We start from the raw sequence: 72,089 nt of genomic DNA, 5'->3' as shown, positions 1-72,089 counted from the left end.
AGTCAAGGTTCTTCCTTCTATGGGTCACAAGTGGTTGGTGACTGCAACATTGTAACAGTTACATGGTTTGTGTTTTTGGGTTCTGGGTTCTGGTTTTCGTCATAACTTTCCTGACTGTACATTGTGTTACAAAGTGTGGATTAAGAACGTTGTGTGGTTCTAGCGTGTTGTGTTGTGTTGTTACAAAGTGTGATAAGTGTGATGAGATGTGGGTTTGAAATATAGTGTGTGATGTGATAAGGATACGTGGGAATTGTGTGTTGTGCGTAGCGTATGCTACACCTCCCCTCCTAATGAGAATAATGTTACGATTGAAATGAGGAACATTATTCTTCAACCTCTCAGTTTCAATCTGTTTTTGTGTATGGTTGAAATTTTGTTTGTAATATCGTGTTTTATAACGCAATTTGTATCCTGAATATCTATTATTGTGAATGGTCCAATGTATACCGGATCCAATTTCTTTCTGTTTTCGTTGGTAATATAAACTGTATCTCCTACTTCTATTTGTACTGGCTTTGCGTTTTCATTCAATTTCGCTTGTGTTTTGAATTTCGATTCGATAAGATTTTTCCTTGCTATTTCGTTTGATTTTTGCAGCTTGAATTTCATTTCGTTGTAATACTGCTCTATATTGTAAACTGGTTCTACCTTCGTTTTGTATATTTCTTGTGGTAAGTTTGCTTGTCTTCCAAAAACTAGTTCATATGGTGTGTATCCTGTTGCTGCGTGCATTGTGGTATTGTATACAAATTCGTAAAATTTGGTCCATTGGTCCCAATCGTTATGGTGTTCGTTTGTATAGCTTCGTAAGTATTCGTTCAAGCATCTATGATTTCTTTCTAATGCTCCGATTGTTTGTGGATGGTAAGCTGTTGCAAATGTTTGTTTTATTTGAAGGATTTCTGATATTTTCTGCAATATTTCGTTATTGTATTCTAAGCCTTGATCTGATTTTAGTTCTAAAAATGTTCCAAAGGTAAGTATGAAATTTTCGACTAATGCTCTAGCAATTGTGTTTGCTTCTTTGTTGTAAATTGGTATGATTACGACGTATTTCGTTAAATCGCATTGTATGGTTACTGCGTATCTGTTGTCATTGTTGGTTTTGGGTAGGGGTCCTACGGTATCTATTGAAATAATGCTAAATGGTTTTGAAGGTGTCGTCGTCACGACTGTCTTCTCCTTAGTATGAACTAAAGTCTTATTAGTAATGCATGCTTTACAATTTCTGATGAAATTGCGGATATCCGTCTTCATATGTTTCCATTGGTACCTCTCTCGCAATTTTGCGTATAATCTGTACTGACCTATGTGTCCTCCCGAAGGGGTTACATGGTAATCTCTTATTATCTTTTCTCTTTCATCCTGACCTTTAATCCATCTAGTTGGAGTAAATATGACAATTTCAGAATCGGAAATAGTTTTGTTAGCTACTTCTTTGATTGTCTGCAGGGAATAATATTCAAATAATCTGTCTTCACTTGATAATGCAATTCTTTTTCTGTTATATTTCCTTGCGATTAGGCATACATTATGCAGCGCAAACTCTAGTGTTTGGCTTGACTTCGCAGTATTATTCATTGATATTTCTTCTTTTCCTAGCGCTTTATTATAATTGTGATTGTACACTGTGAGCTCAATTTTGTTTCTTATTATCGTTGTCTTCAATTTCAAGAGTTTTCTAACCTCGGATGGCCTATCCGTTTCCCAAACTGTGGGGTGATCAATCCCTGTTTGCTTATTTGGTTTCGTCTGCTCTGAAACTTTATTCTTTTTCGTCATGGTTCTTGTATTGACCATTAATATTGGCTTCGTTACTTCTGATTTCGTTTTAGGTATAGACGCTTTTAATTGATCTGAATCAATTATAATTCTTGACAGTGCGTCAGCTGTTACGTTTGCTTTGCCGGCTAAAAATTCTATTTCGAAATCGAATTCTTCCAAATCTAGTCTCATTCTCGTTAGTTTCGATGTTGGATTTTTCATTCCAAACAAATATACTAGTGGGCGATGGTCTGTACGGACCAAAAACTTTCTGCCGTATATGTATGGTTTAAAATAATTAATTGCCCAATGTATCGCTGTCAATTCCTTCTCTATAATTGGCTTGTTCTTTTCACCTGGTGTGAAACTTTTACTGGCAAATGCTACTGGATAATCTTTGCCTTCCGTTATTTGTGAAAGTACCGCACCGCATGCTATGTCTGAAGCATCGGTTGTTATTATAAATTGTTTAGTAAAATCTGGGTACTTTAGTATAGTAGGTGATATTAAGCTATGTTTAAGGCTGTCAAAAGCATGTTGACACTCCTTTGTCCATACAAATGGTACATCTTTCTTGATTAAATTGTTTAATGGTTTTGCCATCTTAGCAAAATTCTTTACGAACTTACGATAATAGTTGCAAAATGCTACGAATCTTCTTACTTCATCAGCATTGTTTGGTACTGGAAATTTTTTAACAGTATCAAACTTCGATTCGTCTGGTAAAATTCCCTTATCTGTAATCCTATGACCTAAATAAACTACTTCTGACTCAAAAAATTTGCATTTTTCGGGATTAAGCTTGAGATTATATTTCCTAAGTCTATCAAATACCTTAATTAAGTTCTTAAGATGATGATCTACACTACATCCTGTTACAATTATGTCATCTATGTACACGAATGAGACTTCAGGTGTTAAGCCTGCCATGGCTATTGCCATCATTCTCTGAAAACTGTTTGGACTTATGTTTAATCCAAACGGCATTCTTGTGAATTGATAATGACCTGTCGGTGTTGAAAAAGCTGTGTATTTCCTACATTCTTTTTCGAGTGGGATCTGGTGGAATCCTGACATTAAGTCTAAAGTACTGAAGTACTTTGCTCTTCCCAATTGATCCAATATTGTGTCAATCCGCGGTAAAGGAAATTTATCTGGTAGGATTTTCTTGTTTAATTGTCTGAAATCGACTACCAATCTCCATTTCTTTTTATCGTCCAATGATTTTTTGGGTACCAATAGTATTGGTGAATTATATGATGAAACAGAATGTTCTATAATGTTGTTCTGGATCATTTTATCTACCTGATTGTTTATTTCATCTCTCTGTGAGTGAATTTGTTTGTAATTTGGGATGTAACTAGGGTTTTGATCCTTTAACAAGATTTCCTGTTCGTAAAAATTGTTGGTTGTGATTGGATCATCATTAATGCAAAAGATGTCTGAGTAATTTGTTACCAAATCTCTTAGTTTTTCCTGTAAATCTTTCGTTGGATTTTGCATGCTTACTTTGCTTAATATTATTTTGCCTCTTTCTGTGTTGTTACTTTCTTGCTTTGTATGCAGAACAAAATAATTATTCAATGGTTCGGAATGTTGCTTGAATTGCCCTAGGTCAATGTGAACATTTTTGTCGGTTGTGTTAACGATCTTTATGAATTGATTTTCCTTGGAAATTATTGTGTTGCCACAAAAGATTCCTGGTTGCAATTCTTTTGCAAATACAACTGTATCTTCCTTCAGATTTGGGATGCTGATTTTTCGTACTACTTCACTTCTCATAGGAATAACAATTCCGTTGTTGACCTTGTCTTCAATTGGATGAGTAATTTCAATTCCATGCATATCGAATTTCAACAACCATAGTTCATAGTCGATGATGCATCGATGTTTTATGAAAAAATCTCTGCCTAAAATACCATCTGCTTCAATATCGATGTTATTTGGTAGTAGTTGAAATTCATGCCTGATTGCTTGGTTTCCTATTGTGATGTTTGCACTAGTTGATCCTAATGTTTGGACTGTGTTACTTGAGATGCCTGTTAGATTTATTGTGTTTTGTCTGTTAACATGATGATTCTGTTTGATTTTATTTGCCTTGAATAATGAAATATCAGCGCCTGTGTCTAGAATAAGCGTCGACGTTGCATTATTAGTCATATCAGTTTGAATGATTATGAAATTATGGGCTGACAAATTTATTGTGAGAATTGGCAATCGTTGGACTGCCGATTGTCGCCTAAAAAATCATTGTTCTGTTGTTGTTCGGCTTCTTGAGTTGCATACACTCTTCCATTGGGTTGTGTATTATTATTTTGCCAAGGTGCATTTTGCCTACCAGAGTTGTTATTTCTCTGGTCGTTGCTGTTGGCCTGCTGCTGATTGGGGTTTCTGTTGTAATCTCTGTTCTGGTTACCTCCTTGCCTTGCCGAATTATTACGATTGTCGTTATATCCGTAATTATTTTGTTGGTTACCGCCACGCCAACCTCTACGATCATAGTTGTTGCGACCATTATTTTGGTCTCTGTTTGACGGACGCCAATTGTTTCTTGCGTTACCGTATCCGTTTTGCCTGAATCCTCTTCTATCATTGTAATTGTTACCATAACCTCTTGGCTGATAGTTAGATTGATATCTTGGTTGATACCAATTTTCTCTGTTCCCTGTGCCTGAGTTGTTGTAATCTGATCGTCTATTTTGTGGGTGTTGTTGGCGAGCTGCCAAAACATGCGTGCTCGACTTCCCATTGTCCAATTCGACGGCTGCCTCAATCGCGTCAGCGATCTTTTCGAATTGTCTTGCTCGAATGACACAACGTGTTTCGCTGTCGATCATTCCGTCAGCAAATGCTTTAAGCCCTGTTTTCGTAGCCTTTTTGAGAGCTAATGGCTTCGAAATTTCCTCTGAAATATATGCTGCTTCGAGCATATTTGTGAGTTTCTCTATTTCATTGCCAAATTCTTCTACGGATCCTTTCTGTTTGGCTGCGCTGAGCTGTGCTACCACCATTTCTGGTGTTCTCTTCTTCCTGCATTTTTCTTTCAGTTTGGTTATTATTTCTTCCAAACTTGTAGGAGCGTTTCCAACCGCTACCTTCGCAATCCCTTCAAGCTTCGATAAAATGCTCTTGATGATAACAGCTTTGTTATTATCATCCACAATTGCATTTAATACTTCGATGGAACTTATTACTCCGTCCAGTTTCTTTTCGTCTCCGTCGAATCTTGGCATCACAGACGATGCTGTCTTAATTGCTTCTAAAATGCTAGTCATTTTGGCTGTTATTATTGTTTTTCTTAGTTTCAATAGGACAATAATGACAATAGATATGCTTTTTAACGAGAACAACTTTGGTTCCCCGAGTCTTTCTTCCAATAATCTTTTTACGTCGAAATATTTCGTTCTCAGTACCAATAACTTTTCTTTCAATTTCTTCTCATTTGCAAACTCATCATTAAAGTGCGTAATTGTTTCGTTATAAATCGCTTTAGCTTCAATGAGCTTATTTATTATCGTTTGTGGTCTATACCTTCTATACGGTGTTTTCTTTAGGTTTATTCCGATTTTATCTAATCTTTCTAATTGCAATACGAAAAACTTGTCCATACCAAGTGTTTAATCATTTTCCTAACTTCTATGTTGTCCTTATTATAATAATTTATTTAGAAAAAAAAAAATTTGTGAACTTATCTTTTTCTTGCGCCTTTAAGGGTTTTCTTCCGCATCATCAGTTTGCTTCGCCTCCATGGGTTGAATCTATGTTGCTCATCGCTTCTGCTGCAGGGGTTGTCTCGATGTGCCGTACTGCTCACTCTGCTACGGTGTCATTCTGCTGACGTTGTCGTTCTTTCCTTCGCTGCGGGGGTGGTTGCGGCTATCACTCGGTCATCGTTTCTTCGTAGTCTGCATTTGTCTTCATGTGGGTGAAGGTCGTCTTCGGTCACTCGATGCACTTTGCTTCTGCTGCACTTCTGTCGTTCGTTCACAGTGTTTAATAGTTTTTGCGATGTGAGTTTGTTCACTTAGGTAGTTCGCACGATTTTATCACTTTTTTCGTCGCCTTCTTCATCACGATTTTATACACATATTTTACGAGTTTTTGAATTACTAGGAGAGTGATTAAAATCAAGAGGGCATTTTGTTTCCACTCCTGTGTTAAGTGCTGCTCACTGTGCGCGTCCTGATTTTGAATGATCGTAAGTGCGTGATCTCCCTTGATTTCGGTGGTTTTTTCCTTAGTAAACCAACCCATTTTGATGAGCTAATAAGGATTTGTGTGTTTTTTTTTTTTCACTCTTTTTTTCGGATTTTGTTGTTATATAACAAAATACTTTTGGATCTCTCTTTTTGTCTTTTCGACCAGTCTTTTATTCAGCTGTACCGCAATCACTTCTGATTGAAAATCTCTTAAATATTGTACGATTTCGGATAGTCACTCATTAATTGTACGGATCACTGTACACTTGTGTGCTGTAAAATGCTTTCGGATGTCACTTTCATTTCGGATCACTTGCTGCCACTTGCTGTCTTTAATTTCTGATCACTTTTTTTTTTTATTATTTTAAAACTCCGATTCTTTTCCTGCAATGTTTCTTTCAATGTTTTTTCGTTCGGATATATGATATATAAATTTTGCGGGTTTTTTCTTTTTCATTTTTAGTAGTGTTTTATTTTTACCCAGCTTTCTTTTGATACGAGTTGCAGCTCTTTGTCACGGTCGCCATGTATTAACTCCAACTATTAACGCCAACTATGTAACTGTATTATTATTGGTGTTTAATTCGTGGTGGGTGAGTCGCTATAAATGAAAGGGGCACGGACGATGTTTGCTTTCTCCGACGACTCAACTGGGACTGGATTCCCTTCGTTCGTCGTGATCTTTATTTTATAGTTAAACTTTCTTTGTTACATTGGTCATCTGTTTAATGTTATCCTTTCCTGAGTTTTCCTGGTTTGCCTGGAGAAAGACCTTTTTCCTGGTTCCGCTTTGAGTCACTTCGTCATGCGCTCGGTTCGACGCGCGGTTCTCACGCTTTCCCTAGGTGTCGTATGACACACGCCTATGCTCCGTTAGCGCCTCGAAGGTCGGCGTTGTGTTCTTTCTAATTTATGACTCATTAGCTTAAGAGTGGGTTGACATTGACTTTCGTTGCATGTTATGCAACATTGTAACCTAAGTCAAGGTTCTTCCTTCTATGGGTCACAAGTGGTTGGTGACTGCAACATTGTAACAGTTACATGGTTTGTGTTTTTGGGTTCTGGGTTCTGGTTTTCGTCATAACTTTCCTGACTGTACATTGTGTTACAAAGTGTGGATTAAGAACGTTGTGTGGTTCTAGCGTGTTGTGTTGTGTTGTTACAAAGTGTGATAAGTGTGATGAGATGTGGGTTTGAAATATAGTGTGTGATGTGATAAGGATACGTGGGAATTGTGTGTTGTGCGTAGCGTATGCTACAACTGGTTGACTCCCCAAAGTTTTATTTTATCAATCTTGTCTAACAATTCTTATGCAATAGTTAGAGTAGGCAAATTATCTAATTTTACTTCTTCCTTTAAAATTCGTATAAAATATTCGTTTAAACACGTACTTCATAGTACAAGCAAATTTGGCAAATGCATGACACCATCTAACAGGATATTTCAAAACCGAATTGCTTGTACTGAAACTGTTTAAGTTAATAAAACATTTATCTTCTGTTATACTTCAACTCTGATTATATACCAGACCATCCTTTCATTATTTCGTTATGGTTCTTAGCACTAATTGTTATAGGATGCATCATCCATAATTTTCAGATTACAATTTTTTAATAGGCGATCATTGCAGAAAATTTATGAATTCTATAGAATGTTTGTTAAAGTATAAATCTTACGAACTTTGGCACTTCCAGGTTCGGAGCCCCTTGCGAGCTCGACGACCCCGCGGCCGCTCAGTACGCGCACCGTTAAATCCGCCACTGCATATGGCCTTCGTAGCCGATTAGCTTACGGAGATGAAAAAGAGAAATATGCACTCTCTAGCATGAAGTCACTTCCGGGGAGAAAGACACTTATTTTTATTTCCATCATTTCAAATCCAAGGAAAATGGCCCCAAAAAGTTCTAGTTTATGCTGAAAAATTGAGTACTCCGTGTTATCATTTATACTACTATTCGTTCAATGTTAAAACGCTTGACAATAAATTACTAATTTAAGAGTGCAATCAATCAGAGGTAATAAGATTTATGGTTTACCGTATTCATTAAACGTGATTATAAAACTTTCATTCTGTGGTCGCTATGCAAGTATCTTCTTTAAACCACCATACCAGCGGCTCTCCAACATCGGTTCCTGCCGGAGCCCGGTGTATAAATTAACGCTTGCGTGAAAGTTCGTCTCTGGAAAGAAGGAAGGTACTGGCATGGTGGCTGGTACAAATCGTAGAACCGATCGCTGGTCTTTGCAGATGGGGCAACGGATGGGAAGTCTGCTAGTCCGGTTGATAGTGGTGTAAAACATTTTCATCATCCTATCCATGTTTGGACGTCTGAGAAACTGGCAATATTCGATCGATCGTGAGAAGATTTTGTTCTGAATCGTTCCGTTCAGTGCGCGTACCGTGTAATCCGCGATCATCTGTATGAATTGTTAAAGAATGTGTTACAAGGAAATATGCACCTCAAAATTCATCACACAGATCTCGTTACCCGTATATCGCTCATATCACGCATAACGACCAGTGCAAACACGTAGGATTTGTTATAAAGCCTGTCTCATAGTAAATTGAGCCAAAGAAAGCGCGCTACTGTGGCGCCTCTAGTGACGTCAGCCGGAAACTAATATTTTTAGTAGTATTAGTGAATAGTAACAATCAAGTTGTGCAAGTTTCAGACCTGTACTATTGTTTTTCACTAAATGCCGTATAATGGAAATTGAACGACCAAAAATAAATCCGCACAAATAACTGGAGCGCCGGTGGACAGATTGACAAGGCCTGGAATCCATAATAAAAGCAAAGAAAAATTAAAAGTATTTTTCTTTTGTACAGTAATACATAAGGTTTGTTATAAAAATAGGTTTTTAATTTTTGCGTGTTCCCTGTTCTTATAAATTCACGTACTTTTTATAGCCGATTTTTCGACCTGCCATTATTCCAAGGTTGTCTTGGAGTGGTACTGGGCCAATAAGATCACTTGGTACCAAAACCAAATTTCCCAGAGTTTCACCCCATCGAAAAAATCTGGGCAATCACAAAACTTCGTCTTAGACGAAGTGTTGGAACAGTTAGAGATGTTCTTGGCAAGAGGAAGTTAACGGAGGTTGCGAAAACGGTGTCCCATTCCACGACATGGGCGTTAATGCAGGAAACAAAAACAAAATACGTGAATTTAAAAGAACAGGGAACACATAAATAGTAAAAAAAAATTTTTTTAAAACAAACCTTATGCAAAACTGTACAAAAAAAAAATACTTGTCATTTTTTTGTTTTTTATTTTAATGGGTTCCCGGTATATTCAATTTGCTCAGTTGCCTTGGTGCTATAGTATTTTGTGCGGATTTATTTTTGGTCGTTCAATTTCCATTATACGGCATTTAGCAAAAAACAATAGTACAGGTCTGAAACTTTCACAACTTCATTGTTACTATTCACTAATAATACTAAAAATATTAGTTTCCGGCTGACGTCACTAGAGGCGCCACAGTAGCGCGCTTTCTTTGGCTCAATTTACTATGAGACAGGCTTTAGCTTCGTTCATCACCGGTTATTTCGAACGAGACGTTCACAAACTTGATGTTGAAATTCCAATCTACCTTCGAAACCACTGGAAAGAGCTGCAAACTTATTTTAATCAGAACGCGTCCTTGTCCTGCCAAGTTGTTATCCTTACCGGAGCCAGATTCGCTTCAACAAGATACTCGGTGCAAAGAATAGCAATACAAATTCTGTACAAATTCATTGCATGCATCGAACGACCGGTGTTCCGGTAGGGTGTCGTATCCGGTATTGTAGTCGTATGCGTTTGTGTAAAGCATCGATAGATGTTTCCACACAGCGTTCGAAGCAGATGCTATAAGCACCATTGGCACGCCTTTCCTCAAAGATGTTTTTCGTTTTTGAATAATTAAAATAAGTAATTTGGCATTTTATTTTTTCTAGTTATTAGCATAATGAAGTAGTAGTTACTGTTGTCCAATTATAAAGTCACCAATAATAATTGAGCAAGTTTTTTTTTGAGATAAAGAATAATTTGCGTTGAACTATTATCATTATACATACGGTGAACAAATGTTGAAATCTGATTTGTTTCTTTGATAGACAGATGTGATTGATAGATGTGTTATGTGAATATTTTTTTATATGTCTCGTTGCTTTATGACCATCACGATGGTCCTGCCAAATTTGCTTAAACAAATACAAAAAACGTTAGTGCTACATATCTTGCGAAAAATAATGTCATAAAACGTTGAAAGTCCATTCTATGATTGTCCAGTTGCTAGAAGACCACTTAAATTTAATGTGGTTTAAAGGGCATTATCCCTAACTAACACGTAGATACAATAGTTTTGAGTTTGATAAATGTCAAAATCCTTTTCAACTAGTTTAATGATCTGAATAGTTGAATTTAGCATACATTAATTGGGGTTAACTAGCAAAAAAAAAACTAGTTGGAATTGCTGTGTCCTTTCGGATAAATATAGCTAACATAATCCCAAAAAATAAAATGCTACCTAACTTAAACCTGTTCAATCGTAGAAATTCAGATTTTTCCTTCAACTATTGAATGGTTTGTTTGCTGCCATGGTATAAACTAGTAGTTATAATATAAGTTTTTCTTTCAAAATTTCCTAATTAGTGACTGCAAACGCTTGAAGTTTAGCACTTACAATACAATCTCTCCTACTCATCTCAGATAATACAATGCCAGCTCGGGAATAAAAACTGCATAACAGCAGCACAAGTTATCCATGAATGTAACGCTAATCTTCTATTGGTAAATTCATTTCCTTTCTTCTTCAAACCTTGTCAATCCATTCAAACTATTAAAAACTTTCCATAGAACCTTATTTTATAAAATATTTTCCCAGTTTTCACCGGTCCTTTTATATGGAACTTACAAAACAAATAAGATGGACTTGAATTTACCGATCTAAAGGACACATTGTTTCTCGCACCTCTGTATTTCTCGCCCAAAATGACACAATTTATGCTATTACTAGCTCCGTTTGTATTTGTTTCTATCATCAAAACCACGATTTAACCAACAAGAGATTTACAACTGGCCTTATAGCAACTGGACTATCATTAAATGGATTTCCACCGTTTTATCATAAATTTTGGGCACGTTATGATCTTTTATAAATATCTGTATTTAGTTAAGCAAATTTGGCAAGTGTTTACCCAAAAAAAGGTTCTTCAGTGAAAAACCACGAAAATCAAGGAGGTCTTATAACAACTGGACAGAGCGTAGCCATCTTTTATTTTTAGAGCGATGTACTTGTTCGGAATATATTATGCGTGATAATTATTTGAAATATTAAATGAATATCTCAATTTTCTTAAAAACACCTCCACCATATGCTAGTAGCGACTCTTATTCATTATTATTATTACTCATTGGTTGCGATAATTTTCCTCAATCGTCCAAACCAACGCCCTTCGTAGATATTTATTTTCCCTTGTTTGCTCGGGATCCATCCATTGATCACCAGCCGGAATCTTGCTTCCGGCATATAGGGGGGGAACCTAATTTTGTTCAGGCTGATATTCGAAAAAATCGCTCGTATCGGAAAGATGGGACAGGAGGTGGGCATAGGGCCATGCTTTTGAATTTCTTGAAACACCGCTTTAAGGATGCTGTGATTGGGCCGCTTCAGAAAGGTGCAGAAATCGACGGTTACATCGTAGAACTCATTCTCTATCCCCGCCAACGTCACGAAGTGGCGCACCCGCATCTGTGGTGTAGAGGAAAAAGCTTCTTTGAAATAGAGATCAAACGCCCCGCTAGCATGCAGTCACGAAAGCCTACCGTAAACTCGTTGATTTTCTGTAAAAGGATGAACGTCATGTCGAAAGTAAAATAGGGCTCAACGGTGTACCGCGTGAACTGGACCGAAGAGTTCAAGTACTTCGGGTCGGTGTCAATTTCGACCTTCGTTAGAGCAACGGTTATCTGCCAGATAGGATTACATGAAATATGAGGCAACTACTGAGGTGTCTTGCTTTGTGGACAAGAGGTTTACTTACTTTGTTCACGACACCGAACACCACGGTGTTTGGAATGGAGAGTACAATAATACACAGAATAATTCTATTCATCTTCGATGAATCAGTTGTTAACGCCCAAAACCAATGATAGAAGCAGCTTGAACAAGCGCTCTTATCTGCCATTCTCATTGGTACGGTTGTAGTATTCATATTATAAGAATTGAGGGTTTTGTAGCACTATTTTGTCAAAGGCTATAGATCTAGATCAAAGTTGAAAAGTAATCAAATAATTTTATAACCAGATTATATCAGCCCTAATTTTGTTGAATTATTTTTTCTGCACTTAATGAAATTATTGCGATCTATTCGAATTGATATGTTTCTAGAAACAAAAAAAAACTTTTAATCGTTAAACTAATGTAGAAACCATTACCTTTGCCCAAAAAAGCATTCTCATATGAGCTACGTTCGATCAGAAGTATTAAAGTATCAACGCAATTGAAGGAAAACAAAAAACTCGCTGCACTTGTTTTTGTGTGTTGTTTTTAAACAAAAAATTATAAAATTGTTGTTTTATGGGACTGTAGTTCATCGCAACTTTTACCTAATCTGTGTTGACTGCTGTAGCAAATTATTTTATTTCTATTTGAAAATTAAAAGTCTTCGTTTAGTTGAGAAAAAGTTTACCTGAAGCATTCAAAATGTAAAATTATGAAGAAAAGTAAGGTAAATAATAGTGGACTTGGGGAGTTTACATGATGCATCCAGGCTTAACAATCTACAGCTACGACTAGCTATGGAAGACTATCATTACGATGACACTAGATTTGTTGAAAGCCTATTCACCGACGATCACTGTTGCATTGAGGAAGTTGTTGTTATGCTGTTACTCGAGTTTCAAAACCGTAGGAAAGTAGTGTTGTGTCTTAAGAATTTTTTGACGAGATTCATTCTTATGAATCTTTTACTTCAGATTAATTCAGATGGATTCATGAATCTTTTGGGATTCGAATCTTCAAACGTTAATGAATCTTTCGAAACCTTGATGAATCTCCATGATTGTTACGTTGTCGTGGATCATGCGACCAAAACAAAAGGTACCCAATTTTGCTCATAAGTTTTTCTCAGTTGATAAATCTTTGGGATTCATGAATCTCTCCCTTATTGGTGCCAAAGTATTGTGGTTCTGCTGGATGGAAAAACAGATCTGCGTGTCTAAAGTTGAGACCTGATGCACCCGAGATGCTATGGGGATTAAGAAGACTATTATTATTACTGAACATTGAAACGCTGGCCAGAACTCTTTGCCTGCACGATCCAGAATTGCCCTAACGATAGACACGACACTTATCAAAAGGCAGGGATAGAATAACACCAGATACTGAAGGTGGTCCGGGCCGATTCAAGTTGCCAACAATCCTTCTCCTTCAACAAATTCCACTACATATACTTTTAACTGAACCGATCAGTCTAGACGTCAAAAACTTGGACCTTCTGTTCGGAGATCAGGAACGCAGCATCATTGAAGAATATCAATACTAGTAGCGGCTCAAGATTGTTACCCTGGGAGACTCCTGAAATTCCAAGAGCCAACCTTTACACGGAACTACTGGCCAGTGGGTAAGAATTGAACCCATCGTACCATGTTGTCAGCACTGTCGATTTTGATGCTTCGCGATACTGGGTCGATACTGCGATACAGGCTGGGTGCCGGAGTCCAGCCTCATAAAGACGTAAATCACAAGTCGCAACACCTTCGATAAGGCACTAAGCAACGTGGGTTCCCCTTTTTGGAAATGTTTGTCATCCGGGTTGATTTATAATCAATGGGAAACGGGTAACTTGCTGGGGATTGAATAGGTCCGTCAGTAAAAGGGGCAAGAGTGTCATAACATCGTATCAATATTATCACCGGAATACCGTCAGGGCCATGGTTGATGGATGGTATAAACTTTATTATACAAACAGCGACAGAAACTGCGTTAACATTTTCAATTATTTTTATTCCATGTAGCCATTTGGAGGTGAATTTAATCTACTACTCGTATGAGCTTACCAAATGTACGGCACTCAGCGAGTAGTTGGTTACGAGCCTTTTGATTGAACGTTATTTCCAGAATAAAATCGCTTTCCGGTAGCAAACCCGGTAATGATAAATCTGACGGACGCACGTTGCGGATGGCATAGTGTCCTTGCTTGATCGGACATCTGGTCGGCAGAATGCTTTCACACTGCATGCCCTCGTAGAAGGTTTTCACGAACCGATCCATAGTCGGTCGCCTCAGAAAGGCACACGTGTCGACGGATCGGGTTATGAGTGCGTTCTGAGTTGTACCATCCGTAGACACCACGTAGTATGTAACAGTCAGCTGCGAAGATATCATGATATGTAGTCAAGCGGTAGCGGAAGAACTGATAGAACCATCTTACGCGCAAGTCCTTTATATCCCTTTTAATGTTTATTTCCCAATGAAGCGTTTGATTATGCTGCTCTTTGCCTTCCTGGCGTATGAAACTTGTTCCATTGACGAACTTGTCGTTAACTTTGTTGCGAATCGTATGTACCACTGGAACCAACTATGCAACAGAAGAAGCAGATGAATTCTTTCTCCAGTTCCAACTACACTCAGTTTTCATTACACTATGCTACTTTAAAACATACTCACGCGAACAAAACCGGTCGTTATTGCAACACACAAAATCGATGTTACCAGAATGAACCGCACGTTCGGCATGTTGATTGACTTTTGAGTGAACGCTAGATGGAGCTCGAACAGCGCTTAAATGGAATCTTTTCATTTAAATACTGCAATTACGGATATTAAATGGCTATTTAAAAGCAATCTCCAAATGGGATCACTAGCATGAAGGTACATGCATAGCGCCTAGAATGTATATATGTGTTTATCCACTCATCATAATCGACCATAGTAACTGGAAATGATGTGATATCATCAAATGGAGATAGATTTGGTCACAATTATGTAGATGTGTTTTGTTTTACATCCAACCACGAACCTTCGAACCTTCGGACTAGCTTGCCGTGCACCAAAGAATTCGCTACAGGTTCTTTCCAGTTAGGTACACCATCTTGAGGAGGTATTCAGTTTCCGGCAGAAATCCGGGCAGCTTGGCGTCGGCCGGCCGAATGTTACGCAGGTAGTAGTGTCCTGGTTGAATGGGACATCTGGTGGGGAGACTACTGTTTCGGGTCATGATATCGTACACAAGCGTCGCAGTTCGATCAATCTTCGGTCGTCTTAGGAAAGCACAGGCGTTGATTTGTCTGGTAAGGAGAGGATTCTTCCCGGCGGTACCCTTCGTTACTATGAAGTATGATAAGGATACATAGAACGAAAAATTGAGACAGGTATGAATTATACCGAACGGTATGATGAAGCACCCTATGGAAAATTGTTGTTACCTTGGCTTCTTTAAACGACCGAAATACGTCAATCTCGTAAGCAACGGTTCGGTTTTCTATTGGGAGTGAGCGATCAATGGAGCACGAAACATTGCAGTATTTGTTATTTACTTTCATGTCCAGCTTGGTTACCACTGGTATTAACTGCAGAGCATTGGCAAAACAAGGTGTATATTGGTTTGTACTGGTGTACTGCGGACTGCCAGGGATTTGATTTGGAACAATCAAAAGAACTTACTCTCCATACTTGCTGCGAGTCGGCAAATCGTGATCGCCAATCGTGAAAGTTAAAAGCACCTGCAGTATGAAACGCATATCTGAACTCTTCTTCATTCAGGTAAGTCTATAAATCCAAGCTTTCCAGATGATTTCATTGGATTGAGGAATTATCGTGATCAAGTAAGTAACATCAGATAAATGTGGATCTATATTCTTCCCACGGCACAAATTGAAGTGATTGAAGATCAAAATAAACGTGTAGGAAAATATAGAACAGTAATTTGGGTAAATATAATAACGTGGTAAAGTGTTATCATCTTTAACATTTGATCACAGCAATAAGAGAATTAGATCATTGTGAATGATTGTTTTAATGTTGACCTTTCAACGACACAACAGCCGAGCGGATGGAAATTCGGCCCATAAGTGTCGGGACGCTGTGCGTTCGACAGCGACTCCAATGCATCTGGCTTTGTCTCTAACTTATCAGTTTTTGTCTCGTGTTCATCTAGTTTTGTCTAGTGTCTAGTTTTCAATTTTTTCTTGCGTCGTCGAGGAGTAGCATGGAGAGTTACTAGCTAAGACATATGGCCTTCGTAGCCGGTCCCAAGATCAATTGAGGTCTATACCGCCAGATTAGCTTGCGGAGAAGAAGAGGAGAAATATGCACTCTCTAGCATGAAGTCACTTGCTGGGAGAAAGACCGAACACTTAAGGTCTCTGGTTGAAAGATAAAGAAATTGTAGCCAACAAAAAATTTTATTCTTCTTTCGGTCAAAATCTAACACGATGTTTTTCTATAATACTTTAAAGAATTTCGTTTTGGCTAGAATATAACCTGCTCATCTCCATATTCCCAAGTGAACTTTGGCGTAAGGAAATGTCCACAAATGGAATGGACAGACTTTAGACTCTTGTTAGCTTTTATTTCCATCATTTCAAATCCAAGGAAAATAGCTCAAAGAATTTTAGTTTATGCTTAAAAATTCTTTCCACCGTAATATCATTTATATAACTATCCGTTCAATGATAAAACGCTTAACAGTAAGTTACTACTTTAAGAGTGCAATCAATTAGAGGTAATAAGATGTATGGTTTACCGTATTCATTAAACGTGATTATAAAACTTTCATTCGATGTTCACTGAATCCGTCGCGTAGGTAGATTTTTATAAGGACCTTGGAAAAACCGAAAATCATTTAAGGCAAACGCTTCACTGTTGGACATCTGAGCTATGCATGTATCTTCTTTAAACCACCATACCAGCGGCTCTCCAGCATCGGTTCCTGTTGTAGTCCGGAGTAAAAATTAACGCTTGCGTGAAAGTTCGTTTCTGGAAAGAAGGACGGTATTGGGAAAGTAGTTGGTACAAATCGTAGAACCCATCGCTGATCTTTGCAGATGGGGCAACGGTTGGGAAGCCTGCTAGTTCGATTGATAGTGGTGTAAAACATTTTCATCATTCTATCCATGTTTGGCCGTCTGAGAAACTGGCAATATTCGATCGAGCGGGAGAAGATTTTATTCTGAATCGTTCCGTTCAGTGCGCGTACCGTGTAATCCGCGATCATCTGTATGAATTGTTAAAGAATGTGTTACAAAGTAATATGCACCCATATTTTTTCACACAGATCTCGCTACCCGTATATCGTTCATATCGCGCATTGCGACCACTGCAAACTTGTAGGATTTGTTATAACTTGGTTCATCGCCGATTATTTCGAACGAGACGTTCACAAACTTGATGTTGAAATGCCAATCCACCTTCGAGACCACTGGAAAGAGCTGCAAACTTATTTTAAGCAGAACACGTCCTTATCCAAACAAGTTGTTATCCTTACCGGAGCCAGATTCGCTTCAACAAAATACTCGATACAAAGAATAGCAATACAAATTCTGTACAAATTCATTGCACGTATCGAATGATTGATGTTCCGGTAGGGTGTCGTATATGTATTGTAGCCGTATACGTCTGTGTAAAGCATCGATAAATGTTTCCCCACAGCGTTCGAAGCAGATGCAATAAGCACCGTTGGTAAGCCTTTCCTCAAAGATGTTTTTCGAAATTTAATAATTAAAATAACTAATTTGGCTTTTTTTTTTTAGTTATTAGCATAATGAAGTAGTAGTTACTGTTGTCCAATTATAAAGTCACCAATAATAATTGAGCAAGTTTTTTTTTGAGATAAAGAATAATTTGCATTGAACTATTATCATTATACATACGGTGAACAAATGTTGAAATCTGATTTGTTTCTTTGATAGATGTCTTATGTGAAAATTTATTTGTATGTCCAGTTGCTATAAGACCATCACGATCGTCCTGCCAAATTTGATTACACAAATACAAACATCGATAGTACAACATACTCTGCTAAAAATAATATGATAACACGTTGAAAGTCCATTCTATGATTGTCCAGTTGCTATAAGGCCATTTTTATTCCATCCGGTTCAAAGGGCATTTCCCTAATTAACTGGGAGGTACAATAGTTTGGAGTTTGGTAAATATCAAAATCCCTTTCAATCAGTTTGTTGAACTGAATAGTTCGATTTGGCACACATTGATTGAAATCAACTAGCAAAAGTGGTTTAAATGTTGTCCCAACCTGTTGGAATTGCTATGTCTCGTTTGATACATACAGCTAACATAATATCTCAAAAAAAATTGCGACCTATCCTAAACCTTACCAATCAGAAATTCAGATTTTTCAACTTTTTCAATTTTTTAACTAATTTAGCAGGTTTTTACCCAAAAATTTTCGAAGGCGAGCTTATTTACCAATATATTCAGTGAAAAACCACGAACATAGAGGAGATCTTATAGCAAATCAGAGAACAGAGTGTAACCTTCTTTTATTTTTAGTGCCATGTACTTGTTCTAAATATATTATGCGTGATAATTATTTGAAACATCAAACAAATATCTAAATTATTTTTCAATCACCTTCATCCTATGCTTGCAGCGGCTGTTATTCGTTATAATTAATGCTCATTGGTTGCGATAACTTTCCTCAATCGCCCAAACCAACGCCCTTCGTAGATATCTACGTTCCCTTGTTTGCTCTCGATCCACCCATTGATCACCATCTGGAATCTAGCTTCCGGTATATACGGGGGAATCCTAATTTTGTTCAGGCTGATATTCGAAAAAATAATCCGTTTCGGAAAGATGGGACAGGAGGTGGGCATAGGGCCATGCTTTTGAATTTCTTGAAACACCAGCTTAAGGATGCTGTGAGTGGGCCGCTTCAGAAAGGTGCAGAAATCGACGGTTACATCGTAGAATAAATTCTCTATCCCCGCCAGCGTCACGAAGTGGCGCACCCGCACCTGTGTTGTAGAAGATAGTTCGATGAAACAGAGTTGAAACGCCCCATCAGCAAGCAGTCACAAAAGGTTACCGTCAACTCGTTGACTTTCTGTAAAACGATGAACGTCATGTCGAAAGTAAAATAGGGCTCCACGGTGTACCGCGAGAACCGGACCGAAGCGTTCAAGTACTTCTGGTTGGTGTCAATTTCGGCCTTCGTTAGAGCAACGGTTATCTGCCAGATAGGATTACATGAAATATGAGGCAACTACTGAGGTGTCTTGCTTTGTGGACAAGAAATTTACTTACTTTGTTCACGACAGCAAACACAATAGTGGTTGGAATGGAGAGTACAATAATACACAGAAGAATCCTATTCATCTTGGATGCGACAACTGTTAACGCTCAAAACTAATGATAGAAACAGCTTGAAGAAGCGCTGTTTTCTGCGATTCTCGTTGTTGCGAATCCAGTATTCATACAGTCAGTATTCAGGGGTTTTGTACCACTATTTTGTCAAGGGATATAACTATAGATCGCAACTTGTGATTGCAACAGTGTTTTTAGTGAGGGTACTAATTACAGTTGCAAAGTAATGAAATCATTTTGCACCGGTCCTAATTTTGTTGAATTGAGTTTTTTGTCTGCACTGCAATGAAATTAATGCGATCAGTTCTAATTGATGTGCTTCAAGAAAAAAAATAACAGCTAATGGTAAAACCAACCAATAATTTGCTCAGAAAACTATCCTGATATTAGATACGTCTGACCAAGAGTATTTAAGTATCAACGCAATTGAAAGAACTCGTTGCCATTGGTTTTGTGTGTTGGTTTTTAAACATATCATTATAAAATTATAGTTTTATAAGACTGTAGTTTAGCGTAACTTTTACCAGAATTGATCTGTGTTTACTGTTGTAGCAAATTATTTTACTTCTATTTGCAAATTAAAAGTCTCCGTTTAGTTGAGGAAAAGTGAACCTATTTATTTATTCTTATGGGGTTCCGGACTAAAAAACCTTCCCAGACGATATCCCGCTCCCTGGGGACCTTTCATGGGAAGACTGCTCCAAGGGAGGGCGGCTTATTTACGTGAACGCGTACAGCCCGGCAAGCTTGCCGTGTTGAAGGCATTCCACATCGACCGTCACCATACCGCACAGCCTATCGACCCTCTGGTTGTCAATTACGACCTCCTCATTTTTAACACCCTGGAGATGGCGTCGAGAGTTGACCGGCCTTTCCTGAAGCCGTACTGAGCATCAGAGAGATGCCGACCCGACTCCAGGTGCTCCATCAACCGCCGTTGGATGAGCGCTCAAGTACTTTGCCCAGAGTATTGAGGCGTGCAAATCGGTCGATAAGAGGACGGCTCTCCGGGAGGCTTACCACTCTTCGGTAACAGAACCAGACGCTGCTGCTTCCCCTCCGCCGGAATAGTCCCTGCATCGAAGTAGTGCTGATACACCCGCTTGAAGACTCCTGGAAAGGCTTTAATTGCTGCCCAGCCGATAACCAGTCCCCCAAGGGTTGCTGTCCACAGCCTCCCATTTTTCCTCAAAGCATCGTCGCTTGCTTTGCCGAATGCCTTGCTGGAGAGCCGTCTTTGCTGGTCGGTATGCTGGTCTTCGTTCATCTCTTATGTTGTGTTGGTTTTGTCGGGCCCGGTTGAACCGCCGCCGGCACGCGACGAGCTCCTGTCGAAGCGTAGCGATCTCGTCCGTCCACCAGAACACTGGTTGCCGTCCATTCCTCCAGGGAGACTTCCACGGCATTGTGAAGTCACAGGCTACCGTCATGGCCAGCCTTGCCTCCCTCTCACCAATGCTGCCCTCGAAGATATCCAGATGACTCAGCACTTCAACGAAGGTTTCGAAGGACTCTGCCAACGTTCATCAGAACCTATTCGAGCGAAGCTATGACATACATCACAACGGCTCCCCTGCACCGGTTCTCTCCCTCCGACCGACGCCACTCAATCCCCCAGGCCTCCGACCATGCGTTACTGTTCCTTGGGAGCAGCGATGTAATCTCTGCCCACTTCTTCTTCTTCTTCTTGGCGTAACGACCTCTTGGTCATGCCTGCCCGTTTAAGGGCTTACGAGACTTGTTTCCCTGTTGTACGTGGATAGTCAGTCCTCTCGTACAGGGGAGGGTCCGGTCTCGGTTGGGATTCGAACCCACGCCGTCGAGGTGGTGAGCCCCGGCGCTCATGGGCCGATTTTCTAACCGGCGCTACCGCTCGCCTGTCGCGGACCCCTCTGCCCACTTACTTCTTTTTTTATATGGTCGTCCTCGAAGGCGACCTCTCTGACCCTTTGTCCCCATCCCGCATGTACACCACTAAGGTAGGGCTAGGATGGGAGGGTTTCGGAAGTACAAAAATCTCCTTTTACGGACGTTGTGGCACGCGACGATCCCCTGAAGGGGGAAAGCGAATGTTGCCGAAAGGCTTCTAGACAACCTTTGGATCAACAGACCAAAGTTATCCTGCTCTCGACGATGGACTCAAACGGGATACAATTGACATGGTTACCCACCAATTGATTTACTCCCGTTTACTACCCTCTAATAATCTTCCCGAAGCATTCGCTGAAAGCTCCCAGCATTTTTCCTTCCGACTTATCTCCCAACCCTCTTATCGTCCTGGGATTGAGCAAACCCCTTCACGAACAAAAACTCGTGAAAGAATCCGTTGCCCGTGAGTACCTGGGACAGGGGAAAGTTAACCAGCCCATGACTCTGGGTTACCCATGGCTCGATTTCGGGTAGAAGACTATGCGCCCACTTTACGAAACGGCTAGCTGACGTCTGCGCGGCGATGTCGTCCCACTCAAGTTGCCACCTCGAGTAAGTGACTGTTCGTTGCTCCTTTCGTATATCTTTTGCCGCTCATCCCGTTTCACTTCTGGCCTCGTAGCACCGCTGGTCCTCGTCGATCAGCAAGCATATAGGTGGCATGCTTGCTACAACGCTCTGCCCACTTACTTCGGTACTCGTCTAGCGTCATGGCACCTTGTGGTGGGAGATACATACTAACGAAAACCACCTCAGCAATCTCGGGCGCGCTGAAGTCCTCACTTCTGTTCTCGATGGTTCTTTGAATGGGATATTTACCCGTTGGTACTATCATCGCCCTACGCCGCTGATCCACCACCCAATTTCCGTTGTTATTTGGGATTCGGTATGGGTCAGCTATCAATGCTACGTTAAAACCTTGGTCTCTTGCCGTGTTCACGAAGATGTCCAGAGCCATCTCGCAGTGATTGAGGTTTTGTTGGAAGACTTTCAATTTCACGGCGCGAGTTTAATCTTTTTCCGTCCGTTGACCGATGGAGTGCCCTACTGCTTCAGTTCCCTTGCAAACTAGACATTTGCGTGGAGCCTGAGGGAAATGCATTCCCTTCATGGTTGTCCTCGGCACACGGGGACAACAGCCCGAGCGATCCTTCCCAAGACAGTAAATGGCGATATACCTCCATTCCTGACACCGGAAGCATCGCTGGCGTCTTTCTTCCCGGTGGATCGTCCAACCCACCATAACGATCAATTCTGAGTTGTACCATCCGTAGACACCACGTAGTATGTAACAGTCAGTTGCGAAGATATCACGATATGAAGTCAAACGGTAGCGGGAAAACTGATAGAACCTTCTTACGCGCAAGTCCTTTATATCCCTTTTAATGTCTATTTCCCAATGAAGCGTCTGATTATGCTGCTCTTTGCCTTCCTGGCATATGAAATTTGTCCATTGACGAACTTGTCGTTAACTTTGTTGCGAATCGTATGTACCACTGGAATCAACTATGCAACAGAAGAAGCAGATGAATTGCTTCTCCAATTCCACTCATTTTTCATAACACTTTGCTACTGTAAAACATACTCACGCGAACAAAACCGGTAGATACTGCAACACACAAAATCGATGTTACCAGAATGTACCGCACGTTCGGCATGTTGATTGGTTTTCGAATGAACGCTAGATAGAGCTCGAACAGCGCTTAAATGGAAGCGTTTCATTCAAATACTGCAATTACGGATATTGAATGACTATTTAAAAGCAATCTCCAAACGGGATCATAACCATGAAGCTACATGCATTGCGTAACGTATATTTGTGTTTATTCCCTCACCATAATCGACCATAGAAACCGGAAACGACGTGATATCATCAAATAGAGATAGATTTGGTCACATAAAACATCATGTCGATGCCAATTGTTTTACATCCAACCAGTCGAACCTTCGGACCAGCTTGCCGTACACCAAGACATTTGCTGCCGGTTCCAGCATTGACCCGGTCCGGTACATCATCTTGAAGAGGTATTCAGTTTCCGGTAGAAAGCCTGGCAACTTAATGTCGGCCGGCCGAATGTTACGCAGGTAGTAGTGCCCTGGTTCAATGGGACATCTGGTGGGGAGACTACTGTTTCGGGTCATGATATCGTACACAAGCGTCGCAATTCGATCAATCTTCGGTCGTCTTAGGAAAGCACAGGCGTTGATTTGTCTGGTAAGGAGAGGATTCTTCCCGGCGGTACCCTTCGTCACTATGAAGTATTCATAGGTAATCTGGAACGGAAGATATTAACGGGTAGCAATACTAGACTTTATCCTAAGCCACCCATGATTTCGTATACCTTAACCTCTTTGAGTACACGGGCTATGTCGATCTCATAAGCAACGGTTCGGTTTTCTAATGGGAGTGAGCGATCAATGGAGCACGAAACATTGCAGTATTTGTTATTTACTTCCATTTCCAGCTTGGTTACTACTGGGATTAACTGTAGAGCATTGGCAAAACAAGGTGTATACTGGTTTGTACTTTATATACTGTCAACTTCCAGGGGTTTGATCTGGAACAATCAAAAGAACTTACTCTCCATGCTTGTTGCGAGTCGGCAAACTGTGTTAGCACCAAAGCCAAAAGCACCTGCAGTATGAAACGCATATCTGAATTCTTCTCCATTCTGGTAAGCCTTTAAATTCTTCGAGTAATTTTTTAGAGAATTCGTCTTATTTAGAAATTACTGTTATCTGTTTGAAATATTAGCATAAAGAAATGTTGATCATTGTTCCACGCTTCGAATCAAGGTAATTTTGATGACGATCTAGATAATTTGCGCAAAATTTATTGCAGTGTTTCTAATCGTGTAATGCAGTGATGTCAAACTCGTTTGACCTCGCGGGCCACATTTCGCCCCAAAATAGGTTCGCGGGCCAAAACGTAAAATTGATTGGATTGATGAAAATATGTTCTTATCAGTGTGATTTGATCCAAACAGTCAATCGTAATTAACACCTTCAAATTTTTTAAATATTATATTACTTCTTATAAAATTACTTCTTATAAAATACTTCTTCTTCTTCTTCTTCTTGGCCTAACAACCTCTTGGTCATGCCTGCCCGTTAAGGACTTACGAGACTTGTTTCCCTGTTGTACGTGGATAGTCAGTCCTCTCGTACAGGGGAGGGCCGTTTTTCTAACCGGCGCTACCGCTCGACTGTCGCGGACCCCTGATAAAATACAAATTTCAGTAAAAGATAAATTTTCTTTAACACTCTTGTGCGTTTTGGTAAAGATTTAGAAAAAAAGTAAATGTGCATTATTACTACAGCTAACTTAAATTGCTCCACATCTGTTAATGTATTAAGAATGCTATTGTAGTTCATAACGTTTGTTTTGTATTAACACTATTTATGCGCTTGTCTCGAAAATCTGTATGAAATCTTTGCTCTTGTCAACCGCAATATCATCGGCGTGATGTGGATCAAAGTTGTATATCACTTTCTTATAGAAATTGTTGAAATTGACTTTCGTTCAGTTCTCTTGCAATTCATTCAATTCAACAAAAAAACATTTTACTATTCAAACAATAGCTAATACTCAAAGATCCAAACTTTCGATGTATTGCTTCATAGGGGTCGCGGGCCGGATCCGATGTGCTTACGGGCCGCATGTGGCCCGCGGGCCGTATGTTTGACATCCCTGATGTAATGGAACACTTTAATTAGTTGGTGGAATGTTTGAAATCGGTACTGGAATAGTACATGCCAGCTCTGGAAGATTGAAATCTAATAATGGATTATTGCATACAGTTCCTGGAGGTACGGAACACTTTCCTGCAGCATTGCAAAGCGAGACGTGAAGTTCTGTTGGGTTCTGTGGAACTCTACAAATATCATGTTTCAACAAATCATCATTCGATCGGTAAAAAGTTATCGAAATGGCAACAGCAAACGCAAAAATAACATTAACACTCAGTTTAATTCCCTTTTTCTTCTTGTGTATGAAAGTGTACCTGGCCCGACTCTGATACAATGAAAACATGCAACATTATAACTTGTTGAAACATAACATTTATAGAGTTGCACAGAACCCTACAGAACTTCACATCTTTCTTTCCAATTAGTATTGAGAATAACAACTCTTTTCAGAGATTGCAATCAGAGTGAATAATCATCACGATGATTCTAATCTTTAAGTCACTCTTTTATGATTTAAAATGTGTAAAATGAACTTTAACTTAAGTAAGGTCGCAGTATCACCTACGATAATCTGATGGCCATCGCGAGGCAATCGTGTGCCACGCACGGTCAAACGGCCAGTTGATCTTCTGGATTTGATGTAAAATAACATTGACCACGCGTTTTTCCACATTCTACGCACTATTTGGACAAAAAAGCTCAAGAGCATGTTCATCACTATTAAAATTTAAGAATTGAATACGTAAACAAAACACGGCACGATTGTCAAATATTTCCTTTTTTTTCTAAAATCTAAATTTTTCTATTTGCTCATAAGTTTTCCTCAGTTGGCGCTTTTTTGGGATTCATGGATACAGGAAAGAGCTAGTAAGAGCTAATACTTTTACATATGTTCCCTTACTGGTGCTAAAGTATTGTGGTTCTGCTGGATGGAAGAACGAATCTGCGTGTCTAAAGTTGAGACTTAATCCATCGGAGATGCTATGGGGACTAAGAATACTGTGGTAGTCAAACGAGACTTGGACGCTGATTCGTGCATACGACAGACACGACACTTATCAAATGACAGGGATATAATAACACCAGATACTACAGGAGGTCAGGGCCTATGGAAGTTGCTAACAATCGTCAAGATTGTTCTGTCTTCTCTGTGTGTGTGTTCATTACTTGAGGGCTCTGTTGCAACAATAAATACTAAATTACATTCTTAGAACAAAGTAAGTGTACTCTATTTAATTGAACCGAACAACTGGACGTCATCGGCAAAAACTTGGACTTCCTGTTTGGAAACCAGCAACGCAGCATCATTGATGAATAGCAGAACCAGGAGCGATCCAAGACTGGTACCCTGGGCGACTCCTGTAGTCCCACTATTTATTTATATTTTATTTATGCTACTGATATTTTATTTATGCACTTTCATTTATTTTTATTCCATGTTGTCATTTGGAGGTGAATTTAATCTACTACTCGTATAAGCCTACCAAATGTACGGCTCTCAGCGAGGGGTTCGTTACGGACCTTTTGATTCCAGATAATTTTTAAAATTCCAGATAACAGTCAGCTGCGAAGATATCATGATATGTAGTCAATCGGTAGCGGGAGAACTGATAGAACCTTCTTACGCGCAAGTCCTTAATATCCCTTTTAATGTCTATTTCCCAATGAAGCGTCTGATTATGCTGCTCTTTGCCTTCCTGGCGTATGAAACTTGTTTCATTGACGAACTTGTCGTTAACTTTATTGTGAATCGTATGCACCACTGGAACCAACTATGCAACAGAAGAAGCAGATGAATTCTTTCTCCAGTTCCAACTACACTCAGTTTTCATAACACTTTGCTACTGTAAAACATACTCACGCGATCAAAACCAGTTGATATTGCAACACACAAAATCGATGTTTCCAAAATGAACCGCACGTTCGGCATGTTTTCGAATGAACGTTAGATGGAGCTCGAACAGCACTTAAATGGAAACGTTTCATTCAAATACTGCAATTACGGATATTGAATGACTATTTAAAAGCAATCTCCAAACTCAAAGCATCATGAGCGTGGAGCTGCAGAGCCTAGAATGTATATTTGTGTTTATTCACTCATCATAATCGTCCATACAAACCGGAAACGATATGATGTCTTGAAATGGAGACAGATTTGGTCACATAAAACATCATGTCGATGTGTTTTGTTTTACATCGAACCAGTCGAACCTTCGGACTAGCTTGCCGTACACCAAAGAATTCGCTATCGGTTCTAACATTGACCCGGTCCGGTACATTATCTTGAGGAGGTATTCAGTTTCCGGTAGAAAGCCTGGCAACTTAATGTCGGCCGGCCGAATGTTACGCAGGTAGTAGTGGCCTTGTTTAATGGGACATCTGGTGGGGAGACTACTGTTTCGGGTCATGATATCGTACACAAGCGTCGCCATCCGATCAATCTTCGGTCGTCTTAGGAAAGCACAGGCGTTGATTTGTCTGGTAAGGAGAGGATTCTTCCCGGCGGTACCCTTCGTCACTATGAAGTATTCATAGGTAATCTGGAACGGAAGATATTAACGGGTAGCAATACTAGACTTTATCCTAAGCCACCCATGATTTCGTATACCTTAACCTCTTTGAGTACACGGGCTATGTCGATCTCATAAGCAACGGTTCGGTTTTCTAATGGGAGTGAGCGATCAATGGAGCACGAAACATTGCAGTATTTGTTATTTACTTCCATTTCCAGCTTGGTTACTACTGGGATTAACTGTAGAGCATTGGCAAAACAAGGTGTATACTGGTTTGTACTTTATATACTGTCAACTTCCAGGGGTTTGATCTGGAACAATCAAAAGAACTTACTCTCCATGCTTGTTGCGAGTCGGCAAACTGTGTTAGCACCAAAGCCAAAAGCACCTGCAGTATGAAACGCATATCTGAATTCTTCTCCATTCTGGTAAGCCTTTAAATTCTTCGAGTAATTTTTTAGAGAATTCGTCTTATTTAGAAATTACTGTTATCTGTTTGAAATATTAGCATAAAGAAATGTTGATCATTGTTCCACGCTTCGAATCAAGGTAATTTTGATGACGATCTAGATAATTTGCGCAAAATTTATTGCAGTGTTTCTAATCGTGTAATGCAGTGATGTCAAACTCGTTTGACCTCGCGGGCCACATTTCGCCCCAAAATAGGTTCGCGGGCCAAAACGTAAAATTGATTGGATTGATGAAAATATGTTCTTATCAGTGTGATTTGATCCAAACAGTCAATCGTAATTAACACCTTCAAATTTTTTAAATATTATATTACTTCTTATAAAATTACTTCTTATAAAATACTTCTTCTTCTTCTTCTTCTTGGCCTAACAACCTCTTGGTCATGCCTGCCCGTTAAGGACTTACGAGACTTGTTTCCCTGTTGTACGTGGATAGTCAGTCCTCTCGTACAGGGGAGGGCCGTTTTTCTAACCGGCGCTACCGCTCGACTGTCGCGGACCCCTGATAAAATACAAATTTCAGTAAAAGATAAATTTTCTTTAACACTCTTGTGCGTTTTGGTAAAGATTTAGAAAAAAAGTAAATGTGCATTATTACTACAGCTAACTTAAATTGCTCCACATCTGTTAATGTATTAAGAATGCTATTGTAGTTCATAACGTTTGTTTTGTATTAACACTATTTATGCGCTTGTCTCGAAAATCTGTATGAAATCTTTGCTCTTGTCAACCGCAATATCATCGGCGTGATGTGGATCAAAGTTGTATATCACTTTCTTATAGAAATTGTTGAAATTGACTTTCGTTCAGTTTTCTTGCAATTCATTCAATTCAACAAAAAAACATTTTACTATTCAAACAATAGCTAATACTCAAAGATCCAAACTTTCGATGTATTGCTTCATAGGGGTCGCGGGCCGGATCCGATGTGCTTACGGGCCGCATGTGGCCCGCGGGCCGTATGTTTGACATCCCTGATGTAATGGAACACTTTAATTAGTTGGTGGAATGTTTGAAATCGGTACTGGAATAGTACATGCCAGCTCTGGAAGATTGAAATCTAATAATGGATTATTGCATACAGTTCCTGGAGGTACGGAACACTTTCCTGCAGCATTGCAAAGCGAGACGTGAAGTTCTGTTGGGTTCTGTGGAACTCTACAAATATCATGTTTCAACAAATCATCATTCGATCGGTAAAAAGTTATCGAAATGGCAACAGCAAACGCAAAAATAACATTAACACTCAGTTTAATTCCCTTTTTCTTCTTGTGTATGAAAGTGTACCTGGCCCGACTCTGATACAATGAAAACATGCAACATTATAACTTGTTGAAACATAACATTTATAGAGTTGCACAGAACCCTACAGAACTTCACATCTTTCTTTCCAATTAGTATTGAGAATAACAACTCTTTTCAGAGATTGCAATCAGAGTGAATAATCATCACGATGATTCTAATCTTTAAGTCACTCTTTTATGATTTAAAATGTGTAAAATGAACTTTAACTTAAGTAAGGTCGCAGTATCACCTACGATAATCTGATGGCCATCGCGAGGCAATCGTGTGCCACGCACGGTCAAACGGCCAGTTGATATTCTGGATTTGATGTAAAATAACATTGACCACGCGTTTTTCCACATTCTACGCACTATTTGGACAAAAAAGCTCAAGAGCATGTTCATCACTATTAAAATTTAAGAATTGAATACGTAAACAAAACACGGCACGATTGTCAAATATTTCCTTTTTTTTCTAAAATCTAAATTTTTCTATTTGCTCATAAGTTTTCCTCAGTTGGCGCTTTTTTGGGATTCATGGATACAGGAAAGAGCTAGTAAGAGCTAATACTTTTACATATGTTCCCTTACTGGTGCTAAAGTATTGTGGTTCTGCTGGATGGAAGAACGAATCTGCGTGTCTAAAGTTGAGACCTAATCCATCGGAGATGCTATGGGGACTAAGAATACTGTGGTAGTCAAACGAGACTTGGACGCTGATTCGTGCATACGACAGACACGACACTTATCAAAAGACAGGGATATAATAACACCAGATACTACAGGAGGTCAGGGCCTATGGAAGTTGCTAACAATCGTCAAGATTGTTCTGTCTTCTCTGTGTGTGTGTGTTCATTACTTGAGGGCTCTGTTGCAACAATAAATACTAAATTACATTCTTAGAACAAAGTAAGTGTACTCTATTTAATTGAACCGAACAACTGGACGTCATCGGCAAAAACTTGGACTTCCTGTTTGGAAACCAGCAACGCAGCATCATTGATGAATAGCAGAACCAGGAGCGATCCAAGACTGGTACCCTGGGCGACTCCTGTAGTCCCACTATTTATTTATATTTTATTTATGCTACTGATATTTTATTTATGCACTTTCATTTATTTTTATTCCATGTTGTCATTTGGAGGTGAATTTAATCTACTACTCGTATAAGCCTACCAAATGTACGGCTCTCAGCGAGGGGTTCGTTACGGACCTTTTGATTCCAGATAATTTTTAAAATTCCAGATAACAGTCAGCTGCGAAGATATCATGATATGTAGTCAATCGGTAGCGGGAGAACTGATAGAACCTTCTTACGCGCAAGTCCTTAATATCCCTTTTAATGTCTATTTCCCAATGAAGCGTCTGATTATGCTGCTCTTTGCCTTCCTGGCGTATGAAACTTGTTTCATTGACGAACTTGTCGTTAACTTTATTGTGAATCGTATGCACCACTGGAACCAACTATGCAACAGAAGAAGCAGATGAATTCTTTCTCCAGTTCCAACTACACTCAGTTTTCATTACACTATGCTACTTTAAAACATACTCACGCGATCAAAACCAGTTGATATTGCAACACACAAAATCGATGTTTCCAAAATGAACCGCACGTTCGGCATGTTTTCGAATGAACGTTAGATGGAGCTCGAACAGCACTTAAATGGAAACGTTTCATTCAAATACTGCAATTACGGATATTGAATGACTATTTAAAAGCAATCTCCAAACTCAAAGCATCATGAGCGTGGAGCTGCAGAGCCTAGAATGTATATTTGTGTTTATTCACTCATCATAATCGTCCATACAAACCGGAAACGATATGATGTCTTGAAATGGAGACAGATTTGGTCACATAAAACATCATGTCGATGTGTTTTGTTTTACATCGAACCAGTCGAACCTTCGGACTAGCTTGCCGTACATCAAAGAATTCGCTATCGGTTCTAACATTGACCCGGTCCGGTACATTATCTTGAGGAGGTATTCAGTTTCCGGTAGAAAGCCTGGCAACTTAATGTCGGCCGGCCGAATGTTACGCAGGTAGTAGTGGCCTTGTTTAATGGGACATCTGGTGGGGAGACTACTGTTTCGGGTCATGATATCGTACACAAGCGTCGCCATCCGATCAATCTTCGGTCGTCTTAGGAAAGCACAGGCGTTGATTTGTCTGGTAAGGAGAGGATTCTTCCCGGCGGTACCCTTCGTCACTATGAAGTATTCATAGGTAATCTGTAACGGAAGATATTAACGGGTAGAAGCAATACTAGACTTAATCCTAAGCCAACCATGATTTCGTATACCTTAACCTCTTTGAGTACACGGGCTATGTCGATCTCATAAGCAACGGTTCGGTTTTCTAATGGGAGTGAGCGATCAATGGAGCACGAAACATTGCAGTATTTGTTATTTACTTCCATTTCCAGCTTGGTTACTACTGGGATTAACTGTAGAGCATTGGCAAAACAAGGTGCATATTGGTTTGTAGTTTATATACTGTCGACTTCCAGGGGTTTGATCTGGAACAATCCAAGGAACTTACTCTCCATACTTGTTGCGAGTCGGCAAACTGTGTTAGCACTAAAGCCAAAAGCACCTGCAGTATGAAACGCATATCTGAATTCTTCTCCATTCTGGTAAGCCTTTAAATTCTTCGAGTAATTTTTAAGAGAATTCGTCTTATTTAGCAATTACTGTTATCTGTTTGAAATATTAGCATAAAGAAATGTTGATCATTGTTCCACGCTTCGAATCAAGGTAATTTTTATGACGATCTAGATAATTTGCGAAAAATGTATTGCAGAGTTTCTAATCATGTAATGGAAATCGGTACTGGAATAGTACATGCCAGCTCTGGAAGATTGAAATCTAATAATGGATTATTGCATACAGTTCCTGGAGGTACGGAACACTTTCCTGCAGCATTGCAAAGCGAGACGTGAAGTTCTGTTGGGTTCTGTGGAACTCTACAAATATCATGTTTCAACAAATCATCATTCGATCGGTAAAAAGTTATCGAAATGGCAACAGCAAACGCAAAAATAACATTAACACTCAGTTTAATTCCCTTTTTCTTCTTGTGTATGAAAGTGTACCTGACCCGACTCTGATACAATGAAAACATGCAACATTATAACTTGTTGAAACATAACATTTATAGAGTTGCACAGAACCCTACAGAACTTCACATCTTTCTTTCCAATTAGTATTGAGAATAACAACTCTTTTCAGAGATTTCAATCAGAGTGAATAATCATCGATGATGATTCAAATCTTTAAGTCACTCTTTTGTGATTTAAAATGTGTAAAATGAACTTTAAGTCGTCAAAGAGATATGAATTCTTAACAGGGATTCGAATTATAACTTGGGATTCGAATTTCTATGACGACTAGTGATTTTTTTACCCACTCGTTCACTCTTTTGGGATTCGAATCCCTGTTAAGGATTCAAATTAAAGGGAGTAACAAAAACTTCGGCTAATGAGCGCCGGGGCTCACCACCTCGACGGCGTGGGTTCGAATCCCAACCGAGACCGGATCTTCCCCTGTACGAGAGGACTGACTATCCACGTACAACAGGGAAACAAGCCACGTAAGCCCTTAACGGGGCAGGCATGACCAAGAGGTCGTTACGCCAAGAAGAAGAACAAAAACATTCAGTTGGGATTTAAATCGTTCATTCAATATTAAGATTTAAATCACTCACTCATTCTTACTCAGAGCGCACATCACTCTTTCCAATGCTCCAGGAAAGAGTTGCATACCTCCAGGAACTGTATGTATCATTTGATTGCAATCTTCCAGAGCTGGCATGTATTATTCCAGTACCGATTTCAAACATTCCACCAACTGATACAGTGCTTCATTATATGATTCGAAACTCTGTATAATATTTTCGCAAATTGCTTCCCTTGACATTCGCAACGAATATCTAGATCGTCATGAAAGTTACCTTGATTTGAACGGTGGAACAATGATCAACATTTATTCATTGCTGATATTTCAAACAGATGGCAGACATGTCTTAATCAGACGAATTCTCTTTGAAATTTTCCGAAGAGTTTAAAGGCTTACCAGAATGGAGAATAAATCAGATATGCGTTTCATACTGCAGGTGCCTTTGGCTATAGTACATGGTTTGCGGTTCGCAGCTAGTATGGAGAGTAAGTTCTTTTGCTGGTTCCAGCTCAAATTCCTGGCAGCCCACAGTACATCAGTGCAAACCAATATACACCTTGTTTTTCCAATGCTCAAAAAAATTGGTAAAAAAGAAAGGGACTAAAACGAAATAACGATTTACCGTAGCTGTTTTTCATTATCGTACAATTAAGGCGAATGCTCTATAAATACCATATCGAGTTGTTTTTGTTTCAGTTAGAAATGTCGTTAAACATTTCATGCAATTATAATTCACTGTCCAAGAAGTAACGACTCAATTTTTTCATTTCACCATCATGCTTCGATCCGAGAACAATATTACACTCGCCTTGCTAGCAATAGTGGCTCTATTTTATTGCGAGCCATCGCACGCATTTGTCAGCGTAAGTACATCAGCAGTATTGAACATCTGCTGAGAGTGATTCAAAGATAAAATTTCCCATTTTAGCTGATGGTCATCACGAAGAAGTTAACGATCAACAGTAATGGCAAGTATACTAATGTAACACACGCTGTACACCAGATTGGACCGAAAGCGAACCATAGCACTGACATAGCATGGGAAAGTTACCGCCAGCTAAAGGATATAAAAGTAAGTAATCGGTCCCTATTCCTTTTCTACTTGCCAGTGCGTATGATCAATGGATGAACCAATTAACAATTATTTTAACTTAGCTGACTGCTTCGTTCTACGTCGTTCGAATGAACCGCCGAGCACAGAATCCTCTCATTAGCCGAAACGTTGACCTTTGCACGTTTATAAACCGCCCATCCTTGGATCGCTTTATTGACAACATTTATCAGCACTTACTGAAAAACAGTCACACACCAACTTCCTGCCCAATTCCCGCAGGAAGGTACTACGTTAATGGGTTTCGCCCGCAAGACATTCGGGTGCCTGGCTTCCTGCCGGAGTGTGAATTCCTGTTTACGCTTGTTTTTGAAACCGGGCCACAGCGTGAACTTGTAGCTGATATTCGGTTTCTTGGTAAGCTGGTGCGAGTCATGAACGGTGCCGAGTAGGTTGGTACCAGTTGCAGTGATTGTTCATGGATGTATACTTATCTTGAGTTTGCAATTGTTAATAAAATCTAAATTGCTAAAAGTTTATATTCTTGGCTTAATATATACAGACTGGCACCGGTTTTCGTTGACCTCGGTTTACGTCGTTTGACAAACCGATTGTAAAAATATAAAATCTCCTGATTTGTTTCGTAGTGAAAAATTATCTTATGATAATGACAGCATTGCAGTGCTGTTCGCATCAAAAAAGGAATCGATTGATAATAAATTGGTTTGAAAACAACGCAAACTAAGTATATATTAAGTATAGTATATGATGCTAAGACAATAAACTTTAGACAATTTAGATTTTATTAACAATTGCGAAACTCAAGATAAGCATACATCCATAAACACTCACTGCAACTAGTACCAACCTACTCGGGACCGTTCATGATTCGCACCAGCTTACCAAGAAACCGAATATCAGCTACAAGTTCACGCTGTGGCCCGGTTTCAAAAACAAGTGTAAACAGGAATTCACACTCCGGCAGGAAGCCAGGCACCCGAATGTCTTGCGGGCGAAACCCATTAACGTAGTACCTTCCTGCGGGAATTGGGCAGGAAGTTGGTGTGTGACTGTTTTTCAGTATGTGCTGATAAATGTTGTCAATAAAGCGATCCAAGGATGGGCGGTTTATAAACGTGCAAAGGTCAACGTTTCGGCTAATGAGAGGATTCTGTGCTCGGCGGTTCATTCGAACGACGTAGAACGAAGCAGTCAGCTAAGTTAAAATAATTGTTAATTGGTTCATAAATCGATCATACGCACTGGTAAACATAAAAAGTACCGATTACTTACTTTCATATCCTTTAGCTGGCGGTAATTTTCCCATGCAATGTCAGTGCTATGGTTCGCTTTCGGTCCAATCTGGTGTATAGTGTGTGTTACATTAACAAACTTGCCATTACTGTTGATCGTTATCTTCTTCGTGACGACCATCAGCTAAAACGGCAAATTTTATCTTTGAATTACTCTCAGCAGGTGTTCAATACTGCTGATGTACTTACGCTGACAAATGCGTGCGATGGCTCGCAATAAAATAGAGCCATTATTGCTAGCAAAGCGAGTCTAATATTGTTCTCGGGTCGAAGCATGATGGTGAAATGAAAATTAAGTCGTTACTTCTTGGACACTCAATTATAATTGCATGAAATGTTTAACGACATTTATTTCTAACTTAACAATCAAAAACACTAACTAAAGAAAAACAACCTAATATGGTATTTATAAGGCATTCGCCCTAATTGTACGATAATGACAAACAGTTACGGTTAATCGTTATTACAATTCTTTTCAGACCTATTTTTTAAACTTTTTTACCTGACATTTAACAATAGCAAAATAGTGACTTTCGTATTCACTTTCAGTAGTCACCCAGCGAGAATCTATCAATGGCCAGAAATAGGAAATGGCTAATATAAAAATTAAATAACCTTTGCTTGAGGTGGGCCTTCTCTTTTTTATTTTTTTACTTATTTGCCATTTTATTTTTAGAATATTCATGGATTAAGAGGTTAATAGGTTGAGGAGTTAAATTCTCAATAGGTGCCTTTCTCAGTATCTAACGTAAGTACGTGAAACGAGTCAACTTTCCGTAGTAGCGAATTTCCGCACTTTCGGGTAGAAAGACTGGAAACTGAAGATCGGCGGTTCGCAGGTTTCGAAAATAGTACTGTCCCGGTTCGATCGGGCATTTGGATGGAATGTGGCCAAACCGCTTCACGTGGCTGTACACGAGATTAACCATACGATCCGAACTGGGACGCCGAATATAGGAACAGAAGTCAATGGTACGCGAGACGAGAGCATTCTGAACGCTGCCATTGAACGCAACCAAGTAGTATGTGTAGGAAGCCTTCAACGAATAAGAAATTGGTTATTTACAAAATATCACTAAATCATACGACCTATTTCTACCTTCATGCTCTTGATTTGGCGCATAATGTGAATCTCCATATCCAATGTTTGGTTAGTGGGATCGCCATTATGTTGGAGAGTGTAAGATGCGTTAACATACAGTATGTTCGTTTTTAACGTCGCTTTGGTACCGATTGGAGAAAGCTGGAAGAAAACGTAAGTGGTGAAATATTGAACGATCTTTGGTTGATAAATCAAAGACGAGAACACAATGTGTCGGAAAAGCGTGCCCTGAGCGTACCCTCATTAAGGAATATGATTTTTCGAAGTGGAGTAACATTACTGCACCGAACAGGAGCGCGAACAAAGTTGTCTTCCTCATTACTCTTTTCTAACAGCTGTTGGTTATTGCACTAGAGAGATAGTGTTCGTCTGCAACCTATAACACAGATTGCAGTGTTGCTTCCATTAAGCTGCAAATCCAGATCAATTTGGTTGTTTCATTACAATCAGTTTAGAATGTTTCCACACAACAACTTTAATATTACATGGGGTAGAGAAAATCGTATAGGGGGGTATAGAGAAAATCGCTTGAGGCAGCGTTTATAGTAAATCCTATCATGCTCTGATCATAAAAGCATATTTTCCGACCAATTATAATCGTATATTACATCGAATATTTGATAAATTAAAATAAACAGCTGGCACTACATTCAATTATTCTATTCGCTTGCCAAAGATTGCTCAACATTATTTAAACCTTCAATGACTCTGTTAAAGCATAATATGTTGCATTCTTATACGTAGCTTGATTGATTATTTTAGTTTCACAATATTGTAGATCAAACAAAAAAAAAGACTGTTCGTAGTTGACAGTTGGTACTAGTGATGAGAAGAAGGAATAGCTTCTTATGATCCGATCTGCTCTCTTGATTATATGATCTGATCTGATCCGAAAATATGAGAGCAAATGCTCCATTATGATCCTAGTGACGCCATTACCCGTAGCGCTATGGCGATGTGTTCTGATCTGATCCAATACGCTCTTTGCCGGCAGACCTATGGCGATGTGATCTGATCTGCTCCATTATGATCCTAGTGACGCCATTACCCGTAGCGGTATGGCGATGTGTTCTGATCTGATCCAATATGCTCTTTGCCGGCGGGCCTATGGCGATGTGATCTGATCTGCTCCATTATGATCCTAGTGACGCCATTACCCGTAGCGGTATGGCGATGTGTTCTGATCTGATCCAATATGCTCTTTACCTGTAGACCTATGGCGATGTGATCTGATCTGCTCCATTATGATCCTAGTGACGCCATTACCCGTAGCGGTATGGCGATGTGTTCTGATCTGATCCAATATGCTCTTTGCTGGCGGACCTATGGCGATGTGATCTGATCTGCTCCATTATGATCCTAGTGACGCCATTACCCGTAGCGGCATGGCATTGGAGTACGATTATGCTCTTCTGATCTGATCCGATCTTTGACTGAGAGCAAATGATCTGATCTGCTCCTGAAATTTTGGAGTTTTCTCATCACTAGTTGGTACGAAAGTTTTTGCTAAGTAAATGACCCTCCGGTTACCATTTTCTCACGCAAACTCTAGCCGGCGGAAAGTCATCCAAGATGACAGCATGTTGCTCTATCCTAGCTTTTCTCCATCATATGAAGATCATCGCCTTCTACGATAAAGAACGCTGGTCGATATTAAAATGGTTAAGTACTTTAATCCAAGTACTCGATGTTACCATATCTACTTTCTATTACTATTCTTTAAATGGTGTGAAATAATGCTTTTAGAAAAAGCTTCATTTTCTAGAGGGCATATTTTATATTCGTTATCAATTTCAATACAAGATACGTTAATGTCAATGTCACATTTAGCAACCATTAATTCACTTTTACCTTCTTCAGCATCCCATACCAGTGGGTAGAGACTATCATTTTTTCTGGATTGCCGTACAAAACATTCACTTCCACCCGGAAATTAGCAGCGGGCAGAAACGAAGGTACGCCTGCATTCAAGAAGGACGCATTTCTTATGGTGTAGATTCCAGGCATCAACGGACACCTGGTTGGTAAGTCGCTGTGCCGGTTTACTTCCTGCTGGATAATGTACAGCAAGCGATGCTGTGATGGTTTCCTGAAGAAGGTACATGCGTTGATCGTTCTGTTGTAGAGGGCAGTCTCCAACCTTCCGGTCTTGGTGCGGAGCGTTAGTACACCGTTGAGCTATGAAGCATGAACGTTCACGTGGTTGATCTGTTCCAGCAGGTTGGGTAGGTACACTTACTTACCGTAAAATCGTACAATGCTTCAGTTACATTAATCCGCACGTTGATGGCCGTAACAGGGGGCGGTCCGTATGGATCAACGCTGCCAGTTACTCGAAGGGTTGGTGTGTCGAATATTTCCACTCTAGAAAGCTGTATAATGTTCTGCAGCGAGGCGTCCATTAAAAATCTGCGTGAGGGTTAGAAATAGTTCCACGACTTACCCGAACTCCACCGTGCGCTGGTAGACAAATGAAAAAAAATGCAATAAACAGAATAACATAACAGTAGGAGTTGACTTTTGGGTTCATGGTGATGGTCCTTAAGGTAGAACTTCATGTGCCATTTTAAAACTTTGCCTTACGGTATAATATATTGCAAATATTGTCATCCTTCTAACATTAACAATCGGAAGCAAAACGTTTCAATTAAACTACAATTTGTATGCGGGACAGATAATTTTCCAGTCATTAAATAAAAACCACCTTTATAATCTCGCGCGGTACGGACTGGACATGGTTTGTCACCTCTGTTTATTGCTATCTAATACGATTTTAGAAGATTTACTTGAATTTCCCGTCAAAGCTTACCTGAAAAAAAATAAATTAAAATACATGACAAAGTCGTTATTGTCCCGAATGACCAATCAGCTCCAAATATTCGATTTGAGGAAGACCTAAAATTGAACATTAGTAAAAGGTGCATAATTTTTTAGATGATGATAAATGGTTAGGGTTAAAGCTACTATAGTAGTGCTAGTACCAATAGTGGTTGCAGTAGAACAAAATTCCAGCTCTACGACGAAATAAATACAATGGAGGTATTTGTTCTTCTATGAAATGTTCTTTGATCTTCTGCGGAGTATTCAAAAGATGAAACATCTCATTCCGTAATAAATTAAGGCTCCAAAATTAATATTTTCCGAACAGGTTGTACTAATATGCTGGATTTCTGAAGAATTTATCAGGTATGCCATGATTTCCTTAAGGCTATAAATCACTGCAAAATGCAATGGTTTGCAAGAGGTATATGAGGCCAATGCATTGGTATATGACCAAGACAACGCATTGGCCTATGAGTATTTTGGTCATTCTGTTTTAAATTTGCTTCAAAAATAAGTCACAGTCAAAATACATTGAGTAATTTCCAAGTACTACCACCACTATAGGAACACGATACCACAACTATAGGAACCATACCACCATTATAGGAGCATCCAACTCGGAAGAAATATACTTTTTTTTGTGTATTTTTAATTATTTACGGTGAAAATAGATGTTTTCCAGAAGAAAAGTCGTATTTCGATCATAATTGGTACAAATATGTAAAATATTGTGTTCTTAACACTCATAAATTACATCATACTGCTAACCGTTACCCTATACAGTTTATTTTCAAATCGATAAAAATGTTAACAACTGTAAACCTTTTGTTGAAAAAAGGAGTAAAATCAAATTTTCGTACCCGATGATTTCAAATTCTTTCGTTTGATGATTACCTCAATATTTGCATCTATTTTTGTGCCATAAGATGTCACTTGATTGATTCACATGAATGTCTATTAGACAAATGATTGTTGGTGTATGTTTTGACAGGATTTTTGCATTTTAATTGCTAAAGGTGTATACTTGAGCGAATTATGTGAACTAAAAATTTATCCCAAACTGTACAAAGAATGTATTCTTTTTGTCTGTTGATTTCAGATCTATCGTTCGTCATGTTCCTCGTCCAAGGCGACACTTTCACCGCATCAAAACGAGTTCAGCTCAATGGATCGAACAAAGGAACGGAATTCATTCCGTCCGAAAACCTCGCAACCACAAACGAACCCATCCACCAGAACGCGGGCGAAGATGCTTGGCGTCTTCAAACGGTTCCGCACCATCGTGCGAGTTCCGTTATCTAGAGTCTGTGGTACTGTGCGTGTTACCTCGTCAGCTTCGCGCGTTTGTGTGGTTGAGTCTGCGGGGGAATCCTTCATCGTTCGGCGAGCGTCTTCCGTGCTCTCGCTGCCCACAAAGCAACGTCTTGGTTCGTTCAACTTGTGCTCGTCGGCGAACTTCATTCGTAGCGCTGTGGTCGGGACGTGAAGAGTTCGGTGGTGGTTGCACGCGGCGTTCATAGGAAACAGACGGTGGTCAGCAGCAGCAGCAGCATCATGTGGTGGCGAAGCCATACGACGACGGTACTACTGCTGGTGGCGTTCGGGAGGGACGTGGGTTCGCGAATTTACATTGAAAATGGCAACGACGCTTTTACTGCCGATCCCCCCGAGTTTACGGAGAAAGACGATGTGTACAGCTCCGAACCTGGTGAGTAAATTGAAATAAGTGGGACAGACTCAGTGATGTATCAAGACGGAATTGCAACAATAAGGAATTTTTGATGTAGGTGTAAATGTTTTTGTTTTTTAAGTTGTAGGTTTTTAATGAGAATCATATAATATATAAGTCCAGATATATGTTTTTATTCTTTATATTTTATAAAATATCTAAAGACTTAAGTGATGACCTCTCTAAAAGATTAAGGTCAAAAAGCTCAAATTACGCAAAGCACTGTGTACTAACGGATATCCTTACCGGGAAAATATTAACCAGTTTTTGTATACTTGTCACTTACAGCTTGCAGGATCTCGCTAAATCGTGATCTTAACATAATGCAGCCGTTACTTCTGGAACCAGGTAGCGAGAGGTTCATATGGCCTCAGTTGAACGGCACCACCATTGCCTTGGACTATGGGCAGCCAGTGGAGTTGTACTGTTCGCACGGCTTCCGGAAGGGTTCACCCGGCGGTAGCTCCAAATCAGCCATCGTCACCTGCGCGGGTAACGATGGTCTCGGTTATCAAACGGAGCGCCACAACATCTCGGCCTTCAGCTGCCAACGTCCAGTGTTCCACGTCGCCGAACGCACCGCAGGCCGATGCTTCGGCAATGGGACGATCGTTCGCGTAGGGTTCGAACTAGGCCAGGACCGGTTTGCCAAACTGTACGAGGTCTGCTTCGACGAGACGCGACTCAGTAGCCACTACGTCAAGTATCGGCTGGCGGCGCACAACAATCATCACCAGCGTGCGGTCAAGCGGCCGTCATTTCTGCAGGGTGCGTTCTTCTCCGACCTCAAGGTGGGATCGCTGTACTCATTCGCGACCCAACACGCCACCCTGGAGAGGATATTAGGGTCGAAGGCTCGCGCCGATGCCCTGCTCGATAGCAAGAAGGGTATGTTCTTTGCCCGCGGACACCTGGCGGCCAAGTCTGACTTCGTGTTCGGGTCGCACCAGCGCGCATCCTTCTGGCTGATGAACGTGGCGCCCCAGTGGCAGCGCTTCAATGGGTTCAACTGGCAGCGCATCGAGACGGGCGTGAAGTCCTATGTGGCCGACCGAGACCTCCAGCTGACGGTGTATACCGGGACGTACGGGGTGCTCGAGCTGCCGGACGGAAACGGTGACCAGCGTGAGATCTACCTCGACTTCGACCCGACGCGAGACCCGCCTGGTCGCGTACCTGTGCCACAGTTGTTCTACAAGGTGTTGCTCGATGAAGAAAATCAGGCTGGATTAGCGTTGATCGGAGTGAACAATCCATACGTCACACAGGAAGAGATTGCACAGGAGTACGTGGTGTGTCGGGATGTCAGTGCGGAGATCACTTGGTTGCGATGGCGTCGGGAATCCGTCCTGGACGGCTACTCCTATGCGTGTGATGTGAACGACTTCAACGCGGTCACAGGTCATCTGGTAATCGATCAACCCATCCTCAATCTGTTGTTATAGTCGCAACGAATAGGTTCATGTAGTAGGCTGATAGCATCTTTTTAAAACATGTCATAGCACACTAAGCTGCCGTAGAAAGTCTTTCAGTACTGAAGACAGATTTGTTTGATTCTCTTTCAGAACCCTTGTTTCTCAATCAGTATAAAGTAAAGAAACGCGACTGAAGTGTTTTAAATCGTTTTTCGCTTGAATCGTTTAGTGTCAAACAATGTTCGCAAGTGTCGTGAAGATTTACTTCGGTTTGAACCTTTCACCATCCATGTCCCACGAACACGTCCCGTTCGTATGCTTCGAGATGATGACCCGTTGCTCCTTGAACCGGTCAGGCTGGATGTGCTTCTGCTTGCGTATGAAATCGATCAACACGTCCGAATCGAGCGGGCCTTTCACCCGCTCCTTGCCATTTTTCATCATCTCAAACCCGTCCTTGCCATCGGCCAGGTAGGACGGCGCGACGACATAGTAGGCACCCTGTTTATCGAGCGGTTTCTTCGCTCCCTTCGCGTCCAGCACCTCGATGCTCTGCACACGCTCGTACGGTTTTCGCGTCAGGTCGGCAACCACCTTCAGGCCCGACACCTGCATCGTGTTGAACCGGAACTCATCGTCCAGCGTGAATGAATGATCGATCGCCTTCCAGAGGTCGGCCCCGGTGAGCTTCACCATGTCCACCGACGAGCCGTACGGAGCTGCCTCGATTGCCAGGCCATTGGTGACGTCTACGAGGAGAAAATTACGTCAAACTGAACTGAAATGTAAAGGATAGCCTCTTACCGCCCTTTTTGATGGGATTCCGGAAATTTCCTGCCTGCACGATTGCCACTGGTTTACGAGAGGAAGTTGTGTACTGTGAGCAATATGGCGAATAAAGTGAGGTTATGTGAGTATTTGAACGGAACAATCTCAGTTATTCGATGGCTTACATTAGCAGCGAACGCATCTGCAACGAGACTCCCAAGTGTGCATTCGCACCAACGGCAGGACTCTCGATCGAGGAAAACATCCGTTCGCCCGATAGTCTGCGTCCCTAGACGCTCCACCTCTTTGCGCCACGGTTTGAGTTCCTCCAGAATGCCCTGGTCCTGTTTGACCGAGTGGTCCATGTAGATCGGATGGCCTTCCCAGCTCTGGACCTCACCCTTTTGGTCGAAGTAAACCGTCAGCCTGCCGACGTATTTTCCGTACGATCGAGCTTGCGTTATCAACACCTGTGCAAAGAAAATGGCTGTTGAAGTACCAAAAAGCGACTAACATCTCTGCCACCCGAGCACCTACCTTATGATTGTTACCCTTGTTAACCACCAGCGGGTAATCTCCTTCAATGGTGTCATACTTCTTATCGTAGGGAATGTTGTCCTTCTTCGTCAGCAGCAGCGAATGGGAGTGGGCTCCGACGATCACATCGAAATGGTCACCCGCCTTCTCGGCCAACTGTTTGTCCACATCGAGCCCGCAGTGGGAGAGCACCACGATGATGTTTACGTTCTTCTTCTTCAGCTCTTGGGCCTCCTTGCGTACCGCGTCGATGGCATCGGTAAACGTAACCTTACCGGTTTGGGCAACCAGCTGCAAAATGGAGTTGCTTTGGATTAGAGCTGTGGACCGCTACGCTCCAGCACACTACGAAAATCCTACGTGAGTTTTGTCGTACAAGGCACCAACTACTCCCACGTTCGTGCCGGCAACGTTCAAGATGACGCTGCGTGCAATTTGGGACTGCTTCAGTGCCGGTTCTCCGTTCATTTCCAGGTTAGCAACCACGGTTGGGATGTGCTTCGTTTCCAGCTCCCTCAGATACGGTGCGAGACCTTTCGGGCTGTGGTCAAACTCGTGGTTTCCGAGGGTCTGCAGTAAAAAACGCGTTCTAGATGTTATCAGTGAATCTTCTTAAACGCTCTCTCGAGACCCTACCATCGCATCCGGAGGTAGCTGTTTGATCAAATGTGCGGTCACGTTCCAGCGGAGCAAGTTATACCATAGCGTACCCTGGAAGTTATCGCCAGCGTTTAGGTACAGTGGATTCTGCGCCTTATATTTGCTCTTCAGCTCCTTGATCGTGTGGTATACGCGCGCTATTCCGGCGATACATTCCTGCGAGTTACTGCAAGCCGTCGACTTTTGGCTCGTTTCGTCAAACCTGGCCGTAAACCGGTACAAAAAAAGTCTTTTTAAAAACAATCCATCTTCCCCTGTTGGCCTTACGTACCGTGCGTGCAGATCGTTGATGTGGATGAGGGTAAGCGGGAAAGTGCCCGGGCTGGGAACGTTTGCGGTACGAACTTCCGATACCAACGCGGCAATGACAAAGAACATCAGCGTCCACAAACTGAACCCAAGGCGAGCCATTAGTAAACACGGGTGAAGCACAAATCCGAGTAGAGTCTTACCGTTGAGCCACTTTGTTAGAAGAGATGTCTTATATAGTTACTGGTGTTGCCAACGACGACCAGCTGTTCCAACAGTTTGCAAAGCCGTGTCCGATCGATCACCGTCGAGTGGGTGGGTTTTGCAATCGTGTAGCAAATATTGTTCATCTTACGTTGAAGAAAGGTTATAAAATATCTTGCGATGAATGTTTAACGTATATACAAATTATAGAATATTTATTTAAACACTGATCTGGGAGGGGAAAATTTTCGTTAAAAAAGAGAATCGCCAAATGTTGCTGTTTTAATAATGTTAACGATTAAAATATATGGTTGATAGTGTTTTTTAAATACTGCACTTTGATTTGATGAACTGGGTACTATAAATACTGTATTTGCTTTTGTTACTTTTCGCTTAAATGCTACCTGTTACAATAATTATAGGGCCCAATTAAGTCATTTTGTCGAACGTCGTGGTGATTAAACACAAAGATTTGTCTCATTACCGTAACCAGTGGCCGAAAACGCGTATCTGGCAATCAATCGTACCGTTTCGCGTCGCTATAAAACACCCACCGGGACTGAGGCATCGTTCCACTGAACGAACTACGATGTTAACGAGTACCCAAACATGGACGGTGGTGACTGCAACATTGGCATTATCGTGTCTGGTAAGTACGGGAGAGCGTGGCCGGTGTCCGGGGTGGGAAGTAGAACATTAATTTTTAACCATTCCCGCACACACACACACACACGATCGACGCACAGATCTCGGCGAAGATTATGATCACCAAGGTTGACTACGAGTCGAACCCGAACTACCTGACGATGAAGGTGCAGGTGCACAACGAAACCGAGGGCAGCACGGTGGACGTGGACGGGACTCTGTTCCTCGACGTGTATCAGGGCATTCACGTCACCATCGATCTGGACTCGAAGATGGACGGCGAGTACATGACGATGATCGGGACGAGCAAGGAGCTGTGCAGCAAGGAGGACAACGGGATCGATCCGGTGGTGCCACTGCTGAACGAGGAGCTGGAAAAGTTCGGCAACCTAACCTTTGGCTGTCCGTACTACAAGGTATGGGATTGGTTGATAGTTTTGGGGAAAATTTTTCAACTTTTCCTCCTGCAGGGATACTACCGTATGCGTCGGTTCCGGATGAGCGACGACCATATGCTGGTGAAGATGGTTCCACCCGGACAGTACGTGGTCAAGATGAACCTCAAACATCAGCAGGAAAACGACACCAAGATGGTGCAGGTATACAAATTATCGTTTTTCTTCGAAATTTCATAAACCCGAACGGGGTGAGTGTGTGTATTCGAGCAAAGCCAGTGCAAAAGTAAAACCTAATAGTTAATAAAGTATCGAGTGTGGGCAACACAATATCTAGGTTGAATGTTTATTGCCGTCCATCGAGCAATTTTTTGCCAAAATTGCTTTACTATTTTGAAATCATTCAAATGTGGATCAATATGTTACTCGAATACTCGAAGGAATACTCGAAAGAATTGTATTCTTTCTAATTGTATAATTCTTACATTACACTACAGAATGCACTACAGTTCAAGGGCAGAACACTTAATATTTCCAATCAAATTCAATATGGCACCTTCCTTGCTATATTAACTGAAGGTTGTGCGTATTCTCCATTCACAACTCACCAATTATTTATTTTAGATGTTTCATTTATGACTTCAATTGCAATGTACAATTTGAAGTCACATTTGAAATTACGATAAATGACTCTAATTAAAAATATAACAACCAGATTCGTCCTGCCCCGATATTACACCACAATTTAAAATGACGCCTGGACAAGAGTACTCATCGTTTGGATAACAATCTGAGATATTATTTTTTGGCATTAGAAGAGAGCATAGAGAATCGATTTGTAAAATTTGGGGTGTTTTTTTAACAGACTGCAAGAAATTAATGTTGTTCGCGGGGTGCATTTTGCCTCAAAATACCTTACATTTTGTTAAAACTTTTTAATTCCACGACGATCCTTACCGCAGTTACATACTTTCATGCCTAATTAGTGGTGTGCAAATTTTCTACTAAATATGTTCATTAAATTCCTCTTAAAAAGAAAATGTAATTGATAGACACCAACAATTTCCTAATATAATATAATACCCTTACTTTTCGCAGCACCAAGTCTTGATAAAAACGTTGTTGTTACACAGGAAAAAATACGGTTAATGTAATGTAATGTAAAATGCGATGCATCTGATAGAAAGTATCTTCTTATGGCAAGCCCGAAGTCAGTACTTGAAGATTAGCTTACGAAAGTACGATTTTGTACAGTGAAATCAGTTGTTCAATTCTTTTTATGATGTATGTTGTGCATCACGAAGTACAAAGTATATTGTAATGAAAACAATCTCAATGCTTCCATTTTATTTTGCTTGCTGTTTTATTTGATAGGATTCGGAAGTGTACGATTTTGGGAACATTTTAAGCTGCCGTGCCACTGATGGTGATTCTTCCACCCGGTAGATTGCCGGCATTAATCTCACCGAGTTTGGCAATGTAGGCGACCAGAAGATCGGAGTCGAGCGGTCCAATCTGTCGGTTCACTCCCTCCTGCATCCAGCGGAATCCGTTCAAGCCCTGCATCAGGAAGGAGATTGTGGCCACGTCGTAGAGCTTCGTCGCGTCGAGGGGTTTGTACTGGCCATCGAGCGGATCGATCACCGATACCGAGGTGATCCGCTGGTACTCGGGATTGCTCAGGTTCACCGTGTACCGGATGCCGGACACCTGCATCACGTTGAACCGGCGCGACGTGTCGTACACCATGGCATGCTCGAGACAGTTCCGGATCGCGGCGCCTGGTAGCTGAATCAGATCGACCGTGTTGCCGAACGGGTTGACGCTGATCGCCTGCCCGTTGGTGATATCGCCGATCGGGATGGACGCACGGAACGAACCGGCGTGCACGAACGTCACCGGTCGGAAGGTGGCGTTGGTGTAGTGGGCCGCGAACGAGTCGGCAACCAGCGATCCGGCCGTGCACTCCTGCAACCGGCAGTTGCTATTGCTGAGCAGAATCGTCGTCGTGCCGATCTTTTGCGATCCCAGCCGCTCCACCTCGGCGCGCCACGGTGCCAGGCGTGCCAGCGTGTCCGGATCCTGCGGCACGGACTTGGACATGTAAATCGGATAGCCCTCCCAGAACTTTACCTCGCCAGAGCGGTCGAAGTAGACGGTCAGTCGTCCGACGTACTTTCCGAACGCGTACGCTTGTGTGATGAGAATCTATAAAAGAGGAGGAGGCCGTGAGTGTGTGGACACGTAGGTTTTCACCTGGCTGTGGAACGCACCTTGCGACCCGTGGATCCGGTCACCACGACCGGGTAGTCGTCCTCGATGACATCGGCTGGATCGCGCGGCCGGTCGGAGTTGGGCGGGAACAGGAACGAATGGGTGTGAGCCCCTACAATTATGTCGATGTACTTGTCCGCGGCCTTGGCTATAATCCGGTCGACGTCCAAACCGCAGTGCGACAGTACGATGATTCGCTTCACACCTCTTTCCGTCAGCCGTCTTGCTTCGTTCGCAACAGCCTCGGAGCAGTTGTAGAATCTAACCTTACCGGTGACAGCTTCCATCTGAAATACACCAGGATATTAAACACCACTCTCGAGATAGCAAGATGCTTTCTCGTCCTACTCACCGCGGTCGCATCGTACGTTGCACCAATGATGGCAATTAATTTGCCCCTCTTCGTAAAAGTAGTTGACTTCGGGATGGTAACATTCGCCAAATCAGGTTCGTTGTTCACCAGAATGTTAGCCGATACCGTTCTAACGCCCGCTTTCTTCAGTTTGGTCAAGTACGGTCCAAGCTCCTTCGGCGAGTGGTCAAACTCATGGTTTCCGAGCGTCTGGGAAGTGGAAGAGATACCTACAATAGCACTAGATCGAAAAGTGACCTCAAAGCTGACCATACCATCACTTTCGGGGGAAGCGCCGATATGAGGTCGGCTGTGACATTTCCTCGCAGCAGCGTGTACCAAAGGCTGCCCTGGAAGTTGTCACCCGCGTTCAGATAGAGCGGGCTCTTGTTGGCGTAGTCGCTCCGGAGCTTCTTGATCGTGCCGTAGACGCGCGCTAGTCCTGCGATGCACAGACCGGCAGCTTGATCCGACGCTTTGCACACACCGGAAGTGGTTGTCGTCTCGTCGAATCTGAGGAGGGTGAAAGGATGTAATGGAGTGGCGCTTCTCTCCTGCCCGAGCTGCTCGCAAAACTTACCTCGCATGAAGATCGTTCGTGTGGATGATGGTTAGGGGAAACAAACCAACCAGCTCCGAGCTATTGGTCGGCATATTGTCGGTCGCCGAACCTCGCCACGGTAGCACCGCCAGCAGCAGACCGACGGACAGTAGTAAACCTCTCCTGGGCGCCATGATGTTTTCACCGGGGGCACCGTTCGCTTGATGTGGCGCTGGTGGCGAATTACGGCACCATTTATACCCCCGAAATGGACACGCCAAACAAACCGGAACCATCCGCACGTGCTGAAAACGGTCTTTTCTCGAACGTCTTCAGCTGTGTGCGACGTTGTCTTTTTTTCGGCTAAACAGTATGGCTTGTATAGGCACTCAGCGAGAGACATTGATCCCTTTGTTCGATCGCATCGGGACGATAGCGTTAGCAAACAAAAAGAGATAAACCAGACTTGCCTACCAAACGAATCCACTCGATCCCGGTATGAATGTTCATCACTTTCAAGCATTTAGTAATGTAGCTGACACATCGAACTCGATCAAGCTGCACCGTCTGAAAAGAATAACAGTCTTTGCTGAATTAAATATATTATCAGGTGGAATAAACGTTGGCAAAAACCTACCGACACCTACCTAGATGATTCACAAACCGTCATAACGAGCCTCCATTTAGATAGGCATGACGTGTTGCGTGATATCTAAAACTGTTCTTTCTAGAGAATTTAAATACAATCCATTTTAATTTAAGATAAAACAACATGAATTTGAGTATTTATGAAACTGAATGATTCTTTGTCTTTGGAGAGACTCACGAATCTTTTAATGCAAGATTCATGAATCGCAAAGATTCTCAGAACACAAAACTGAGGAGCAAAAAAATGGCAACCCTTTTTGCCGCGTGATCCACACCAATGAAAGAATTATGAATATTCATGAAAGATTCATGAAAGATTCATTAATGTTTCGAAAGATTCATCAACGTTTGAAGATTCTATTCCCAAAAGATTCATGAATTATGAATCTTAGGTGAAAGATTCATATGAATCAATTCATTTCATTCATTCACTATAATTTTGAACTGGGATAGGCTTGTGACAAGCTTGCTTTTGGAAATATTAAAATATTTCAATCTTTCCAAATGCTCAAACTTTGGTTCGGGTTGTTTAAAAAAAGCCGTTACCATCATTTGCGCTAAAAGCAAATACTTTTTACAACTATTTTCATTCAATTTTCATTTTCAAAGAACAAAACTGTGAATGACAATCACCAAATTAATTTTTAATAATAGCATTGTTAAACACAACCGATTAGTTTCATATTCTGTTGACAAATAAGAGTAATCTGGAAGTGAGACAGTTTTAAAATGTATAGCAAACAAATCATATCATATAAACAAAATAGTTTGTAAATTTCAGAAAAAAATAATTTTGTAGATAACCAATACAAAAAAGTAAGAGTATTGTAGATAACCGTATCTTTTTACAGGAACCTCATACTTTTCATGCAACATTGGAAACTGATACGCAAATTTGTTCTGCATGGCCAGAACATTCGATACACCGTGCCTTGCTGCCGTAAAATTAATTGAACACTGTCCAACGCATGGCAAGTGTGTGTTGCAGACTATGTGCGAAGCCAAAAACCGTTTTGGATGATCCGTTCCGTTCGATGTCAGCAACAATTCGCTTCAAAGTGCCGACGCCTACGTCAGCGTCCCGGGTTGGGCCCCGAACACGCGGTGCTTTAATTTGAAAGCATTGGAAAAATTTGCATATTAATTGAATAAAAGGTGCACCGATGCAACCTGAGCTGCATCGTTCGGATGGATGGACCTGAACCATCAAGCACGCTCATCGACAGGGACGGCAGGGCGTAGGCAATCGCATTCCGATCCCGTGTTCGGTACGGATCTCGGCTCATCTCAAAAGGGGGGGAAAACTGCTGTTTTCCTTCGTTTGGGTATTATTTTGGGTGCGTTGGATGCATCGCAAAAAAAGGGAAAGAATCGAGTACGGGCAACGGCAATCCAATCGTTTTGGTTGCTCGTTTTAATGACTTTCGAGAGGGCCAGGCGGACTGACCTGTTACCCGGAATGTGTTTTTAGAGTACCTGACCCGCCAATTTGTCGACCGATGCAGCAACCCGTCGCGTGGGAGGAAGCATCGACAATTGATATCAACAGGGGAGATTGTTGGTTTCGGGGGTGCGGGGATGGAACGATTCTGAAGCTCCGGGGGATGGAAGGCGTGCGACGGTTATGCGTTTTTAAATGATTGCCTTTATTTGACTCCGGTCAGCACTTTGGGTGGTTATCATTAAAATTAGTCGAACCGTGAAAAAATGCTATCTCCGGTGCGGTCGGTCCGTTGTTTGAAAGAGCATGCACGAAGTCTCGATGCCATGGATGCTGAACGGAATTGGGGTTTATCATATGACGGAAAACCGTAGCTCGCTGCGGGCCTTACTTAGTTTGTCCATGATCGAGCGGTGTAAATGGATATATTTATTCTTTACAATGTACCCGTTGATGGATTGTTAAAAAATAGGCTCACAGTGTCGGCAAGTTCATTTTACTGAAACCATTTACTGTCAAGCGCAAAATTAAGAAGAAATCGCAAAAGAATCGACTGTTCTATCATAATTCGAAGAAACATTGACATAACGCAATCTTTAAAATTTACTTTTTTTGCTTATTTATTGGACGAATGAAATGAAATTTTTGATGTATTCAAACATCGTTCAATTCGATATTTTTTGCTTTACACTAAGTTAGCGGAGTGATGAAGAGGTGTATCAAAAAATTAAAAACGCCGAAAGATAGCCAACAAATACCATAACACAGATTTAAAAAATCTTTAAAAAATATAAAAGTTACAGTACCTTAAAAAGAGCAGTCAAAATTTCCACTAAAAATCAGTATAGGGGTGGTCAACTTGATTGTACTGAAAAATTTATCATTTTTATTTTCCAAAGATGAAGCTTTGGATTTTAAGAATGACTTGTTTTTTTACATATTCAGCCGTTTTCGAGATAATAAAACTAAAAAATTACGCTGTGTTCAAAATGATCGCTATTTGGATTTTAGTAATAAACATTTCAAGCCTAGAAATAGCTTGACACCCTTTGTAATACCCCATCACAAGAACACATTGCAAATTGCCTAAAAAAGGCTATCTTGAGAGAACTGCCTATCCTAAAAGAGAACTGAAAACCGAGTCGCAGAGTACATGGACTAGTATACCATGGAATAGTAGCATAGTATTCTTACTATTTGTTTGGTTTTTTTATTAGACCCCATTTTGGGCCTTGGGGAGAACGCTCATTTTTAGGTAGATGGGGAAAACAAGCTTTTTTTTTTATTTTACCATAAAAGTTACAAAAGTTAGCAAAAACAGTCTATCTTATAAATTTGCTAATAGGCTACGTTAAAACAATTAAATTTGGTAAATGTTTGAGCGAGTTATAAAAAAAAATCAACACTTGTTATTGCGGCTGACTAGACTTATATTTTTTAAGTTTCATTTGAACTGATAGCAGCATTCAACGTTTGAGAATTTTTCGTCATCTCGGTTGCACTGTTCTGAAAATAAAAAGTATCTTATTAGCAACAATATTTTTTTTCAATGTGAAAAATAAAAAAAAATTAATTAAAAACAAAGTCAACACACAACGAAAAATTAAAAACAACTAATAAGTAAATGATAATATTCTCCAAATTCAATTGAATTAGGTAAGTTGATTTTGTTTATGAAACTCACATTGTGTTCAACTATTTAGAGTTCAAGGCAAGGCAGGATAATTAACAAAACAGCGCAATAATAATAAGGACCAAGAAATTCCGGTACTTTGAATGTTTAATAAACATGGATTTGTACAATTGAAATGACTTCCAAAATCTACACTTCACTTCTTTAGTGAATCTAAAAAGATAAACACATTCTGCATGGGAATGTGTATTTAATGTTTGGTTTGGTATGGACTTTTATTTTGTGAATCCCTTTTTACTATCATGTTTGTTTCTGGTGGCTTAAATCAAGTTTTCCCTTTCAAAATGGGAGATTAATTTTACCTGCTCAAATGGTTTAAAAGAAAGGTTAAATATCGCACCTTTTAGTAACGCCTATTATGGTATGAAGTGCTCCACAAAGGAATTTGTTAACGATTCATAAATTGTAAGCGTTTGTTTCAGTCGTCCTTATCACACCGATGGTCGCAAGGAGCATTAACATTATTGAAATAAATTGACTACGATCGGCGCCGGTAGGATTACTGATTCAGAGCCTTCCCGTTGGGTCGGCGCCAATGCGGACACCGGGTATAAATTGCCCTCCGAGCCGAGTGCCAACCACCCCAAACGCTTTGGATGTGCATTCCTTGTGAGCCTGTGGCCACCGGGAGGGGAAGGTGGTGTCCGCTCGGACATTGTCCGACCGTCGGTGCATTAGTCCCGGGTCGGTCTTTCATGTGCTGTGGGTAATTTTGTATGCAAATAGGTCTAATCATGAATTGACACCCAATTACCGGTAACCGTGGCTTGCTTACGATAACCACTCGAATCGCTGCTCGCCGAAACGGTACGATCCGGAGGATAGTAAGTACTTCTCGAACAGGCTCTCCCCGCCCCTGTTCGGATGACGGTTAAATTATGACGTCTGCTGTGGACGCCCCCGAAGGCGTCCGTAAAACACGTGCTCCCCGCCTGAACATCATCGATTGGAGCGCGATTTGGAACGAAACTCCAACTGGCGGCATCCATTTCCTTGGAGATTACATCACGAGCGGTTGTCCGAGGGATGGAGTTCCACGGATGTGCGACTATCGAACGGTATGAAATCGTAATAAACGACCTCACAGACAGGAGTTGTCGTTGCGTGTTGGTAAATGCGTGGACTCGAGGTATATGATAACACCTTTAGTCCCCAGCATATCCACTTCTATTATGTGTTATGTTCGATATTTGTAAATGTATGACATGCACAAGTACAAGCGGAGTTTGGTTCTATAATCATCATTGACAATGAACGGTCACTACTGATTTTGATCGGGTTTTTGTATTAAAAAATGCTTTTTAGGTGATTCGAAAAAGAGGGAATCGAAACCTATTTTTAAAACAATCATTTTATTAACCTACTAAAATGTTAATTTTAGGTTAAGATGTTCTAACAGTGATAACATGTTTTTTTTTTTATGTGGCACGACATCCCCTAATGGGACAAGGCCTCTCTCCGAAGAGAGTTTGTGTGACCGAAAGACGGTATATTATAGATCGGTGGTCAGCCGTTCGTAATACCGGAGGGTGCCAGACTCGAGATTCGATCCCACACCTGTGGTGTGGTGTTTCCTCGCGCTACCGCTGCGCCATGGGCACCCCCAAGTTAACATGTTTAAGCTTGTTTATCATTTCACTTTCCTTGTTGTAAACGTGAATCCTTAAAAATTGTCATACCTTTCCTCTACAAGAGGGAATTCTTCTATGTTATGCCAGAATTACACAACTATTCAATGATATATTATTATTTATGTTCATAAATCTTGAGGATTTCTATTTGTAGTACATTGCTTAAAATATGTGATACATATATAAGCCGTTTCTTCATAAGCAGGATCAATTGAAAGCCATTTGTGTCTTTGGAATGCAAGACCAACACAGAGTTAATGAGCTCTGTTCGGTTTTTGTTTCTCACTTTTTGCTTTTGCTTGGAACGATAATTCTAATTCTTTACGTTACATAATTAACACCTTTTCTGTGCTACAGAACGATATCTCCATCGGTCTCTTGACGGACATTCTTCTCGACTACATTAGCCTTGGCATTATCTGCTTGATGAAGTCTTCAGATGGTGTAATGGAGCGTAATTTTTTGTACCACAGCCTGTTAGCCTATACTGTAGGTGAACATAATGGTCCTGATTTAGGCTTGTGCCTAATGGTGCTAATTGTCTGATAATAGATGGTTCCTTCCCCCGAAATATGATAAATCGGTTAGAAAGAATCACTTTTTTCCAAGCAAGCGACGATTTTATTATATGAACTTTATCTGACAGGAGCGCGGGAATTAAAGCAATAGAAAACGGCATGACTGACGGGAGCAAATGAGGGAGGTTGAGTGAGCTTCGGATCGTGTGACATCTGGGGCTGCTGTTGGAACTGATTTTTCAAACGATTACAAGCATGACGATAATGATTATGGAGGTGCTTCGTTTTTCGTTCCCGCTGCGCGTGACGATGATTATCACCATGGGGAGCGAAAATTCAAACGGTTTATGGATGTGGAAAATCGTGCGGACCCCGATTTGTCGGTGCAAGAATGGTCGACTTACTGATTTCATCCTGCATTTCGCACAGCTAGGCTCCAATTTGTGCGACTCTTGACGAAAACCGGTTGACAGGGGTTATCATACTTTTTTTTCCTCGTTGCCGGTGACGTTCGTTCTTGATTTCATCGCCGTCGTTAAATGCTGAAACCGAGATAACGGAAAGATGGTCTTTGGACGCTACCATTTCAGCACAACATTTCAAACGGTGAAGCCAAGGGTCACATTTAGACATGGGGATTTCGAGTCTGCATCTAATGTTAATAGGCCCGCCCGATGTCACGTAGTTTGGAGTGGCGTCCATCAGTGCAAATCTACGTCCTTTCAGCGACATAAACTGTCTGGGAGACATTTTTCCACTCCCACACATCGTTAGGCTCGTTAATTTTCTAATTCTTCTCCTCCGGCGCATCTGTGTTGATTTTCATCAAAGTTTTAAAAGGGTGGTCTATCTCCCTTGTGGGCTACTCTTACATGACAAAGAAAACGACGGTAAGGAATTTAATGAAAATAATATTTCTCTTTGTGCCGAGAGTTTTCTGCTTGCCCATTATTGAATACTCGGTTCGGAGGAAACTTGCTTCTCGGTAAAATTAGGAAAGGAACTGCCCAAGGGAAGTCATACCACACCAGCGAAAGAGGTAAAATCACCCCTCCACCTTGATCCAGTTTGTATCCTTCGAGCCCGTCACGGCCAGTTGGTTGGAAAAATCTTAATTAGATTTTTTGCTCCCCCGAACAACGAGAAACGAACGTTGATAAGCTTCCATTTGAGAAAAGCCTATAACGCACCGGACGGAGGGTAATATTTTCCTCATTAGGACCACTCCATTGCCATGGTGAACGTAGCTGCGCGAGGAGAAAAAAGCGGAAAACCCTCCCATAAGGATAAAGAAATAGTGCAGCAAGGTGTGTAGCAACTGCACGGTGGTAATTGACGGTAGTGTAATATATTAAAACATAGATTACATTTCACATTGCATTCGTTCTTCCAGACAGTTCCGGTACTTGACTTGCCTTGAACCTTCTCTTGGAGTGAGTTCGGTGGGTAGAACGGCGGGAGGAAAATTCCTACATCCACAAAGCCGGTGAATTATGGTGCCGAGGCATGCCACTTGTCTAAGAATTTAATCATACTTACGGTCATCATTTTCCTCTCATCGTCTACTTCATTTGTTACAAAAAGGGAAATACTCTCTAGAATAGCAGTAAAACTCCATTTACGAAAATATGGCCCCTTATAGGGTGGCTTTTTCTACGTTTTTTTTTACCAAGCCTCTCATTTGTGTGTTTAACAATTTCTGGTCTTCTCAAATAATCACATGAATGGCCATAGATATCTGTAAAAAAAACACCGTACAAGGCCTATTTGTAATGAATAATTTTTCTGCAATTTGAATTTAAATTAGATAAATTGAAAAGAAAAATTACAATAGCTAATCAGCCTACAATTTAATGATTTTCTAAGGACAAACATGATTTCTGCCATTTCACTGCGTGAAAAACCTAATCTGGTTGTTTCCTGCCCCATAAATATTTCATCTGCCTTAAATGTTTAAAAGGTTAGATAATCCTGGATTACGTTTGTTAAAGATTTATTGTTTTTCTAATTTGTATTATTTACCTGTTTTTTAGTAATATCTATGTATATTTAAATTTTCACTTCTAATGTATCATCGATAGATTTCGGATTAGAAGATTAATTATTCGGTATTTTACCTCATCAGGTTATTACATCAGGTAACATTTTAATTGATTCTGACTGACAATGCAATTGCAATTGACATTGCTATTTTTTCTAATATGTTACTAATTTAGTACGTGAAGCAATGATTATAATAAATTATGAAAAAGTTTGCATTATTTGTTCGAAAATTATTTAATAACGTTTAGAAAAGCTTCCCATTTTAGAAAGATTCACCAACAGGGACAATATGTGTTTAATCCCGGTTTTAAATTAAATGCCAATTTTATTACTGAACACTGATTTGATTTCAACTAAATCAGTGCGAACTATTTGCACTTGTTGCTGTTGTTCGCTAGTTGCAAAGTCAATTAGGTAACAATTCATTCGACTTCCATTAATTTCACTCAACGTCGTCGCTCGAGGTGCGGCAGTGAATTCCCATGGTTGACTATAAATCGACCGCAGCTTCTCTTAATTTCCATCCTATCGGGTTGCAATAAATCCAATTGGCAAACTGACCGCCTACCCGTTTACCCACCGGCCGAATTGTCTCCGGAGGGAATGGATCCCCAGACGGATGGCCAAATGTTACATCCCCTGCAATTGTGGGCATCCAAACCGTTGCTGGGAAAACGGAAAAGTGTGTGTGGCTCGAGATAGCAGAAGCAAGCGATGGATGAACATATTGACCAACACAGCACAGCAAAGGAACGCCGTATTGTTTAGCAACTTCTCGTTGCGCCTTGGTGAATCTGTTTCGTTTCAGTTGCTCGGGACTCGGTTTTCGGTGCATTGGGTTTGGAAATTGTGTTCAAATTAGGTTGCTAAAATAGCGTAGATAGACCAATATTCACTGGATACATAATTTGACTCACTAATAAATTAAATTGAAACGTAGAACGTATAATTTAAAAATTTTGTTTTTCTTGCTATGACCATCATGTTTTTGAACTTATTAACATCATTTAACAAATGCCATACATTTAAATCCTGATTTGCAACAATAAACCCGTTTAACCCATTGCTTTGCAAAAGAACTTCCTTTGGGCAATATTTTTCCTCTTCTTCGCGTTTGTAATTCTCAAGGCACAAGGACTATATTTCCATACCTCGTGGTGTCGAAATGTGAGTTGGTACTTGCATGCTGCGGTCCAAAACTATCGTTGCCTCGGACTGCTACAGTTTCCTTCGCCACCGACCACCCGCCGCAGTTCCTATCAGTTTTTCTTGTAGTTGTCCATTTGACGAACAGTTTCAACGGATTTATTTCGCAACAACAGGCTGGAAGCGGGTGGCAAGTGAGATATAAATTAAATTTCCCAAACAATAAATTGTGAAATTTTCAATTAGAGTTCGCCCCAAAAGCGCCCGATTTCGGCATCAGCTGCGCCGACCGGGTACGTATTTATCTCGAAGTAATTTGCGACCGGACCAAAACTGGGTCCAGGGTCCTTCCCGGTTTTATTTCAATACGATCGTCTCCAGAATCGAGCGGTGTCAGTGTCTTGTTTTTTTTTTGTAGAAAACTAAAAAGAGGAAAGCCGCAAATGAAAGATGTAGAAGCGTCAAACAAGGACACGTCGTATTTTCCAATTGAGAAATGTTGAAATTATCGTTGTTCGTAGAATGTTTTGGCCATATGTGGTATTGTGTTTTTAAAAACTACTTTCTATCGCATAAATCCACCACAAAGAGAATCGTTACATATGGTGAAAAATTGCTCGCGAAGGATGTGTATAAACATAACACACCCTGCATTATTCATAACAATTTGAGTATTGCTGAGATTTTTTGACATTATCATTGGTTATTACTTTAAACCAATCCATATGATATTTGTGATGTACATTGAGAAAAATTGGGAAATGATAAATTCATACACTAAAAATAGACTGGATGCATCCAATATGAAATAACAGTTTACCAAAAAAGTAATAGACATTAGCATAATAACATGTAAAACCTTCATGGTATTTAATATGCAATGAAACAGGTGCAACAGCTGACCCGATTAAATTACCTCACTGGACAAATCACTTTCGTTAGCTTGTTTAAAACATTTTTGTAGGTTTTTTTTTTATCTTATTTATCACTTAGCTTCATACCTTTTTTTCGCTTCACCATTCCTATCGTGTAGCTTATGAATGTTATAGTTCACGTGAACCTTTCCTTCATCTGATAATGCCATTGAACGGCTCGGGACGAATGACCATACACGTGTTCTCATACACAAGCCATTTGCATAAAACGTGCTCCTTTTTCTAACACAATCTCTCATTATCACGTCACCTTCTTTCTTGGTAGTGTAGGGCACAATCATAAAGGTAGTACGCAACGAGACTCTCCCCTATTTCGCCGGGTTCGTGCAAAGGATTGCACTCCATTTGAGGAAGGGAGGGTGGCAAATTTCGCGCAAAATGACCTGTCGTACATTATTACTTTACGCCACCGGGACGCGACACTTGCCGGAGCTGCAGCTGTGACAGCTGACCACAGTCCATATATCATGGTAGTTATTTAATTTGAACAATTAATCAAATGTCTTGCGGAAACAGCCCGGTCCATGTGAAGGCACCGTATACGGTCCCGAAAGTGGACACGAAATGGAGAAAAAGCGGAATTCCAACTGGTGAGGTTAATTTTCACACCCGAAAGGATTTGCACTTTGGCCGTGTTTGGTAACACAACAGACTTCGATTGATTCAATGCGGATTATTACAAGTGAACAGTTAAACCAAAGTTGGGAATTGTAAGTTTCGTAAAGTCTCTGGTAACGAGAAGTTTATGAGTGCTTTTTGCTAATTTTTCACTCATGTAAGTGTATATAGTACATTCCAATACCGAACCAATTTAACTAATTTGAAGGACACATTCAAACACTTCAATTAAAACAACAGGGATTTGTAAGCCAAACGAAAATAAAGCAATAGGGGAAAAATTACAGTTTTGGACACATTAGGAAAGGGTCACCAAGAAAAACATCACCATTACACACATGCAATAAAATTCACACTAGTGTACCAGTATTGGCCACACTAAAACAATGTTTTTTTTCATGTTTTCGATGCTTTGAATAATCTTTAATACAATTTAGAAACTGCTATCTACTTTTATCATTGTTAAATACGAGAGAATAAATACATAGTTTGCTATTTTTATTTTTAAGTATTTAATACTTAATTTGTTGTTTTTTCTGTAACAATCAACTGTCGGTGTCAATTTTGACCAGTTTTACATGCATTTGAGCTTTGATAATTCTAAGCATCTCTCAAATTTTGTGAAAATTATTACTATCCACTTTCATATTCGCCAACAATTTGACAGCGTCGTATATTTTAAAGCTATTTAAAAAATAGCAATAGTGGTACAATCGCTATCAAACTTGGCATTTAACTAGAAGAAATCGATATTAACACATTGAAATCAGTGTGGTAATTGATGTTCTTTCCATTACGGCCAAAATTACATACATAGACCAAACCTCCATCTCTCTTAGTTTTTTTTTTAGTTTTAAATATATGGAGAAATTGTGTAAAGTGATTTACAAAACCCTACACTTCGTTATTGCACACCAAGCGTAGCTTTTGCTGGCAGTTGAGAAAATGCAGCTTCTCTCTAATCAAACTTTCGAAAGCCCTCCACATGCTTACATCGTCCCACTCTTGCCACCGTTCCGACTGATAGTTCAATCAAAGTTTAGAAAAACCAACCACATTGTAAACTTGTGGTGTCGAAAGTTAGATACAATTTGCTGCACAATCCGGTAAACCGAGCATGTAAATTTACCAATACCAGGTTGACAAAAGTTTGCGTACGTCGGAAGAGTAGGCGGAGACTCGCCACGACGACTGTTTTATTGTGGAGGTGTGATTGTTTTCCTCTGTTGTTTTTTGATAGTTTAAGAAGCAAAGAAGTTGTTCACTGTCAGATGTCAGAGTGTTAGTTTGAAATTGAAGTTGAAAAACGTACAAAAACCAGCAGAGCGGGTGCCTTAAGGAAATAATCGGATGCTAACGTTAGTGAGGCGAGTGCACGCTCGATGCAAGTGAGCTCCCATATTGCACCTTCCGTTTTGATTAAAAGGAAAATTGTGGTGCGAGGAGGAAATCGTTTGTCAGATTTTTTAAAGAGCGTGAGTGAGGTGTGGAAAAAAAGAAACACCCGGCTAGATCTTCCCATCGCAGGGTCGTTTAAGTTGATCGTCGGTTGGGCCATGCTCTTGCCAAAAGGTGACACCTTCGTTAGTTGGTTTATTTTTGTGTCCCCAGAGGAGCCACGAGGAGCCGGCCGTGGTAGTGTCGGTTTCGAGTGGATGCCACAACATTCGTGCCACGCTGTCAGCGAAACGAGCTGACATGAAGCAATTTCGGGACCCCAGCGCTGAGCTAGCCGGGAAGGTCCTTGCCAGACTAGCGCCCGGACACGTGTTGTGAGGATGGATGGTGCCTTTATCACACCGTCCCGGGACGGACACACCGTTGGTTTTGGGCAAACGAGCGATACCAGAACGAGGTATACTCTTTTTTATGGAATGCTCCCAGGACACCTCCACGGTTGGCTAACCCGTTTCGTGGCCAATAAGCTGCCCTTTGCGCATCAAAACATCCCCCCGGGGAGAGGTGCTGCAGCAAAAAAGCAAAAAAAAAAAACCTTAACACAATAGGAAAAGCAGAACGGTTGAAAAAATTACCCCAACGTGACAGTGTCCTTTTTTGGGGAGGTTCTTTTGTCCTGTTTTTGTCGAAGTCGATTTTACTCCTGGCTTCGCAATGCTGCATCGGTTTCCTTGCATCGACGGTGTGCGCCCTCGCTTTGGTAGGTTGCAAATCGGGGATTGGGCGTTCGTTTTGCTCCCTCCCCCATACCAGCCATCCTTCTCCTCCTACCCGAAATGTCTAAGTCCCGTTTTTTCCGTTTGTCCGTTCGAATGCGCCATCATTTTTTCCCTTTTTTTCGTACTAGTTAGAGGCAAGTTCAGTCTATTTTTTGCCCTTCTTTTAGTGTTCTTCATCCTGTTCGGACACCTCTTCCATCCGGCCACTTTTATTGGAAAGCTTGTTACTTTTTCCAAACAGCCGGCAGACACGGGCGGCCGCCCGTCCTTTTTGCCGGTTGCAAAATTTATATCTTTTAGTTTCGGTAAATAAATCATGTCATTTTGCATTTTGATAAATCCGGCACGGTCACTTTTCTTTTTATTTTGTTCTGTTTTTTTTTGTGAGGACTTTACGTTTTATCATCTCGATGTTCACTCCGCATCCGGCTGTAAAGGTTAGGGGTTGATCGGCTTTTTAAGAGCGTGGTGTTAAAGGTCAAATGATATTCGATTTTTGCTTCACACTTTGACGATCGATGGTGGAGTTTTTCAAATATGGCTTTGATGTAAGTTATGCATGTTTATTTTTCCCTTTTTTCAATGAACGGAAGCTTTCCAAATTGGTTGAGGTATGATTACGTTTAGCTGGTGTTGATTGTTAAATATCATGTAAGAAAAAAGTTTCCTCTTTCAAATTCATGGTAATTTTTTTTTTCAATTGAATAAAATGGTTTATTGAAACAACATAAGAAAATATACTGAGATCTACAAATGCTACAAAACTTTAATCGACAGTGAATATTTCATTTAAGCTGTTCTTGAATGTTTGCTAACACCTTCTGCACTTTAATGTTTAATTGATGTTTTTACTCAACATTGCTCTATTATAATGGTTCGACGAGCAGACGGACGGGTCCGTTGTTCTGCAACGTCACGGCATCCTTCGCGTACACCAGTGGGATCGGTGTGCTGGGCCCGGGTCGGAAGCGGAAGTGGGCTAAAAGCGTCGCCAGGCCGACGCGTGACTGCATCACGCCCAGCCGCTGACCGATACATATCCGTGGCCCTTCGCCGAACGAAAGGAACGTGCTGAAGTGGCGCTTGGCGACCTCCTCCGGCGCGAACCGGTCCGGATCGAAGCGTTCCGGGTCGGGGTAGTACCGTTCGTCCCGCTGGATCGCGTACACCGGTATGAGGAGCTTCATCTTAGCCGGGAGGATCACGTCGGTGCCCGGAAGCTGGTACGGTTTGCAGGACAGTCGATGAAGCACCGGCAGCGGTGGGTATTTGCGCAGGGTTTCTAAAATAGAGCCGAATATTTGTCTTTAATTGTAGGTCAACTTGGGAGTATGGTTGCGTTTCTTAACTTCTTTCAAGAATGTTTTATATTTATAGTTTTGAAAGCCACGTAAAAGCGGTTGATCACAAATATAATTCCTTTTCAGATTTTGCGTGCCCGAGCTTTGTTAAAGTTTATGGACTGTAATGGAATTCCGAACACTTTCCTCAAGTTGGAGCTAGAGTTGTGTTTTATGAATGTTCTTAGCGAAATCAATACAAATTTTTCACTCAAGATTCATTCAATTAACACGTTAAGCGCTACGTCGGCCCCGTGGGGCCGACAGTGTTCTTCCCCGTAAGCCGGCGTCGGTCTGCTCGGGCCGACAGAGCCCGTTGGGTAGGCCGGCGTTTCTACGAATCGCTGGCAGAACGGGAAGTAGTACAATTTGCGCGTAGCGCTTAACGTGTTAAAGTTGATCTCAAAATATTTGGGAATCTTTCCAAACACTCATGAATCTAAAATTCTTTGGTTTTAGAATGTAGCTAGTGAGCTAGAATGGGAATGGTCTTCCCTAACAATTCTTCATAATACTTTGGGATTTATGAATCTCTCTACATGTCTGAATCACTCAACTCTAGTTGGAACCCATTTTCAATTATTGCAAGCCAACGAAGGCGATAAAACCCTTAAAGCATTCAGATGAACTTTAAATCTATATAAATAAAATTCTTGTGTCACGGTGTTATTGGTTAATGTCCTCCTAAACGGCTGAACCAAAATTAATCAAACTTTGCACTCATGTTTCTTATTCATGAAAATATGTTTTTAACTATATCTCACGTCTGGAAACAGTATTCTTTATTATTTAATTACGATTTTCTATAGTCATAAATTGGTTTATTTGTTTACATGCAACAATGACATATGAGTGTAATCTTCACTGCCATCTATAAACAGCCATAGCAGCATGGCTCTCCACAGAGCGTTGTTTTCGTACAAATCGTTTCTTTGCAATAACAAGAAAAATAATCTTTGTTATGTGTAGGTAATAATAACAAATTTTGTTTCGAAACAAACGTCGAGGCAAGAACCATCGAAGAGTTTGTTGTAAAAATACCAAACTTAGGCCGGATTTTCATCGATCCAGCTTGCAAATCTAAGGAAGATGTAAGTATTACGACTGAGTTTTAGAACTCTTTGATTTTTACAGAGCATAGAGTGGGCAATCAAAATGTGCAATTAAAAAACCAATTATTTTCAACAGTTGTATGTCGTTAAAACAATGTTTAACCGAGGCAGCTAGTGACTATTAAAAAAAGGTTTGTTTTGCAAAATTAACAGGACCTCCTTTGAAGGCCCTTAATTAGAGTACAGATGGTGTGCAAAATGAACCAATTTAAAATCCTGTCCCCTTTAACTTACCGTTTATGCAACGATCCAAGTACTCCATATCCGCGATGGCCTCGTAGGTCAAGCCGCCATGTTTCCGCAGAGCCTCTTGGACGCAGGCTCTCGCCCGCTCCTGACACTCCTCGTTCAACGCCAGCTCGTACAGGCAGAAGGTAATGTTGGAAGACGACGTTTCGTAACCGGCCAGAAAGAAACCGAACGCTTGCGCCGTCAGCTCATTCATCGTCAGGCCAGCCTCGGTCGCACTCTTCAGCTCGATCATGGTGTCGAGCAGGTCGTTACGCTTGGTGGCGCTCCGTTCGCGCATCGCCACCGTGTCCTCGACGAGCCCGGTGAAGAACGCGATCACCTCGTCGTGGTGCATCTTGAGCCCGAGTGCGTGCCCGATGGCGGGGTACAGCCTCAGCACGGTGGTAACGAGCTGCGAATACCGTGGACTGTCGAACACCAGCTCACCCGACCGCCGGAACGCACTGTCCGGCTCGCGGAAGCTGTTGCACTCGATGCCGAACGCGCAGCCACCGATGTTATCGATCATCATGCGTGCGCAGCAATCCTTCAGGTCGAGCTCGGTCGGTTCGGCGGTGAGCTGCGTGTGCAGATACTGCCGGAAGTTACCGGCGACCTCGTGTAGGATCGGAAACATTGCCTTCATGCGACCGGACGTGAAGGTCGGCGATAGCTTCGAGCGGACGCTCTTCCATTTGGTGCCCTCCAGACAGAACAGGTGCGCGGACAGCGGATCAACGCGCTCGTTGTGGTAGATACCGTGGTCTGGAAAGTAGCTGAAGTCTTTGATGAGCACCGTCTTGATGAGATCGAGGTCGGTGATCATGATGGCGGGCTTGAGTGTCATAAACAGCCCGTAGAACCGCTCCTTCCGGTCCATTTGGCGGTACAGCTCGGTGGACACTTCCGCCGGCGAGAGACGCCGGAGAGCTCCAAAGTTCCCGAGGGGAAACGAAGCCGGCAGCGTTGGGACCTTTCGGATCGTCCAATAGCGATACCGCTGTACGATCAAGGCGTAAATCAGTGCAAATACACCACCGAGCAGAAATAACCCGACGTGCCACGCCATCTCGGCTAACTCGCAGGCCACTCCACTGACAGCTGTTCTATCCACAAATCTACACGAAGCGTAACGAAACAAACTCCCGACGGTGCGTACCAGTGGCGCGTTCGCGATCGTGACGCTAACTGAACCCCGCGGTCTGGGTTGCACCAAGGTTGTATTGCGCTCTGGCCTACACCGAAACCGGCCCCAATGCCGTAGTAGTTGTGCGCACGATGTAACCAAACAAAACGGGTTTTATATACAGGCAATAAAAAAAAATTCATCATCCAGGTCATTACAATAAACACGAACCTGTAGACAGATAAGAATTTGTACGAGAATAATTGAGTAGGGAAGCATCAACGGCTGGAAGAGATAACGGCAAAAAGTGTGCCCTTAAAAGACCATTAGTTAACCTCAATTGTGCGAACAGAATCTGCGTCCATCTGATTCTATTTGCATACACCAGTCAGTCTCAGCCTACATCACATCAGGAGAATATTAAGGTAAGTATTGAACTTTGGATTGTTGAGTTGGTTTAATAATAATAAATCTATGGGCATATTGATATACCCTATAATATTTTATTGATAAATTGTTAATATCATACGCACTATACTGCTTAGCTAAACACTACTAGAAATAGTAGAATTTATTTGCTTCTTGTTATTTATATAGGGGCAGCTAGCGGCAAAACGCATTTTTTCCTGTTTCCTGTGAAAAACGTAAGAAAAGTATTCACCGTGAAAAAACAAAAAACGTCATCGGTTGGGAGAGTTCCTGGTAGAATTTTGCTGATCACTCCGCTAAGGAATAAACTGGATAAATCGCTGTTTTTCTCTCCCAAAAAACTCTCAGTAAGAATGCAAATTTACTCGTATTTTAATTTAAAATACAGGCTTTCGTCGACCTCGGTTTTCGTCGTTTGACAAATCGTTCGAAGCTGGTTTGTAGTAGCGTGCTTTGTTCTTTCCTCATACGATTTAATGCATTTTGTATGAAAGAAGATCCGAACATGGGCTCATAAACGAGTGGTGCAGGATTTCTGCTTCAGATTACTTTGCTCAATCAGAAATCTATTTCAATTGGAGCACTGAATGTATTATTGTAAAAATACACGGCATGAAAATCAAAGAAGTAAAACAGAACATAAAGCGATTGATGGCCATTGATTTGATGATAAAACATATAAACTTTGTTATAGTTTGAAGAACTGAGATGGAACAAAATTGCTATTTCAATTGAGTAAATATAATACGATACTGAAAGGGGGGTCCGCGACAGCCGAGCGGTAGCGCCGGTTAGAAAATCGGCCCATGAGCGCCGAGGCTCACCACCTCGACGGCGTGGGTTTGAATCCCAACCGAGACCGGACCCTCCCCTGTACGAGAGGACTGACTATCCACGTACAACAGGGAAACAAGTCTCGTAAGCCCTTAACGGGCAGGCATGACCAAGAGATCGTTACGCCAAGAAGAAGAAGAAGAAGCAGAAGAAGAAGAAGTTTTTAGAAATAAAAAAAATCATGATTGTTTTAGCTAAGTTTCCTCAACAGGTTACTAGTGTGAACCTTAATGAACTAAATCAGTTTTAAAATCAACAACTACTCGTGAAGTTCATTGAAAACTCAATTATCTTTCGTAAGGGGTGCGTATTACCCCAGGAACCCCTACCTCCTCGATTAAATTTACTAAGTTATTGCAATTATTCTTCTGTGAGTACGTTGCCAGTAAATATAATTTGCAAAAACCTATCGTGATGTGTAATCTGTTGCGAATCTCTGGCACGATACATTCGTAATTAATAATAATTTACATAATAATTTACTGGCATATTGAAAATGTTTTATTTGACTCCTCTTTACATCACTTGTTTCAATATAATATCAAAATTTCAACATTCAAATCTTTTCCATCTGTGCATACTACTGATCATTTTTCATAATGAAATTCACACACTCCACGGCCTTGGTGATTGTTATAGAATACAATTGTGCAATTTAAACAAGTGCACCCATTTCCATATGAATAAATCAATTCTCGTAAAAAGGGTGTCAATTTGCCGGATCGTCTACTGCGAATAAAAGTCAACAGTTCCTCTGGTCGGGGTCGGATTTCGTAAAATAAATATTACACCACTGCATCGCTGCGCCAATGTTCGGGAATCGTGCAACCAGTATGTAATAATTGCTCTATTTGCTCCGGCCGTTTATTGCACGCGACCGCCACCGGATTGATATGCATCTGCGGGACAAAGACTAGCGAAAAGTGGGAAATATTTATCTGTTTTTCTTTTGTTTCATGCTCAGCTTTCAATAAAATAATGGTAGGGGATGTTCAGCGTATACCCTCCGCCTGGTTGGACCCTGTGTCATCTAACCATTACGTTGGGCATTATTTTTTCAGACCACACGGAATTGATATGCTGCCGCAATTGTTACCAATCATTGAACATTTTACGGTTCATTTGCGATTTACCAAATGGCCATGCTGGTGCACTGCGAAGGTTATGATGCCGGCATTACGTGCGCGCCGCAGATTGATTAACGGAGCCGGTTGACGATATGGAGGCATGCTTTTTTAGCTTTTTATTCGATTTCATATGGTGGTTTAAACCTTTACTAGATTTGATGACTTAAATAACCATGTGTTCAATTTAAATATATTCAATAAGTGATTAATTTCGAACCAAATAAATGTTTCGTTAGCTGAATTTACTGAATAAATGGAACATACTCCCCCAATTTTAGTTTTATTTTCACTTTATTTAAATATAGCTTAACGATATTTTGTTTTTGTGGAAATGGACATAATAGAAAAAAATATTGGGATAACCATTTTCATTAAACATTTAACCGATTCACTATTGAACACTCGCTCAAATGAAGCTCAAGCCAAAAATGGTCCCTCCAGCTCATTGGACGTTAATGTGATTGAAGCCGATTAAATTGCGGCTTTTGGTTTTTGGAAAGGAAGGTACGAAACGTGTGGAGCTGCGTAAGTGGAGCCAACATTAAGGTGCGGTAACTATACCGAAGGTTCCTCTTTCCAACCGATACGTACACACACACACGTTCCATTATCCTTTCAAATGGACCAACCGTAGTGGAAAGTTAATCCTTCAATTGACACGCGGTGCGTTCTTCATAGTTTCATTAAATTGCTTGTGACAAACGAATCGTTATTTAAATTTAGCTGGGAATAAATTTCAACCAAAATAACCAAACATAATCCGCTTTCAAGGGTTTCTCCTTTGTATCGTTGGGGTGATTAAAAAAAACAACACGAGGGTGAAGGAAGTTTCGCCGCATCCTTTCATGGTTGTTCAATCGTTTCGGGTGCCAGAAAAATGACCATTCGGCTGCAAACGGATCGAAGGGTTGAAAAAAGGGGAAAATAATTATAATTGATTTATATCAATGTCCGATCACCAAGTCTCTTTTTTCCACGTCGTTTCCGAACGGATCATCATTTACCTGTCAACTCTGTCCTACGGGGGTTCGCTGTGATGGAACGCTCGAGCACCCTCATGGCGATTCAGTTTTTCCGGATGATGCAATAAATTAAATTCAAAATAATGATGACAACGGGGAAATGACGGTAGCCGTAAAGTCTGGTCTGCACTTGGAAGGCCGTTTCAAGCGGAAAATTGCACCAGGGTGTCTAGAAAGGCTTTTGGTACCCATTTTAAATTTATTTCAACCTTAATGAAATAACATATTTTTGCGTTAATCCTCTTGAGTTTAATTATGGAAACGGAATTTCCGTTTCAACTTATGCTGTGGAACACATGAAAACGTAAGATTAAGAAACGATTTGTAAGGATTAAATAAATAATAGAATATTATTTTTGCATGCGTTGAAACGAAAAGACATTCAATCAAAAAATATTGCATAGCGACGTATAGACAAGATGAAACCATTATTTATCCACACAAAGTTGCCTTTAACTCGCCATAAATGTACAATAACAGTAACCTATTTTGTTTTCAATTGTAAACTGTAACAAAATGTGCCCCTAACACAAACAAATAAAAACTTTTAACAAAATAAAGCAACAAAATACGGAATGGAGCAAATATTAAATATAAATATAATCATTATGGCGATGTATGCGAAATGGTTCGCGCATACGTTGATCGTTTTATTTTTTAAAGCATAACAGTTTCAACACATCATTGTTCTATCTAGGAAATAAATAATTAAAAAATGGAGAACAAACAATGTTTGCTGTCGGGACATTTTCTATTTTCTTTGAAAGATCCATGGAGCATTATTTTTACTGTTCCTAAGTAAAGGATTTATTTAAGCGCAAAGGAAAATGGAAAACTATTCCACACACTAGCACACCATTCTTGGTCGAAGATCCATCGACAGCAGGTATCGACACGCGAATACGTGAAATTATTTTTTAATCCACCCGCCTACACGCTAAGGATCACCGTCCAGAATCTCAATTTTTCCCTCGTAAAGCTTTAGAAGCATTTTCAGCTCTTCCAATATGCCCAACAGAAAATTGGAGCAATCTAGTCGGCAACGGAAAGCGACAACGAAAACGAACAACTAGCCTACTTTGCCGCGTTGGTGCTGGAAAATGGCTGCCAATTTCTCACGAAGGAAAATTTGTCCGTAGCGCTAACATCGTCGGGGCGGCCTCGTCGGGGATGTACACAAAGCGGGAATGAAAAGTGGAATGGAAAATGGAATCAACCCCATTGTGAAAACTGGTAGGAAATTAAAAATCAAGTGTTCGAATCCAATTAATTTCCCCAAACCAGAAGCGGTTTGGGTGGAAACTAGAAGAGCATCGCGTGGAGCGGTCGACTGTTTGAAATTGTGCAATAGTTTCACAATTTGCATCGATATCGTTTGTTAATGGTTCGTTAGCAGCCCGGGTAAGCAGTCGCATTTTGAGATTGCTTGGGCTAGTGGCGCCTTTTTTGGGTAGGGAAGCGGAGGATATATCTCGTTTGGGAATGCTAAATTGGAAATCCCGTCGGTTTATGTCGGGCAACGGTCGTTAAAGTCGAATGGTACCGAAAGCGGCGTAAATTACGCGCCGTTCTAGAACGTGCCAATTGGAAAGTTTTGCAAATAGACATGATCCATTGGATCGTATCGGGTTTAAAGAAAGAATCAACCAAACATTATCTGTTGCCCGGAGAGCATAAACGTGTTTTTTAAAACTCACAGGCGAGACTTTAAAATAGAAATATTGTATAAGAACAAAGCTTAGTTTATTATACACCAAATAAGAAGCGATAAAAAAATGTCTGGATTATTTTTATAAGTTTCTCTTTGTAACAACAATTATGGTTCTTTGCATGTAAAATTAAAAATACTCAAATAAATACTGTTACTTTAAAAAACTAGTTACAGCATTAAAAAAGATTGCAGGTCAATTATGCAAAAGTTAGTTAAAATAAAAAAACCATAGAATGGCATCAAATAAATATATTTATAAGTTATTTTATGAGACATAACATAAACTAAGTGAGACCATAAATCCAACAACTGTCGCTCGTCGCTCGAAAAGGATTCGTCTTGACTCTAGAGTGTCAAAAAATGCTGTTGCATTAAACTGTTCCATTTTGACGAGTGGAGAAGCGAACTTGAACCTCACATAGTGAGAGGCAATAAATTTAAATCTCCATAATAATTAATATGGAAATTGCTTTCAAATGGTATTTAGTCAGCACGCCTGCGGATGTTAACCGGAAAGGAAGCAATGTTGCGCGAATGAAAAAAAACGGGAAAAACGGAAAACACACAACATTGCAAAGGTCAATAAAAAAAGAGACTGCTGCTTTTTCCAACTCAACCATCAAATAGTGGTTCAACGTTGCAACCGTACCATAGCTGGGAACTGCCACGAGAAAGGACACCAACGAAAACAATTCCCCCGGCCATGGTAATGGACGTCGGTGGGCCTCAGACCCTTTCGTCCTTCCGGGCAAAACTCTGTCCACGGAACGATCCAACTGAAGGGGTTTTTCTTTTGTCGCCGCGAAGGTAAGCCATAATCAACGGTAGGTCGTACGTAATCTACTTAGACGTGAAAATAGAGCCAATTTTGATTCATCCGCGGTTGCCTCAACCCGGTTAGGGAGATGTCGCTAGACTGCTCCAACACGACCGAACAATTTGGCCCCGGTGACTTTTCGGAGGTTAAATGGAGATGAATTTAAAAAGAGATCTATAAACAACCACTTTAAAAAACAAGGGAGTAAAAACAGCCCGGGGCAGCTTGTTTTACCGTTTTTTTTGGTTTGCTTTTTCACATCGTGGTGCATGTAGTTGGATTTTTTAACGTTTAATTTCAATATGATCTGCTTGATGTAGCTTCAGTAATCTTTTCGACAAACTGTTGGTATTCAAATGCACGTTAAGAAATTTCGAAAGTGAATGTAAAAGAAATAGGAAATAAATTGTTTAAACAACATTCTTTACAACTAAGGAACGATCCAATTTCAAATTTCCCAGAACTTTGTGTATGAAATAATGAGAAAAAGGGATTAACATTTTATCGATTTTTTTGAGTTTATACTTCTCTTTAGTATGGTTGTTTCATTTAAAAACTATTGCCATTATTGCCACTACCCCGCTAGGT

At 40.8% G+C, this 72,089-nt stretch overlaps 5 protein-coding genes across 5 annotated transcripts; 2 read left to right on the top strand and 3 right to left on the bottom strand.

The window, feature by feature from the left end:
- The first annotated feature begins 40,687 nt into the window (after positions 1–40,687).
- LOC131266353 (uncharacterized) lies at positions 40,688–42,307 on the top strand. Its single transcript, XM_058268841.1, has 2 exons — positions 40,688–40,841; positions 41,151–42,307. Exons 1-2 carry the CDS (start codon positions 40,688–40,690, stop codon positions 42,305–42,307), a joined length of 1,311 nt encoding a protein of 436 aa, XP_058124824.1.
- Positions 42,308–42,479: 172 nt separating this feature from the next.
- LOC131262775 (apyrase-like) lies at positions 42,480–44,678 on the bottom strand. The gene is made up of 7 exons (XM_058264852.1): positions 44,514–44,678; positions 44,219–44,444; positions 43,943–44,152; positions 43,583–43,873; positions 43,231–43,515; positions 43,082–43,154; positions 42,480–43,026 (listed from the first exon to the last, which is right to left on the bottom strand). The coding sequence occupies exons 1-7, from the start codon at positions 44,651–44,653 to the stop codon at positions 42,539–42,541; spliced, it is 1,713 nt and encodes a 570-aa protein (XP_058120835.1). The 5' UTR covers positions 44,654–44,678; the 3' UTR covers positions 42,480–42,538.
- A 606-nt stretch (positions 44,679–45,284) lies between these two features.
- LOC131266346 (uncharacterized) lies at positions 45,285–45,975 on the top strand. Its single transcript, XM_058268829.1, has 3 exons — positions 45,285–45,344; positions 45,442–45,756; positions 45,811–45,975. Exons 1-3 carry the CDS (start codon positions 45,285–45,287, stop codon positions 45,973–45,975), a joined length of 540 nt encoding a protein of 179 aa, XP_058124812.1.
- A 1,164-nt stretch (positions 45,976–47,139) lies between these two features.
- LOC131266338 (apyrase-like) lies at positions 47,140–49,096 on the bottom strand. Its single transcript, XM_058268815.1, has 5 exons — positions 48,942–49,096; positions 48,637–48,874; positions 48,362–48,571; positions 48,009–48,296; positions 47,140–47,943 (listed from the first exon to the last, which is right to left on the bottom strand). Exons 1-5 carry the CDS (start codon positions 49,094–49,096, stop codon positions 47,140–47,142), a joined length of 1,695 nt encoding a protein of 564 aa, XP_058124798.1.
- A 13,522-nt stretch (positions 49,097–62,618) lies between these two features.
- Positions 62,619–65,504, bottom strand: LOC131259147 (probable cytochrome P450 6a14). The gene is made up of 2 exons (XM_058260574.1): positions 64,439–65,504; positions 62,619–63,034 (listed from the first exon to the last, which is right to left on the bottom strand). Exons 1-2 carry the CDS (start codon positions 65,502–65,504, stop codon positions 62,619–62,621), a joined length of 1,482 nt encoding a protein of 493 aa, XP_058116557.1.
- Positions 65,505–72,089: the final 6,585 nt, after the last annotated feature.

Source organism: Anopheles coustani, chromosome 3, assembly GCF_943734705.1.
Source record: "Anopheles coustani chromosome 3, idAnoCousDA_361_x.2, whole genome shotgun sequence".
Lineage (NCBI taxonomy): Eukaryota > Metazoa > Arthropoda > Insecta > Diptera > Culicidae > Anopheles > Anopheles coustani.
This window is presented reverse-complemented; position numbering and strand designations above follow the sequence as displayed.

Coding starts and splice junctions, on each gene's coding strand:
- LOC131266353 (XM_058268841.1), top strand. CDS start 40,688: ATGTGGTGGCGAAGCCATACGACGACGGTACTACTGCTGGTGGCGTTC. Junction 40,842..41,150: donor TGTGTACAGCTCCGAACCTG/GTGAGTAAATTG, acceptor TGTCACTTACAG/CTTGCAGGATCTCGCTAAAT.
- LOC131262775 (XM_058264852.1), bottom strand. CDS start 44,653: ATGGCTCGCCTTGGGTTCAGTTTGTGGACGCTGATGTTCTTTGTCATT. Junction 44,153..44,218: donor AGCTACCTCCGGATGCGATG/GTAGGGTCTCGA, acceptor TTTTTACTGCAG/ACCCTCGGAAACCACGAGTT. Junction 43,027..43,081: donor GAATCCCATCAAAAAGGGCG/GTAAGAGGCTAT, acceptor TTCTCCTCGTAG/ACGTCACCAATGGCCTGGCA.
- LOC131266346 (XM_058268829.1), top strand. CDS start 45,285: ATGTTAACGAGTACCCAAACATGGACGGTGGTGACTGCAACATTGGCA. Junction 45,345..45,441: donor CATTGGCATTATCGTGTCTG/GTAAGTACGGGA, acceptor ATCGACGCACAG/ATCTCGGCGAAGATTATGAT. Junction 45,757..45,810: donor TTGGCTGTCCGTACTACAAG/GTATGGGATTGG, acceptor TTCCTCCTGCAG/GGATACTACCGTATGCGTCG.
- LOC131266338 (XM_058268815.1), bottom strand. CDS start 49,096: ATGGCGCCCAGGAGAGGTTTACTACTGTCCGTCGGTCTGCTGCTGGCG. Junction 48,572..48,636: donor CGCTTCCCCCGAAAGTGATG/GTATGGTCAGCT, acceptor TCCACTTCCCAG/ACGCTCGGAAACCATGAGTT. Junction 47,944..48,008: donor CCGGATCCACGGGTCGCAAG/GTGCGTTCCACA, acceptor CCTCTTTTATAG/ATTCTCATCACACAAGCGTA.
- LOC131259147 (XM_058260574.1), bottom strand. CDS start 65,504: ATGGCGTGGCACGTCGGGTTATTTCTGCTCGGTGGTGTATTTGCACTG. Junction 63,035..64,438: donor CTTGGATCGTTGCATAAACG/GTAAGTTAAAGG, acceptor GCTCTATTTTAG/AAACCCTGCGCAAATACCCA.